Source organism: Gopherus evgoodei, unplaced genomic scaffold (assembly GCF_007399415.2).
Source record: "Gopherus evgoodei ecotype Sinaloan lineage unplaced genomic scaffold, rGopEvg1_v1.p scaffold_33_arrow_ctg1, whole genome shotgun sequence".
In the NCBI taxonomy this organism is placed as follows: Eukaryota; Metazoa; Chordata; order Testudines; family Testudinidae; genus Gopherus; species Gopherus evgoodei.
Genome location: NW_022060005.1, coordinates 882,979 through 952,038, shown reverse-complemented (window position 1 = coordinate 952,038; position 69,060 = coordinate 882,979). Strand labels below are relative to the sequence as shown.

General features: G+C 44.5%; 3 protein-coding genes across 3 annotated transcripts; all 3 read right to left on the bottom strand.

Annotated features, from left to right (window-relative positions):
- Positions 1-7,333: 7,333 nt before the first annotated feature.
- Positions 7,334-8,269, bottom strand: LOC115641224 (olfactory receptor 14A16-like). Its single transcript, XM_030544290.1, has one exon. The coding sequence runs from the start codon at positions 8,267-8,269 to the stop codon at positions 7,334-7,336; it is 936 nt and encodes a 311-aa protein (XP_030400150.1).
- Positions 8,270-42,377: 34,108 nt separating this feature from the next.
- On the bottom strand, positions 42,378-43,187 carry LOC115641078 (olfactory receptor 14A16-like). The gene has a single exon (XM_030544189.1). The coding sequence runs from the start codon at positions 43,185-43,187 to the stop codon at positions 42,378-42,380; it is 810 nt and encodes a 269-aa protein (XP_030400049.1).
- Positions 43,188-57,047: 13,860 nt separating this feature from the next.
- Positions 57,048-58,976, bottom strand: LOC115641226 (olfactory receptor 14A16-like). The gene has a single exon (XM_030544293.1). The coding sequence runs from the start codon at positions 58,047-58,049 to the stop codon at positions 57,129-57,131; it is 921 nt and encodes a 306-aa protein (XP_030400153.1). The 5' UTR covers positions 58,050-58,976; the 3' UTR covers positions 57,048-57,128.
- Positions 58,977-69,060: the final 10,084 nt, after the last annotated feature.

Sequence of the window (69,060 nt, the reverse complement as noted above, 5' to 3'; positions counted from 1 at the left end):
ATCTGGTTCCTTTCCTCTACACACCGGACTGAATTTCCACCCAGAGCCACAAATATAACTCAGGAGGCCTGGCTCTCAGGCCCTGCTTATCATACCCACTAGACCCCAATCCCTTTCCAGACCTGGGGATTGAACCCAAGAGTCCTGGCTCCTAGTCACCACTACTCTAACCCACTTGACTCAACTGCCCTTGCAGCCTTTTAATAGACAGAAGTAACAATAAACTGAGAACTAGACACAAATAGATAGATAGATAGATAGATCAACAAACTAATACAGAGACACAATTAAGAAAAGAACAGATACAGAGAGTGCGAGAGAAACACAGAACTAACAAAAACACAGAACTAACAGACAGAGAAGTAAAAACAAACTAATTGAAAGAGAAAAGTACAAACAGACAGCAATAACAACAAACTAATATATACAGAGAGAAAAGTATCAATGAGCTGATAGTGTTTGTCACAATTTTTGGACTACTTTAATGTAAACTCCTTAATCCATTTTAAAAAAAATGGGTGTCAATTTCATCAATTTCCCCGCTCCCAAGAGAAGGAAACTGAGGCACAGATATTCCACTCTCTCTTTCTGAAAGTAAATTCTTTGGACTGCCTCAGTTTCCCATGCTGAAATTGAGCTAAGAATAAAACTATGAAAAAAAAATCTGTTGTCACTTACAATTTCATCCTTAGAGTGCCACTGTGTAACTCCTAAATATATTTAATTGCAAGAGCAAACTTATGTGCCGGTCAGTGTGGAATCCTCCCAGACTGAGATGTCTTTTCTCCTGCAACTACAGACTGCAATTGGTATCGCCCTCTCTCTGTAACCCCATACACACTGCTCTATCGGCCAATCTCTCTATCTAATGCTCTTATCACTGTACTATGAGAGGCCGTTCTGCCACCGCATTGAGGCTGAGCTGTTGGAAATACACTGAGATCTGTGCTGTTTGCAGATGAGCTGTGTGTCAAAAAGGCTGGTGCTGCAGGAAGGTGATTTATCCATATCTGTTTTCTAAGGGCTTGTGAGACTCACTCCCTGGAGCCCTCACCAGCCCAAAGGCAACAATTAATTTCTCTTGTCCTCTACTTCCCCAAAGAGTTTCCAGAAACTAATATAACCATAATTACAATGAGGCAGCAGAGTCTAGAGGAAAGATTGTGAGGCAAACACTGCAGGCACACAGGACTCTACTCGAGATGACCGTCATCAATTTGTCACCTTGCTGCTGACCTGCTGTGTTACCTTTGGAGTGTCCTTCCCTGGGGCTGTCTTTTCCCTCCCATCCTCTGCCTGTCCCTGGGATGGAGACTGTGTCTTACCTAATATAATGGGCCTCTCATATCAGGTTCAACTATCAGACAATTAATTAAATATTAAAAAGCTATGGTCCAAGGTGTCCTGAGATCTGATCCCAACTGTCTCTCTGACTCTGTTCAGTCTCTTCACCGCTTCATTCCTCAGTTGTCATCCCTACAATGGGGATAAGAGTTACAACTTGGAGTAGCTGTAATATTTGGAATAGCTACAGCAAAAGAATAAGTGGACACAAATCTGACATCAGGAATCATAACATTCAAAAACCAGTGGGAGAAAACTTCAACCTCTCTAACCACTCAGCGACAGACTTGAAGGTGGCAGTTTTGCAACAAAAAGACTTCAAAAACAGACTCCAAAGAGAGGCTGCTGAACTTGAATTAATATGCAAATTAGACACAATTAACTCAGGCCTTAACAGAGACTGGGAATGGCTGGGTCATTACACTAATTGAATCTATTTCCCTGTGTTTAGTTCTCCTCACACCTTCTATGGGTCATCTTAATTATCACTTCAAAAAAAATTTTCTCCTGCTGATGATAGCTCACCTCAATTGATTAGACTCTTCCTGTTGGTATGCATACTTCAGCCTTCTCATGTTCTCTGTATGTATAAATATCTCCCGTCTCTGTGTTCCATTCTGTGCATCTGAAGAAGTGAGCTGTAGCTCACGGAAGCTCATGCTGAAATAAATTTGTTAGTCTCTAAGGTGCATCTACCAATGTGATATATGCCATCATGTACCAGCAATGCCCCTCTGCCATGTACTTTGGCCAAACCAGACAGTCTCTACGTAAAAGAATAAATGGACACCAATCAGAGGTCAAGAATTATAACACCCAGAGCACAGGGTTGCATCCCTGATACTCTTGGTTACTAGCAATTGATGGATCTATCCTCTATGAACTTATCATGTCTAGCTATCCATCCATCCCTATACATACCCCTCCATCTACTGATCGATCAATCAATCTGAGGCTTTTGTACTGCCACCAATCACCATGGTATCAGAGCACTTTTCTTACAAAAACAGTTACCATATCAAAGTCACACATGGGGTCTCTGTCTCTTCTCCTTTTCTCAGAGCGGAAAGTAAACATTCTGCCCCTGCTGCAGCCCCAAGGCCAGAGGAGCTCTCTGCCCTCGTTACTGACCCAGGGCTGGAAGAGTTGTCAGCCTCCGCTATGGCCATGGGTCTCAAAGTGTCAGCTGCTGCCCCTGGTGGCAGGGCTCTTTTGCTATAATGGACCCGTGGCTTTAACAAATGGCTTGGATCCCCATGGGCTGGTTATAGTGAGGATGTACTGTATTTTATTGGTTGGTTGATTTGTTTCTTTGTTCCAGATGTTTTTGGTGGGTGGGGATTTGGGAGGGCGAGGTATGTTTGATTGGAGGGGAATATCCATTTGATGTCATCAGGTATTGGGTACTACCAGATCAGGCCCCAGACGGAGCATGCACCTATTTTCCCCTGGTTTATGGATCGCTAGTAGACACAGGGTCCTCCCTGACTGGACTTAGGCATCTCTCTCTGAGCTAGCACACACTCCTCTCCTTAGCATCTCCCATTGGCTAGCTCAGGCATCTCCCCTCTTAGCATGCTGGATTTTGTGACTCCCATTCTTAAGTGTCTGTATCTCTATATCTATTTTACAGGGAACCCAGGGGCCTGACTCAGGCTGTGTGTGACCCTATTGTTGTCCCAGTAGTTTTCTAGGTGCCTAAAAGTTAGACATTGCTGCATTGCGGGTCACCACGCCTGGGTCAATAAGTTTTGGTCACCTATATCCTTTAGATATAGGTGACCAAACTAGGCACCTAAACACCTTTCAAATCTGGGCCTTAAGTGATGAAGTGCAGGTGTCTATACTGGGCAATGATACCCTGGTATGAAGCTGTGGGTTCATTGACTTATGATCTTCGATATCCACCAGAGATCATAGAATCACAGAAATGCTGGGCTGGGAGGGACTGAAATCCAAGGGGAATTGGGTGCCTGGCTCTTTGAAAATCCCTTCTTAAATTGCTGGAAAAAATAATCCTCCCCTTTGAAGAACATGCCCATATCTCTGCTGATTCCACGGCTGGTGCCAGCCCACCTGATAGAGAAAAGTGAACTCTGTCTTTTGTAGGTAGATTATAGAATCACAGAACCATAGACATGTGGGGCTGAAAAGGACCCCAAGAAGCTGCGGCAGGACCTCGTAAACGTAGGCCAGTCCTGACAGGTGCTTGTCCAACCTTTTCTTCAAAAACATCCAGTGATGGGGATTCCAAACGCTCCCTTGGCAGCCTATTGCAGAGTATAAATGTCCTTAGAGTTAGAAAACTTTTCCTAGTCTCTAACCTAAATCTCCCTTGCTGCAGATTCAGCCCATTACTTCTCGTCCTATCTTCAGTGGATATGGAGGACAATTGATCACCATCCTGTTTATAACAGCCCATAACACATTTGAAGACTGTTATCAGGTCCCCACTCAGACTTCTTTTCTCTTCCCCGTACAGCAACTGCCATTGAGGATATGATCAAAGAGCAGAAACATCCCTTGTGATATATGCTAAACCATATGATGGGACACAAATACAATAAGGCTCAGAACTTCAAATCTATCATATTCCTCAAGTAGCTTTGAAAATTCCCTTCAATGGGACTGGACGTCCAATTCACCTTGGCACCTTTTACCAAGGCCCGTGTTGGATTCTCCATCGCTTGATGTCTTCAGATCAAGACTGAATGCTCTTCTGGAATATGCGTTCATGAAAAATTAGTTATTGGACTCAAGATGGGGGTAACTTGCTTGTGATCTATAGGAGGTCAGAAGACTCAGACTGGGTGAGCTAATGGTCCCTTCTGGCCTTAAATTCTATGAATATTCTCCAAAAATTTCCATTGATGGGACCTAGGGTCCAGATCCTCTAGGGACCTTTAAAATTCTAGACTACAGCCTGTTTTCTGTCTCTTGTTAGTTTGGTCCTTAACTGAGAGCCCTTGAGAACTAAATCCTTCTTTTCACCTATAAAGCAAGTACACGTCTCCAAGGCAGTGTGTCTGACACATAACCTGGAGGTGTCACATCTAGGGAGAGGACAGGAGGTTGGTCTAAAACCAGGGATGCAATTTTCAAAGACTGCTGAGGAGTTAAACACAAGTTCCCAAGGACTCCTTTAACTCCATTAGGCCCTACTCCAGAAGGGAGCCACAATGTTCACTGTTGGACAATATACCAACACCAGTGCCTCTGGGGCAAAATGCAGGAGATCTGGTTTTTGGAACATATTCCTGGTAGAGGAGGTATCTAAGAAGCCGCTCAGAAGCTGTTTGAGAGGGGTGAGCATGGTGGATCGAGGTTACAAACTGGTTATAAACTGGATAATCCCCTTTTCGTGTGGCTTGTTCCCTGTCTGGTACTGAGAGAAAACCAGACGTGGTTTTGTCCAGTTTCATAAATGAGGGACACATGCAAGATCACACTGGTGGGAGGGGCCACGTAGGCAGGGGCAGGGCCACAGCTTTCCCAGAAGTACCAGAATGTTTGGTGTGATGTTGCACCCCATAATGCTTTATAAAAATATGATTATGAGTGTAAATATGACATTACTGGAATATGTTTTACCCTAGATGTGCCAAATATCAGAGGGGTAGGCGTGTTAGTCTGGATTAGGTAACATATCTCTGCAAAGGTTATGATCTACTGGATATATTCATCCTAATTACATGCATGTATCATTTTTATATTTGAAGTTATGAGTGTGACTATGTACTTCTTTGATTTTAAGTAGCCTCAGTGAAGCAGTTGGTCACCTTCTTGAGAAAAGACTATTCTCAGTAAGAGCCCTATCAAGAAACACTTCAGTTAACAATGAACTCTGAGAGATGCCAATCCACCTCTGAGCTTTCCTGGGAATGTGGCATCGGCTGGTAAAGTTCTGAGTCATGCATGGACATGTGACTTGCCCATGTGACTCAAAAACTCCGTCTTGCTGCATGGATTTAAGCCGGATAAAGACCATGCATCTTCGGTCTCCAGGGTGCAGAGGGACTAGGAATGGGCATCTCTGAGATGATCCAGGAATAAACCTGCCCCTCCTCTTACTAAGGAGTCCCTCCACTTTTAGGTCTCACTCCCGCTGCTGTTCTGCTGTAGCTTGGTAGGCAACATCAGCCTCTGATTAGTGCAGGAATAAGGTCCCCTGAAGTTCTCAGACCACTTGCCTGTTTGTGAGGGTCACCATTTAATCAAGGCTGGCACCCGGGGGACTCAACCAGAGACATCTAGGGCCCAAAGTACGAGCTTCTACAGCTTGAACTGAACAGCCAGGCTGCCTGACAGCCACTGGAACAGCCTCCTATCCTCTAGGTGTGGCACAAAGAGGCCTCATAACACGCACTTCCCATGAGTGCGACACTGCACAGCTGCAGGGGTCAAGGGCTCCATGTGAGCTGGAGTCACCTCCCTCAGCCAGGAGGACAAGATATCGCAGATAGTTGTACTAATGCAATGCCATGGACTCTACTGGAGTTTATTCTCTGAATGGCCCCTTCCCCTCTCCCCCATCTCTGCACATCCATTAAGTCACAGAGTTCAAGGCCAGAAGGGACAAGCAGATCATCCAGTCTGACCTGCTCTATGCCATCACCACCCCGCACCCACAGAACAAACCCAACAACTGAAATTAGACCAAAGTGTCACAGCCCTCAGGAGACTAAATGGTTCTGTGCTACTGGCAGACAAGAGAAGAGACTGAGGGGCACCAGTGCCCGAAGCGCCAACAATGGCAGAGAAATGATTGAGATACACCCAGAAAACCCTGGCAAGTGACAACCACCACATGCTGCAGAGGAAAGCGACCCCTACCCCTCAAGGTCCCTGCTAATCTGAATACGAGGGAAATTCCTTCCTGACCCCCACATGGTGATCATGTGGGCAAGAACCAGGCAGCCAAGCAACCGAGAGAGAGAGATAATGTCTCAGTGCCACCTCAGAGCCCTGGCCCTGCCCAACCAATGTCCCATTTCCAGCTAGGGCCGTTCCGAATGCTTCAGAGATTAAAAAAAACAAACCTCCCAGAATACACTGGAGGAGGAGGAATCTTTTCCTGATCCCTGCCAGTGGCCAGACGGAACCCCATAGAACGAGCTTTTAGGGACTTCAGACATACACTGCAAGTGACCCAAAGGGTTGCTGAGCCCGGCCCCCCAGCATCACAAGCAGCCCAGTCATACTATCCCACTCTGACATGTGTCCAGGTCACTCTTAAAAGTAATTCAGTCATTTGCCCTCCACAACTGCTATTGGGAGGCTGCTCCAGGAGCTCTCCCCACTGGTGGTTAGAAACCTCACCATAATTTCTAGCCAGTCTCTCCATCTCTCACACACCCGAATGTGCATGTGAGCCAGGCTAACACAGTCTGGCTTCTAGTCCCTCTCTAGTGGTTAGACCACAAATGGTGGTTTATAAGACAATGGACCCAGTCCCCAGCTGGTGGCAATGGATATACAGCTCCATTGGAGGCAGTAGCTCAGATCCACAGAAGCTGCAAATTGATTTAGTGCCACCAAAGTTAATGGAACTACACTGATATGCTGAGGATCAACCACAAATGTTTTCTCAACTACCCCTGACTTACACCACTCTGACTCCTTTGGTTCCAATAAAGCCACCCCTGATTTATACACACAAGCAAGACAACTCCAGTCATTGTTTTCACTGGCCATGGGATGGGTGCAAGTGGTCAAGCAGTATAACAGGTATTGTTTTGGCATGGAATGGAAGTCTCTTTCCACTCGTGCACATACTTTACACCCATTTAACTCTACAAATGGGCCAGATTTTCTGCTGGTGTAAATCACCCCAGCAGCAGTGACATCAGTGGAGTTAATCCCGATTTGCATTGGTGCAACTGAGATCAGAATCAGACCCGGTTGTGTGCAAGCTGTTTGGTCATGGAAATAAGCTACATAAATGAACAAATACAACATAAGCAAACTTTTATTAGATAAAGACAGAAAATTAATTCTTTGTGAATTGCCTACACCCAGTCAGTCTCTTCAGGGCAGCTTTCATCTCCTTGTTCCTCATGCTGTAGATAATTGGATTCATGATTGGTGGCAATACAGAATAAAGAATAGCCATCACAAGATCCAGAGCAGATGGGGAGCTGGAGGTGGGTTTCAGGTAGGCAAAGACGCCAGTGCAAACAAACAAGGAGACCACAGTGAGGTGAGGAAGGCAGGTGGATAGGGCCTTATGTCGACCCTGTTCAGAGGGGATTCTCAACACTGATTTGAAGATCTGAACATACGACACAGTGATAAAAATAAAGCAGCCTAAGACGAAACATATACTAAAGGCAATAACCCCAACTTCACTCATATATAAGTCAGAGCAGGTGAGCTTGAGTAGCTGGGGGATCTCACAGAAGAACTGATCCACCATATTATCTCCACAGAACGTCAATGCAAATGTGTTCCCGGTGTGTAGCACAGCGTTGAGAATCCCACTGATCCAGGCACCAGCTGCCATTTGGACACAAGCTCTGATGTTCATCATTCTCTCATAGTGCAATGGTTGGCAGATGGCGACATATCGGTCATATGCCATGACGGTAAGAAGGGCAACATCCTCTCCCAGCAAGAAGACGAATAAAAAGACTTGAGTAACGCATCCAGCATAGGAAATGGACTTGGTGTTCATGAGGGAGTTGGCCATGGATTTGGGGATGGTGACAGAGATGGAGCCAAGATCTACAATGGACAGATTCATCAGGAAGAAGTACATGGGAGTGTGAAGGTAGTTGTCGAGGGCTACAACCACAATGACAAGAAGATTCCCCACCAGAGATGCCAGATAAATCACTAGAAACACCACAAAGTGCAAAATCTGCAGCTCCCGAACTTCAGAGAATCCCAGGAGAAGGAACTCAGTCACAGTGGTTCGGTTGGACATTTTCTTTCTCAGGACATGTCTCAGGATGTCTGCAGAGGGAAGGACAAGACCAAGGGCCAGGATTAGATCAGTAAAATAACTCTCCTTTTGTGAAATCCATCTTAATTTCCTTGAGTCAGATGCTTAGCTTGTGAAGATTGGTGTAATATGGGAATGAGGATGGGGAAAACAGCGCCACTGACTCCAATCGAGTTACTCCTGTTTTACACTGGGGTGAGAGAAAGTAGAATCAGCTCAATGGACTCCAGTGCAGTTACTCCTAATTTACACCAGGGTGACAGAGAGGAAAAATAGGAACGATTGATTTCAAGGTATTTGTTAGCTCTGTCACTCAGAGGTGGGCGAACTCTGGATAACAGTGTTGCTATCCTCAGTTTACAGAGGGATATTGGGGATCTTCCTGGCCAGATTCTGCTGTGAGGTGCATTGAGGCAAATGTGGGGTAATTTCACTGCATGCCATGGAATTACTCCCCCTTTATACTTCTCTAAACTGGAGCAGCATGTCACATGGAGGTGACCTATCCCAGTCATAATTACACAGTAAACTTGAGTTAGTAATACATCCCAGGAGCTCTGGTTCCCCATCTCCTGTTCTAGCCAGATTTCCATGCTTGCTGTGAAAGACAGACATTCCAGCTAGCCTCCTGCTTCTCTAACCACTCATCTAAACTCCCTCCCAGAGCTTGGAAGAGAACCCAGGAGTCCTGACTCCCAGTTTGCCTCCTGCACTAACCCAGTAAATCTACAGGCCAGGAGTTCTGGCTCTACCCACTGGACTCAACTTGCTCCCAGAGCTGGGAACAAAAGTGACATGTCATGACTCCCAGTCCCGTCCTCTAACGACTGCATCAGCCTCTGTCCCAGTGACTCTCCATTGCCATCAGCAATGACTGCCGAGAGTGACAATGGAGAGTCATTGGGCTAACGAACGCTAGTGAGAATGATTCTCCAGTGTGGTACTTGGGGCACTCACCTGTTGTCTGGAAGAGTTCAAGTCCCTGCTCAAGTGACTATTTAATTATTCATAAAAAGTGGAGCAGCTTCAACAGGAGAGACTGAGACAGTCTCATTTCAAACAGCACGTAGCCTAGCGGCTCAGGCACCCTCCTGTAAAGTGGGAATTCAAACCCCTTCTCATCATCAGTCAGAGGGAGAGATTGAACCTGAGTTTGTCAGAAGCCAGCATAGTGCCCTAACCACTTAGCTTCAAGGGCCTGCTCCAGAACCTTATGAGAGACAGAAATAGAACACACACACACACACCCCGTTCTGGTTCCTCCTCACTACAAACTGGACTGAACTTCCGCCCTGAGCCTCACATAAAACTCAGGAGGCCTGGCTCTCTGACCCCGCAACTCTTATCCACTAGACCCCAATCTCTTTCCAGAGTTGAGGATAGAACTCAAGAGTCCAGACTCCTAGTCACCACTACGCTAACCCCCTTGACTCAACTGCTCTTGCAGCAATTTAATAGACAGAAGTAACAGTAAATAGAGAACTAGACACAAATTGATGATAGATGGATAGATAGATAGAACAACAAACTAAGAGAGAGAAACATGTAAGAAAAGAACAGATACAGAGAATGCGAGAGAAACAAAGAACTAACAAAAACTAACAGATAGAGAAGTAAAAACAAACTAATTGAGAGAGAAAAGTACAAACAGACAGACAGCAATAACAACAAACTAATGTATACAGAGAGAAAAGTATCAATGAGCTGATAGTGTTTGTCACAATTTTTGGACTACTTTAATGTAAACTCCTCAATCCTTTCTAAAAAAAAATCTGTCAATTTCAACAATTTCCCCACTCCCAATAGAAGGAAACGGATGCACAGATATTCTGCCCTCTCTTTCCTAAGATACATTTTTTGGACTGACTCAGTTTCCCATGCCCAAATTGAACTAAGAGTGAAACTATAAAAAAAAAATCACTTACAATTTCGTCCTTAAAGTGCCACTGTGTAACTCCCAAATATATTTAATTGCAAGAGCAAACTTATGATGATGGTCAATGTGGAATCTTCCCAGACTGAGATGTCTTTTTTCCTCCAGCTACACGCTGCAATTGGTTTCCCCTCTCTCTGTAGCCCCATACACACTGCTCTAGCCACCAATCTCTCTATCTAATCCTCTTATCACTGTTCTATGAGAGGCCGTTCTCCCACCGCACTGAGGCTGAGCTGCTGGAAATACACTGACAGCTCATCTGCAGATAGCACAGATGTGTGTCAAAAGGGCTGATGCTGCAGGAAGGTGATTTATCCATGTCTGTTTTCTAAGGGCTTGTGGGACTCACTCCCTGGAGCCCTTAACAGTCCAGAGGCAACAATTAATTTCTCTTACCCTCTACTTCCCTGAACAGATTCCAGAAACTAAAATAATCAGAATTACAACAAGGCAGCAGAGTCTAGAGGAAAGATTGTGAGGCAAACACTGCGGACATAGAGGACTGTACTCCAGACATCTGTCATCAATTCCTAGCACTGCTGCTGACCTACTATGTTACCTTGGGAAAGTCATTCTCTGGGGCTGTCTTTTCCTTCCCACCCTTTGCCTGTCCCTGGTGCAGAGACTGTGTCTTACCTAATATAATGGGCTTCTCATATCAGGTTCAGTCATCAGATAATTAATTATTAAAAAGCTAAGGTCCAAGGTATCCTGAGATCTGAATCCAACTATTCCTCTGACTTTGTTCAGTCCCTTCACTGTTCCATTCCTCAGTTGTCATCCCTACAATGGGGTAAGAGTTACAACTTGCAGTAGTTGGAATAGTTGGAATAGTTACAACATCTACCAATGTGATATATGTCATCATGTGCCAGCAATGTCCCTCTGCCATTTACATTGGCCAAACCAGACAGTCTCTATGTAAAAGAATAAATGGACCCCAATCAGATGTCAAGAATTATAACATTCAAAAACCAGTCAGAGAACACTTCAGTCTCCCTAGTCACTCGATTACAGACCTAAAAGTTGCAATATTACAACAACAAAAAACTTCAAAACCAGACACCAACAAGAGACTGCTGAATTGGAATTAATTTGCAAAATGGACACCATTAAATTAGGCTTGAATAAAGACTGCGAGTGGATGGGTCATTACACAAAGTAAAACTATTTCCCCACTTTTATTCCTCCCCTCCCCCCGCATTCCTCTCAACTTCTTGTCAACTGCTGCAAATGGATCATTACATAGTCAGCAAAATAGACAGAGGACAGATAGATACTTAGACATTTGGTTACCTCTTATTCAGTGCTCAAAGTATATTCACCGGGAAAATAAAATAAAATAAAATAAAATAAAATCCCAGCACACCTGTCCAATTGCTTTGCATATGAACATTTGATAGACATACCTGGTCTGTTAATATGTGAATACAGAAATGCCACTCACTTTAATAAAATCACCATAAATGACATAGGAGTTGTAATGATCCTCAATCTGCACTATGGTAAAACCCTGTTAAATAGAAAGATCTGGTTACTACATTCCTGTCTGATGTCTCTTTAAACCAAAGTTCACTGTTGTAATGATTGTTTTGTTTCTGATATTTACATGGCAAGGATTTGTAAACTTGTTAAATCTTCCTAAATAAACAGTTTAAAAAAATGGGCATGTTGATCAAGCTGCCAGAGAAAAGTTCAGCTCCTAGTTTAGACTGATATAAATTTGGAGTAAATCCACCAACACTAAAGTAGATCAATAGAAATAATCAGGATTTATATAAGTGTGAGAGAAGAATTATGTCCATTCCTAAAAGGGACCACAGAAGTTTGCATTGCTCAGAGGTTAAAAAAAGTGGCATTGTCAGTTGAAGTGTAAAACAATTGCCCTTTGGGAAATGAAATATTTTGATTTTCCAGTACAAAACAACTTTTCATTTATTTTTTTCCCCTTAATTTTACTTTGAAACGTAGTCAACATTGAAAGAAAATGTTTAGATTTTGTCAAAATGAAACCTGAAACAAAATTTTTTTTGACTTTTTGATTCACCTGAAATTTGGAAAAATAGCATTTTCAGTTTGACCCACAATTATTTTTTTTTCTGATTTTTCAAAATTGCCAGTGAAATGAAAAATCTATTATTTGCCCAGCTCTATTTGGATTTTCCTCCAGCATATCATGGGGAATTTGATGTGCTAGATTATGAGCAATAAGGAAGGGGGAAGGTTACTTTTATTATGTTTAATAGTTGCCATTTAAACACACAGGCAAACGCTCACATGAGCATTGATGCAGTATCTTCCATAGACTGATGCACACACACACACACCATGATTCTCACTCACACGTACCACAAGCAGGCACACATACATCATGCAACATGCAAACACTCACTGTAACACACCAGCCTGAATGCACCAATCACACTCTTTCCCCCAGCACAAAAACAAACATAGACACACACTCACTGGCTCTCACACACAAACACAACACCTTTATGTCCCAGTTTAGATGGTGTACTGTGTATAGTGATGTAACAAAACAAGGAACCAGATCTGAGTTTGGCATCAGTTTCCACAAATTCTCTGGGCTGAGAATTGGCAATGCACAGAGTGTGTGTCAGGGGAGTGTCTACAAACCCCTCACACAACCAGCTCCCCAGTACTGAAATGGAAACATGGGAACCCACTGGAAATCTGCTGGATTTTTGGTGCTGAGGTACTTGCATGATCTATCTCTTTATTCCCATACATAATCTGTTGGCCACTGTCTTGAACCTTCTGTCTGAACTATATCCATCACTGTGACATTTGAGGAATGTTTAGGGCTGCTGTCATTTCTCCTACATGAGAATTTGTATTTATATTGCCCTCAGAACACACCCAGTATTACTGTTACCTATCTTTGGTGGAAAAGTGGCAGTTCTGCAAAATCTGCACAGGGTCTGCCTTCTCCTAGAGTGAGGCCAAAGCAGTGTGGTGGCTTATTTTTCTTACCTCCTTTGAGATGCTTTGGGGTCAGATGCCTTTTGTGTATTGGCTCCAGGTCTATATTTCTGGGTAGCATTTTTGCCATTCTCCAAGGTACATGAAGGAAGACAATTGGGTTTGGAATATATGCAGCTGATGTATTGATCTATAGTTATAAATTGCTGAACAAGTCTATTTAGGAGCCAAATTTTGAGTTACTTATATGTGTTTAATCAAGCAAGACTGGATGAACCAAACTGGCATCTCAATATCACCAGAATAAAGCTGAAGTGATTGGAGTTACTTCGACTTCATCCCTGAGATCAGAATTTCCTCCATCGGGAGTTTTGCCTGAGTAAAGATAGAGTGAAAACTGTCCACCTCATTGTGCCAGTTTTGCAGTGGTGTAAGCCCACTGAAATCAGTGGAGTTATGGTGGTATAAAACTGATATAATGGAGAGGACAATATAGATCAAGGACTTCAAGATTAAAAAAAAACCACACACACAACCTGGTTACTATTCCTTATTCATGTGCAACATTTGAATGAGAATTATGCACAATGCAGACAACAGCTTTAATCTTTTAGGAAAACTAAACTAATAGTTCACCGTTATGGTCTTGTATTGCCTATGCAATGCTCTTTCCATTGCTACCTCTATAAGTAGTCTTGGAAGAATCAGATTTTTATCATAAATATTGGAAATGTTGATTTCACCATACACACACAAACCAGTGAACAAATATTTTCTTCAACAATCAACATTTCCAGCGAGACAAAGTAAGAAAAATGCTGCTTGAGAACTTATGAGTGTTTGATTTAAGGATATTGACTTTGTATATTTTGACATCATGTTGAAACGTTGTGCTTTCATAGTTCTCAAGTTTTAACTTTTTGAATCTCCACATGTACTATCATTAAATAACTATTGTCTGACCCCCTTCATAATTTCCTGTAACTGTGAAAATTTAAACTGATAAAAATAAAAAAATGCTTAATGATAAACATCAATATTTTCAGTAAAAAAAAAAAGAAATATATATATATATATATATATATATATATATATATATATATATATATATATATATATATAACAATTAAATACTGCCAAGCCTATGTATAAGATACTAATGTCTATGGTCAGGAGTCTTATTTGCATTTTATTTTGAAAAGTAGCATCTAAAGGTTTTTTGCCTTTGTTTTTTAAAGGAATAAATTTCAGCCCTAGTTCAGCCCTCTTCTACTGGGGACAAACCTTCTTTGAATCTCCAGCATAAATTTACTCATGGCCAGCTTATCCGCATTAGTTCCTGTGCCAGCATTTTCCTTTAGCATCAATAACTCTTCTCCCTCCCTGGTATTTATCCTCCTGATCTATTTATAGAAAGTGACCACATCTCCTCTCAGCCGGTATTTTGCTCGGCTAAACACGCCAAATTATTTTAGGGTATATTAGAGAAAGAGAATCAGGATCATTTCCTCTGTCATTCTAATCCTGAGCAGTGCCTTTCTCCTGACTCCACAGGCAGGACATGATGTGCTGAAGAAGAAAATGTCCAACTGAACCACCGTGACCGAGTTCCTTCTCCTGGGATTCTCTGAGGTTCGGGAGCTGTAGATTTTACACTTTGTGGTGTTTCTAGGGCTTTACCTGATAGCCCTGAAGGGGAATCTCCTTTCTATCATCCTTGTAGTGCTTGACCACCACTTTGACACCCCCAGGTATTTCTTCCTGATGAGTCTGTCCATCCTGGATCTTGGATCCTTCTCCCTCACTGTCCCCAAGTCTGTCGCCAAATCCCTACTACACATCAGGTCAATTTCTTATGGTGGATTAATTTCCCAAGTCTTTCTCTTCATCTTCTTCACTGTGGTTGACTTTGCTTTTTTCACCATCATGGCATATGACTGATATATTGCCACCTGCCAACCACTGCACTATGAGATTATAATGAATAGTAGAGCTTGTTTTCCAGATGGAAGGCAGTGTCTGGATCACTGCAATTCTCCTTTCTACACTGCACAATGGGAGCATGTTTCCACTAACCTTCTGTGGAGGCAACATGGTGGCTCAGTTCTACTGTGAAATCCCCCAAATATGCAAGCTGGCCCGATCTGACCTGAACCTTGGTGAAACTGTGGTTATTTACTGTAACATATTTTTAGGGTTAAGCTGCTTTGGTTTTATAATGGTGTCATATGTTCAATACTCAAAACAGTTCTGAGAATCCATTCTGAGCAAGGCTGGCATAAAGCCTTCTCCACCAATCTTCTTTACCTCATTGTGGTCTCCCTGCTATTTTGCAAGGCTGCTTTTGCTTACATGATGCACACCTCCCGCTCTCCATCTGGTCTGGATCTTGTGGCATGTGTGCTTTGTTCCGTGGTGCCTTCTTTGATGAATCATAGAATATCAGGGTTGGAAGGGACATCAGGAGGTCATCTAGTCCAACTCCCTGCTCAACGCAGGGCCAATCCCCAACTAAATTGTCCCACCCAGGGCTTCGTCAAGCCTGACCTTAAAAACCTCTAAGGAAGGAGATTCCACCACCTCCCTAGATAACTCAATCCAGTGCTTCACCGCCCTCCTAGTGAAATAGTGTTTCCTAATATCTAACCTAACCCTCCCTCACTGCAACTTGAGACCATTACTCCTTGTTCTGACATCTCCTACCACTGAGAACAGTCTAGATCCATCCTCTTTGGAATCTCCTTTCAGATAGTTGAACATAGCTATCAAATCCCCCTTCATTCTTCTCTTCTGCAGACTAAATAATCCCAGTTCCCTCGGCTTCTCCTCATAGATCATGTGTTCCTGCCCTCTAATAATTTTTGTTGCCCTCCGCTGGACTCTTTCCAAGTTTTCCACATCCTTCTTGTAGTGTGGGGCCTGTCATAAACAGATAAGAAAAGTTAATAGAACAGAAGTGCTTCATATCTCTTTGCCTGGAAAGGGTTAACAAGAACAGTGAGCTTGGCTATCACCTGATCAGAGGACCAATCAGAGGACAGGATACTTTCAAATCTTGTGGGAGGGAAGTTTTTGTGCTGTGCTGTTAGTTTTGGTTGTTGTTCACTCTGGGGGCTCAGAGGGAGCAGATGTGCTATCAGGTTTCTCTCCAATCTCTCCAATACAGGCTCTAATAAGTTCAGACTAGTGAGTACTAGGTAGATAAAGCGAGTTAGGCTTATGTTTGTTTTCTTTATTTGCAAATGTGTATTTGGTTGGAAGGAGTTCAAATGTGTATTTGGCTGAAAGGAGTTCAAACTGGTATTTTACTGAAAAGATTTTAATTTGTACTTGTATACTTAGGCTGGGAGGGTGTTCCCAGTGTCTATAGCTAAAAAACCGTGTACCTTTTCCGTCTTAAATTTACAAGATCATTTTACTGTTTTTCTTTCTTTAATTAAAAGCTTTTCTTGTTTAAGAACCTAATTGTTTTTTTTTTATTCTGGTGAGACTCCAGGGGACTGGGTCTGGATTCACCAGGGAATTGGTGGGGAGAAAGGAGGGAAGGGAGAGAGAGAGGCTGATTTCTCTCTGTGCCAGGATTACTGTCTCTCTGAGGGAGAATCTGGGAAGGGAAGAGAGAAGGAGGAGGGAAGGTACATTTTCCTCTCCGTTTTGTGATTCAAGGAGTTTGAATCACACAGTGATCTTCCAGGGTAACCCAGGGAGGGGAAGCCTGGGAGAGGCAACGGTGAGGGAAAGGGTTTACTTTCCTTGTGTTAAGATCCAGAGGGTCTGGGTCTTGGGGGTCCCCGGGCCAGGTTTTGGGGGGACCAGAGTGTACCAGACACTGTAATTCCTGGTTGGTGGCAGTGCTACAGGTTCTAAGCTGGTAATTAAGCTTAGAGGAATTCATGCTGGTACCCCATCTTTTTGGACGCTAAGGTTCAGAGTGGGGATTGTACCATGACAGGGCCCAAAACTGGACACACTACTCCAGATGAGACCTTACCAATGTCAAATAGAGGGGAATGATCCCTTTCCTTGATCTGTTGGAAATGCTCCTTCTTATACAGCCCAAAAAGCTGTTAGCCTTCTTGGCAACTAGGGCACACTGTTGACTCATATCCAGCTTCCTGTCCACTCTAACCAGTAAGTCCTTTTCTGCAGAACTGCCTGCCTAGCCACTCGGTCCCCAGTCTGTAGCCATGTGGTCCGATCATCTACAGCATGAGGAACAAGGAGATCAAATGTGCCTTGAAGAGACTAACTGGATGGAGGTTATTCACCAAAAATAAAATTTCCAGATTTCTCCCATGACCATGGTTTCATTCTGTGTTTCCTCACAGATATAATCAAATGATGACATTATTGTCTCCATGGGAATGTTATGTGCAATCTTTTTTATACAAAATGATGTGTTTACAGTGGTAATAATCCAGACTAAATTCACTGAAGTCAGTAGAGTTACTCTAGGTTTACCCCAGTGTAAATCAGATAAGAATTGATTGATCAATCTAGTTATAAATGGCAAAAACAAAAAAACAAAAAAAAACAAAATATTTTATTAACACAGAGTTAAGGTTTCCCAGTGATAGTTCAGACCCTTCCAGAATATTGTATTGTACAGCAAAATTTAAACTTTGGAAAGTCAAGAAATAGAGAGTTAATATATACACTCATACTGTACGGGGAGACTTTGGCAAACCAGTAAAGTGCATGAAACCACTATGGCTTATTGTTAAAGGCAGCCTAGTCAACAAGCTATAAATTGGCCATTGAGCAATCTCAGCTTGACCAAAGCAGGAGGGGAGGGGGTTTTGGGTGCCACAGAAAAGGCAGCTTGACCCCGCATCCTTCCTTATAAGAATTGTGTTGAAGTTGCTGATACATGCATTTTAAAAGAGTAGGATATGCCCCAGGAATGTCTATTGAGGTCTCAAGGCTGCAAATTCTGGGAAAAGAAAACACATCTGGTTATTCAATAATCAGGAGGAGCCTCTTGCTTGATCATTGAAATTGCTTACTTAACAAGGTTTCTTTAAGGGACAAGTCATTCTATTACTAATGTATAAATAAGGAGACTCGTTTGGGGACTCTTCAGGACTGGTCTCTCCCTCCAGATGCATGTTCTGTTCCTCACCAGCAGACAGGCTGCCACTGTGCCACTCGAGAGCCACACTCAGCTTTGGTAATTATCGAGGGTTGGGGGTGTTTTACTAATCTTGTTGGATGTGTGTAAGTGCTTGAGACTAGTAAAGTTTAACTTTAAGTGAAAGCACTCTTGTGTTGTCTTGTTTGTACCAACCATCTATCGTTAGGATGACTGTGTCTCCCTGACTTACTTCCTGACACCTCATCGCACAGAGTAAAAGTTACCAAGAGCTTTGGGTTGAAAGAACCCTGGGTAACAATACAACCTTAACTCTGCCGTCAGGAGCTGACAATAGCCCCATGGAATTCTCTGTATTAAACTCTAGCTGCATTCATTGTGTTAGCTGTAGCTGACTTGAATGGTGGAGGGAGAAGAGTGGTGTGTTTGTGATATGAGGAACTTTGGGGATTAGGTGAGGAGTGCCACAGAGCTGTGTTTGTAATATGGGGAGATCTGGTCTCACTCCCACATCCCATGTGTGACCAAAGGGAAGAGGTGCACGTGTCCCCTGAGGGTCCCATCTGCATCGTTTCAATACAGAATTGTGTAGGTCATGTCAGTAGCAGGGCCCTGGGGTCATCTTCTCAGTGGTGATGGGGGATATGAGAGAAGACTGGGGGTTTAATGAGAGATAGGGGGAAGTAGAGTTTAGGTGGTCTCCTGTGTGCAAGTGTGAAGGGGATGTAGTTAAATTGTACCAATGTGGCATTCTGTGGGGGGAGCAGGCCCAGTGTTCGAGCATAGGACAAGCACAGATACAGGGCTAATTTAAGAACATAAATTTGAATTATGTTTGGCATTCTTTAAGACTTTTGCTATCAGGTCAACCAAACATCTAGAGTCTTATTTTTTTAATAAAAAAAAAATTAAAATAAAAAAAATGGGCTTTCATAGAATCCCCCAAAATCTACAATTTTTCATGTTCTGGCAAGTGAGAAACAAACATTTTCAGCTAAAATTTGCAGAAAACTGAATTTTTTCTGCCAAAATCCACCCAAAAAAACTATGAGTTTTCAGTTCTGCTATGTATGGTGACAAAGTTCCTCCTCTACCTTGGTGAGTCCTATGCTTATTGGCAGATTTGCTTGCCTCACAGATTCACCCTATGGGTCAAGAAACAGCCCAGAGACCTTCCCCTCTGGTAGAAGCCACAGTCCAGGTCAATTCCTCCTGCGTTTAATCAGGAGTTGGGAGGAACCCATGCCCACCGTCTACTCTGGTTTCCAACCCAGCGCCCTGGGGACTGCAGCTGTCTAGAGTGCCTCCTGGTACAATTGCATGACAGCTACAATTCCCTGGGCTACTTCCCCAAGGCCTCCTCCCAACACCTTCTTTATCATCATCACTGGACCTTCCTCCTGATGTCTGATAATGTTTGTACTTCTCAGTCCTCCACCAGTATCCCTACTCATTCTCAGCTTCTTGCATGCCTCTTGCTCCCAGTTCCTCACACACACACTTTCTCTCCTCTGGCTTCCCCTGGCATGACTGGGGTGAGCCCTTTTATAGCATCAGAGGGGCCTTAATTAGAGTCAGGTGCTTAACTGCCTCACCTGACTCTTAGCAGGTTAATTGGAGTCAGGTGTTCTCATTGGCCTGGAGCAGCCCCTGCTCTGTTCACTTAGGGCAAAGAAAACTGCTTCTCCAGTGGCCAGCATATTTCCCTTCTACTCCTCTGCTGTTTCAGCCCCTATTCTGGCTCCTCTTGGATATATTATTATGTTTTTGGTTGCACTTTTCCTCTCACTTGTTCATTTACACACTCCCCATCCGTGGCCCCACAAAGTTGCCGGACCTTCTTGTCAACCTCCTCCTAGCTCTGGTCAAAATGACCATTTACAACACCAGAGAGAGGAGGTTGGGCAACTGAATTTCCTGCAGCTCTGGGGCCTATTTCCTCTCCTCCGTCCGTTCACGTATCCTGGCACAGTTCCTCTGGGCAGTGTCCCGCTGGCTCCCTTGATGCCTTCGAGGAGCAGTTGTCCAGGGTTCTCTGCTTGGTGATCCCATCAGGTTCCATTCGTTTAGCCCTGTGACCTCACTCCCATTCCTGTTATTTCATTGGTTGTCCCCCACAATTATTTGGTATCATGGACCTGTGGGTCCTCCCCTTAGGCTGTGAGGAGGTCCTTTAGCAGTAGATGGGCCTCCCCACTCCCTGGATAGCAACAGGACTACTCTGCTGTTTCCAACTGGCCTGGGTCTATCACAGTATATATATGAAGGATCAATGAAATATATTTGAGGATACTCGAGACGTTCTGTGAAAATTTAATTAATTGAGAACACAGTTTTCCTTTCAAAACAATACAAGCAGAAAATTTCTGGAAACACGTTTGCAATAATCTTCTGTGGAGACAATTAAATGGATCAATTCTTCTGTGAAATCCCACAGTTCCTCAAACCTACTTGCTATGACTCATATCTCAGTGAAACTGGGGCTATTGCCTTTAATGTGTACTTTGCCTTAAGCTGCTTTCTTTTTATAATTGTGTCCAAATCCCCTAGGGACCTTTAAAATTCTAAAGCCTGTTTTCAGTATCTTGTTAGTTTGGTCCTTAAATGACAGCCCTGGAGAACTAAATCCTTCTTTTCACCTATAAAGCAAATGCACTTGTCCAAGACAGTTTGTCTGACAGCTAACCTGGAGGCGTCATGTCTAGGGAGAAGACAGGAGGTTGGTCTAATACCAGAGCTGTGATTTTCTAAGAGTCCTGAGGTGTTAAACACAAGTTTCCAAGGAATATTTTAATTCCATTAGGCCCTACTCCAAAGGGAAGCCACACAAGGCCAGTGCAATCATTAGGCAAACTAGGCAGCTGCCTAGGGTGCCAAGATTTGAGGGCGCCAAAAAGTGGTGCCCAAAATGTCTGGGATGCTCACCCCACATTGCGGCTTTGATCTGCTCCGACTGGCCAGGAAGTATGTCATTCCTCCTCCGGCAGCCAGGGGCGCTGTGCTGCTCCCTGCTGCTCTGGCTTTTCCCCAGGGCCCTCATCCCTGCTCAGCCCCACCCCCACTTCCCTGAGCTGTGCAGCAGGTCCAGGCCTGCACTCACCAGCGGGGGGAAGTGCAGAGACCTGGCACCAGCCATGCTGCTGGGGAGTGGTTCCTTCCTGCCCTGCCCACAGCCACCCCACACCCCCTGCTCTGCCCACAGCCACCCCACACCTCCTATCTCCAGCCAACCCCACACTCCTGCCCTGCCTCCAGCCAACCTCACACCTCCTGTCTCCAGCCAACCCCACACTCCTGCCCTGCCTGCAACCAGCCCCACACCCCCTGCCTCCAGCCAACCCCACAGCCCCTCTCTCCAGCTAACCCCACATCCCCTGTCCTGCCCACAGCCAGCCTCACACCCCCTGCTCTGCCTGCACCACCCCACACCTCCTGCCCTGCCTCCAGCCAACCTCACACCTCCTATCTCCAGCCAACCCCACACTCCTGCCCTGCCTGCAGCCAGCCCCACAACCCCTCTCTCCAGCCAACCCCACACCCCGTCGTGCCTCCAGCCACCCCACACCCCCTGCCCTGCCTCCAGCCAACCCCAAACCCCCTCTCTCCAGCTAACCCCACACCCCTTGCCCTGCCTCCAGCCAACCTCACACCCCCTCTCTCCAGCTAACCCCACACCACCTGCTCTGCAGCCACCCCACACCCCCTGCCCTGCCTCCAGCCAACTCCACACCGCCTGTCTCCAGCCAAACCCACACCCCCTGCCCACAGCCAGGCCCACAACTCCTGTCTCCAATCAGCTCCGCACCCCTACCCTACCTCCAGCCAGCCTCACACCCCCTGTCTCCAGACAGCCCCTGCTGTACATGCCCTGCCTCCCTTGAGTCCCACACTCCCCTGCCTCCAGGCAGCCCCACACCCCCTACCTCCATCCAGCCTCTGCTACACCCCTTGCCCTGCCCGCAGCCAGCCCCACACCCCCTGCCCTGCCTCCAGCCCCGCACCCTCTGTCTCCAGCAAACCCCTGCCGCACTCCCTGCCTGAAACCAGCCAGCCCACACCCTGTCAGGTTATTCATTTATTTTCATTAATAATGTAGACCACATAATAAAATTAATAAATTTTCAAGCCGAACATGTATTAATTCTAATGAAAAATGCCATATTATGCAGTATTCATTTTTGAAAGTTTATAATCAATGATCTGGGGGAAGGGGGGAGGGTGGGGGACACAAGGTAGAATTTTCGCTTAGGGCGCAAAGTATCCTTACACCGACCGTGGAGACACAAAGTTCACTGTTGGACAATATACCCACCACCGGTGCCTCTGGGACAAAATGCAGGAGATTCAGTTTGTTGGAACATATTTCTGGTAGAGGAGGTATCTAGGAAGCTGTGCAGAAGCTGTTCAGGAGGAGTGAGCATGGTGGATCGTGGTTACAAGCTGGTTATAAGCTGGATAACCCCCTTTTCATGTGGCTTGTCCCCTGTCTGGTACTGAGAGAAAACCAGACGTGGTTTTGTCCAGTATCACAGACTAGGGCGGCAGGCATGGACACACTGGTGGATGGGGCCATAGCTTTCCCAGAAGTACCAGAATGTCCGGTACTCTTGGAATGAGTCAGTGGCCAATCTAGTTGAGGGCAGAGTTTGGCAATAATTTTCCAAGCCATTGGCAGATTGTTTAACTCAGCTAAAAACATAGCAGCATCTGTCACAAACAGGTTGAGGAAACCATTTCCCAATGACAAGCTACTTTGACCAGCTCTACCAGCCTGAGCTGACACCAACACCCACCTGCCCATGCCATGCATCTTTGGTCTCCAGGGTTCAGGGAGACTATGAATGGGCATGTCTGAGATGATCAGGAAATAAACCTGCCCCTTCTCTCACTGAGGAGTCCCTCCCCTCTCAGGTCTCACTCCCGCTGTTGTTCTGCAGAAGCTTGATAGGCAACATCAGCCTCTGATTAGTGCAGGAATATGGTTCCCTTAAGTTCTCAGGCCACTTGCACGTATGTGACAGTCACCACCTAATCTAGGCTGGCACCCAGGGGATCCAACCAAAGACATCAAAGGCCCAAAGTACAAGCTTCTACAGCTTGAGCTGAACAGCCAGGCTACCTGACAGCCACTGGAACAGCCTCCTATCCTCTAGGAGGGGCACAGAGGGGCCTCATAACACACACTGCCCCTGGGTGAGGTTTATACAGCGACACTGCACCACTACATGGGGCAAGGGCTCCATCTGAGTTGGAGTCACCTCCCTCAGCCAGGAGGACAATGCCTCACAGACAGTTGTACTAATGCAAGGCTATGGACTCTACTCGTGTATATTCTCTGTGTGGCCCCTTCTCCTCTCCCCCTTCCCTGTACATTCATAAAGTCACAGAGTCATAGTGTTCAAGGCCAGAAGGAAAGACCAGATCATCCAGTTTGACCTGCTGTACTGCAATACCATCTGGTACCCGCACACCAACCCCAACAACTGAAATTAGACCAAAGTGTTGCAGGCCTCAGGAAACTAGACAGTTCTGTGCCACCAGCAGAGAACAGGAGAGACTGAGGTGCACCAGTGCCCGAAGCGCCCACAATGGCAGGAAAATCATTGAGATACAAGCAGAAAATCATGGCAAGTTATCTACACCACATGGAGAGGAAAGCGAACCCCCGCAAGGTCCCTGCCAATCTGACTTATGAGAAAATTCCTTCCTGACCTCCACATGATGATCAGTTAGACCTTGAGCATGTGGGCAAGATCCAGCAAGCCAAAAACCCAAGAGAGAGAGAGATAATGGCTCAGTGTCACCTCAGACCCCAGGCACATCCCACCCAATGTTAAATCTACAGCTAGGGCCACCCTGATGCTTCAGAGATTAAAAAAAAACCCTCCCAGAATACACTTGGGGGGCAGAATCCCTTCCTGACCCCTGCCAGTGTCCAGACAAACCCTTGAAGCATGAACTTTTAGAAACATAAGTCATACACTGCAAGTGAGACCCAGGTTTGCTGAGCCCTGCCATCCACCATGACAAGCAGCTCCATCATACAATCTCACTCAGACATGTGTCCAGCTCTCTCTTAAAATGAATTTGTTCACTTGCCTCCCACAACTTCTATTTGGAGGCTGCTCCAGGACTTTGCCCCATTGGTGGTTAGAAACCTCCCCTTAATTTCTAAACAGTCTCTCCATCACTCACATGCCCAAATGTACATGTAAGCCAGGCTGACACAGCTGGTGGCAATGGATATACAGCTCCATTGGAAGCAGTAGCTCAGATCCACAGATGCTGCAATTCATTTTAGGGCCACCAAAGTCAATGGAACTACACTGATGTGTTGAGAATCTACCCCAAATGTCTTCTCATCTACCCCAGTCTTACACCAGTCTGACTCCTCTGGTTCCAATGAAGCCACTCCTGATTTATACACACAAGCAAGACAACTCCCATCATTGTTTTCACTGGCCATGGAACGGGTGCAAGTGACTAAGCAGTATAACAGGTATTGTTTTGACACGGAATGAAACTCTTATTCCTTTTACACACACAATTTACACCCATTTAACTCCACAACTGGGCCAGATTTTCTATTGATGTAAATCAACCCAGCAGCAGTGATATAAGAAGAGTTAATCTGGATTTGCATTGGTGCAACTGAGATCAGAATCAGACCTGGTTGTGTGCAAGCTGTGTAGTCATGGAAATCACTGACATTAAATGAACAGATACTAAGTAAGAAAACTTTTATTAGATAAAAACAGAAATGAATTCTTGGTGAATTACCTACATCCAGTCAGTCTCCTCAGGGCAGTTTTCATCTCCTTGCTCCTCATGCTTTAGATAATTGGATTCATGATTGGTGGCAATACAGAATAGAGAACAGCCATCACAAGATCGAGAGCAGATGTGCAGCTGGAGGTGGGTTTCAGGTAGGCAAAGGCCCCAGTGCAAACAAACAAAGAGACCACAGTGAGGTGAGGAAGGCAGGTGGAGAAGGCTTTATGCTGCCCTGTTCAGAGGGGATTCTGAGCACTGATTTGAAGATCTGAACATACAACAAAATGATAAAACCAAAGCAGCCTAAGACTAAACATATACTAAAGGCAATAACCTCAACTTCACTCATATATGAATCAGAACAGGTGGTTTCCCCCTCTCTCTCTAGCCCCATACACACTGCTCTACCAACCAATCTCTCTATCTAATGCCCTAATCACTGTATTGTGAGGTCATTCCCCCACCGCACTGAGGCTGAGCTGCTGGAAGTACACTGAGATCTGTGCTGTCTGCAGATGAGCTGTGTGTCAAAAGCTTTGGTGTTGCGGGAAGGTGATTTATCTATGCCTGTTTTCTAAGGACTTGTGGGACTCACCCCCTGGAGCCCTCAACAGTCCAGAGGCAACAATTAATTTCTCTTGCCCTCTACTTCTCTGAAGAGATTTCAGAAACTAAAATAATCAGAATTACAATGATGCAGCAGGGTCTAGAGGAAAGATTGTGAAGCAAACACTGCGGGCACACAGGACTGTACTCCAGATGTCTGGTATCAATTCTTAGCCCTGAGACTGACCTGCTGTGTTACCTTGGGAAAGTCAATCTCCGGGGCTGTCTTTTCCTTCCCACCCTTTGCCTGTCCCTGGGGCGGAGATTGTGTCAGACCTAATATAATGGGCCTGTCATATCAGGTGCAACTTTCAGTTAATTATTTATTAAAAAGCTAGGGTTCAAAGTGTCCTGAGATCTGATCCCAACCATTCCCATGACTTTGTTCAGTCCCTTCACTGCTCCATTCCTCAGTTTGTCAGCCTTCCAATGGGGATAATAATTACAATTTGGAGGATAATTCATAATTAGTGAAGATGCTCAAAAATATCTTCCCGTCAAAACAACCTTTTTAAGAAAAATTGCTTGTCATTGAAAATAATTGTAGTATGGAAAAAAATTCATTTTGAATTAATTTTTCTATGGCATTTGGTTTGTCGGTGGGGGGAAGCTGTTTTTGGCACTGTTTATAAGAACTTGGAGATGAAAACCTTTTTTGTATATTTTTTCAGGTTTTTTGGGGAAAGTTTTCAAAATCAGAAATCTTTTCCAAAAACTAGAACATATTTACCATAAAGTAGAATTTTTACTAGAGAAGGTTATTGAAAACCAAACACTTTTTAGTCTCCAGTTTCATCTTTTTGCCAACTCCCTACTCAAAAGCAATATTATGGGATGTTTCAATGAATACAAAAGAATGAGGCTCCCCACAAAAATATAATTTTCATTTTTGACCAGCTTTAATAATGAGTAATTAAAACTAAATAAAATGCATATGAGTTGATGTGGGTGCAACATTCACCACAATTTTTTTGACAGTATCTGCTTATCATAGGAACTGTCAAACTGGGTCAGTCATTTTGAACATTCAGTCCTGTATTCTATCCCTGACAGTGGCCAGTACCACCTGGTTCAGAGCAAAGTCTACAAGGTGCTATAGAGGAGAATTCTCGAATGACCTGCTCATGGTGGAGTCTCATCATCAGCAGGTGATGAATGGTCTATAGCGTGAGGAAGGTGAGTTTCTACTATTCATATTGTTTGATCTATTACTAAGTAACTGCGTGCTCTCATTATCCAGATAAACTGGAATATTCAAAGGAACCTACTGGATTTGTGTGTCTAAATCCCATTGGCTTTCAACAGGAGAGGAGTGCCCAGCTCCATTAATCCCCTTTGAATATCTAACTTCATTTATTATTAATTACTATTGTTAATTCTATCACTGACAACTTTCAAATCAAGATTGATGTTTTTAAAATGGGGAATCACTGCTGAGCTTCAGTTCATCTGCAAATTTGACACCATCATTTTAGGATTAAACAAAGACTGTGAATGGCTTGCCAATTACAAAACCAGTTTCTCCTCCCTTCGTTTTCACACCTGAACTGCTAGAACAGGGCCTCATCCTCCCTGATTGAACTACCTCATTATCTCTAGCTTGCCTGCGTATATATACCTGCCCCTGGAAATTTCCACTACATGCATCTGACGAAGTGGGTATTCACCCACGAAAGCTCATGCTCCTAAACGTCTGTTAGTCTATAAGGTGCCACAGGATTCTTTGCTGTTTTTACAGATCCAGACTAACACGGCTACCCCTCTGATACTGGCTAGGTGGTGGCAGTGCTGAAAAGGATCTTGGGACTAGAGTGGATCACAAATGGAATATGAGTCAACAATGTGATGTAGTTGCGAAAAAGGTTGATATCATTTGGGGTATATTAAAAAGAGTGTCATATGTAAGACACGGGAGGTAAATGTCCTGCTCTACTTGGCACTGGTAAGGCCTCACGTGGAGTACTGTGTCCGGTTCTGAGTGCCACACTTTAAGAAAGATGTGGACAGATTAGAAAGAGTTCAGAGGAGACCAACAAAAATGATCAAAAGTTTAGATAACCTGACCTATGAGGAACAGTTAAAAAGCAGGTATGCAGAGGAATGGGATTTGATATGGAAAAGACGACCAGCAACCTCAGTCTCTAGCACAATCCAAGAATTTTTTGTTAAAAATACTGTTTAAATGATGCCTCACACAGCCAGGCTAAAATATATATATATACAGACTAAATGGGGATAAATGTTAGAGAAATTGTGGTGAAAGAGGAGATTTAATGCACTAAACATGTCCAGTCACTAGAGGGTATTGTACACAATCCGTAAAGAAATGACTCAGTTGTCTATATTTATTATCTAATAACCTTCTGGTGATCGTTCTGTTGCTTTGTGGTGGAAATGGTCACACAAAAGCAAATGAAAAATTAACCTCTAATCTGCTAGTAACCGCTCAGCTATTAGTAACCTCTCAGTGGGAAAATAGTCCAACCATTCAGGAATGGTTCAAAACAATATAGGAGGTTGGTTATGGAAAAATTAACACAACAATTACATATTCCACAAAATCAAGAGAGATGTGAACTATATCCATCACTGTGACAATGAGGAATGTGTAGGGCTGATGTCATTTCTCCTCCATGAGAGTTTTTATTTATATTGCCCTCAGAACACACCCAATATTATTCTTACCTATCTTTGGTGAAAAAGTGGCAGCTCTGCAAAATCTGCACATGGCCTGCCTTCTCCTAGAGTGAGGCCAAAGCAGTGTGATGGCTTATTTTTCTTAGCACCTTTGAGACACTTTGGGGTCAGATGCCTGTTGTGAAAGAGAGGAATATTCACACTGTATTGTGTCCAGGTCCGTATTTCTTGGTAGCATTTTTGCCTTTCTCCAAGTTATGTGAGAGAAGACAACTGGGTTTGGAATATCTGCAGCTGATGTATTGATCTAAAGTTAAAAATTGCTGAATAAGCATATTTAGAAACCAAATTTTGAGATACTTATATGTGTTTAATCAAGCAAGACTCCAGTTGGGCCAGACTGGGATCTCAGTAACACCAGAGTAAAGCTGAAGTCATTGGAATTATTTTGGCTTCATCCCCAAGATCAGAATTTCATCAACTGTAAGTTTTGCCTGATTAAAGACAGAGTAAAAGCTGTCCATCCCATTGTACCATTTTTGCAGTGGTGTTACCTCACTGAAATCAGTGGAATTACGGTGGCATAAATCTGGTATAATGGAGAGGACAATATAGCTCAAGGACTGGTCATTTTTTCTTGTTCATGTACAACATTTGAATGAGAATTATGCACAATGCAGACAACAGCTTTAACCTATTCTGAAAACTATATTAATAGTTTATTGTTATGGTCTTGTCCATTGCTACCTCTGTAAGTAGTCTTAGAAGGATTAGATTTTTATTAGTAAATAGTGGCAAATGTTGATTTCACCGTGCACACACAAACCAATGTAAAAAATATTTCCTTCAACAATCAACATTTCCAGTCAGACAAAGTTAAGAAAAATGCTGCTTGAGAACTTACTAGTGTTTGATTTAAGGATATTGACTTTGTATATTTTGACGTGATGTTGAAACGTTGTGCTTTCACAGTTTCAAATTTAACTTTTTGAATCTTAACAAGTACCCTCATTAAATAACTATTGTCTCACGCTTCCATAATTTCCTGCAACTGTGAACATTTAAACTAATAAAAATAAAAAATGTTTAATTATAAACATCAATATTATCAGTCAAATGTATAGGTACAAAAATTGAATACTGCCAAGCCAATGTATAAGATATTATTGTCTATAGTCAGGAGTCCCATTTGCATTTTATTTTGAAAAGTAGTATCTAAAGTCTTTTTTTTTTTAAGGAATAAATATCAGGCTGAGTTCAGAAGGTGCTTAAACACAAACCCACCTTTACACTTTTGAAGTAATGCACCTTCTTGCCTTCTCCCAATTTGCCCCCATTGCCTGGGAAGAGCCACAAGTAAACATCCACAAAGTCACCTCTTTCAAACCCCTTTTTAAAACTTCCCTTTGCCATGATACCTACAAAATACTCAACCACAGTCAGGGAGCAGGTGTGCCGGAAAACTGCCCATCATGCTGATGAGCATTGTCTCATTGCTTCCTTGTCCTGCCCTGTCTGTCTGTCTGTCTGTCTCCACCTGATGTCTAGTACCTTTTAATTAGACTCTAAGCTGTTTGAAGCAGTGACCATTGGTTTGTTTTGTGTTTGTATAGAACTTGGTGCAATAGGTTCCTGATCCATAACTGGTGTTACCAATATTAATAATAATCCCATTTAAATTAATATTTTGCTGCATCAGAGCCTAAATGGAACAAATTCATCCCGATGTTTAACCAGCGTAGCTAAAAACAGACACTGGGATGAATTTAGTACCAAATATTAAAAATAATAAGGTATAATACACACAGAGCAGAAAAGAGATAAAGAACTAATTACACAGAGTTCAAGTCAGAGACACCACTCACTCGCATTCAGTTAAAACTAGAGAACCTCCATTGACTTCAATGGACTTACTCTACAGTTATTCAGTGGTATAAATTAGACAAGAACTTGGCACAGAGAGACAGAGTGAAATTCAACTTCCTTAGCTGGCAGAAGTTTAAAGTATCAATTACATTGCAATAAGCCCTAAAACAGGGACTTTCAAAAATGAGCTGAAGGGAATAAGGGCTTGCTTAGGCCCGGGCTACACTGATGTGGGGGTTCGAACTAAGATACACAACTTCAGCTACGCTATTCACGTAGTTGAAGTTGAAGTATCTTAGTTTGACTTACCTGGCCATCCTCACAGCGGCGAGTTGACCATGGTGGCTCCCCCATTGACTCCGCTTACTCCTCTTGTGGAGCTGGAGTTCCGGAGTCGAAGCGGAGCGTGTTTGGGGATCGATTTATTGCATCTAGATGAGACGTGATAAATCGATCCCTGCCACATCGAACACTTCTTGCTGATCTGGTGGGTAGTATAAATGTACCCTTAGGCCTGGTCTACACTACAATTTTAGGTTGAATTTAGCAGCATTACCTCGATTTAAACCTGGACCCGTCCACACAATGAAGCCCTTTTTTTCGACTTAAATGGCTCTTTAAACTGATTTCTTTGCTCCACCTTCAACGAGGGGTTTAGCACTGAAATCAGCTTTGCCGGGTTGAGTTTGGAGTAGTGTGGATGCAATTCAACGGTATTGGCCTCTGGGAGCTATCCCAGAGTACTCCAGTGTGAACACTCTGGACAGTGCTCTCAACTCAGATGCACTGGCCAGGTAGACAGGGAAAGGCCTGTGAACTTTTGAATCTCATTTCCTGTTCAGGCAGCTTGTCAAGGTGCAGTTGAGTTCAGATCTCATCAGCACAGGAAACCAAGATGGAGTCCCAGGATTGCAAAAGAGCTCCATCATGGACAGAATGGGAGATACGGGATCTGCTTGCCATATGGGGAGATGAATCCGTGCTATCTGAACTCTGTTGCAGTAAACAAAATGCCAAAACATTAGAAAAAGTCTTAAAGGGCATGAAGAACAGAGGCCATAACAGGGACACATGATAGTGCCACGTGAAAATTAAGGAGCTAAGGCAAGCCTACCACAAATACTCAAGCTGGCCTGTTCTGACCTCTACCTTGGTGAAAATGTGATTATTTCCTTTAACATATTCTTAGGTTTAAGCTGCTTTGGTTTTATAATTGTGTCATATGTTCAGATCTTCAAAACAGTGCTGAGAATTCCCTCTGAGGACAGTCAGCATAAAACCCTCTCCACCTGCCTTGCTCACTTCATTGTGGTCTCCTTGTTATTTTGCACCACTCTTTTTGCTTACGTGAAGCCCAGCTCCCTCTCTCCATCAGGTCTGGATCTTGTGGTGGGTATGCTTTATTCCGTGGTGCCTCCTCTGATGAATCTGATCATCTACAGCATGAGGAACAAGGAGATCAAAGGTACCTTGAAGAAACTAACTGGATGGAGGTTATTCACCAGAAGTAAAATTTCCAGATTTCTCCCATGACCATGGTTTCATTCTGTGTTTCCTTACAGATATAATCAAATTATGACATTATTGTCTCCATGGGAAGGTGATGTGCAATCTTTTCTATACAAAATATTGTGTTTACGGTGGTAATAATCCAGACTAAATTCACGGAAGTGAGTAGAGTTACTCTAGGTTTACACGAGTGTAAATCAGACAAGAATTGATTGCTCAATCTAGCTATGGATGGGAAAAAAATACAAAATCCGTTGTTAACAGAGTTAAGGTTTCCCAGTGATAGTTCAGACCCTTCAAGAATATTGTGTTGTACAGCAAAATTTAAACTTTGGACAGCCAAGAAATAGAGAGTTAATATTCACGCTCATACAGCCTTAACTCTGCCCCCAGGAGATGACAATAGCCCCATGGAATTCTCTGCATTAAACTCCAGTTGCATTCATTGTGTTATCTGTAGCTGACTTGAATGGTGGAGGGAGAAGAGTGGTATGTTTGTGATATGAGAAGCTTTGGGGATTAGTTGATGAGCACCACAGAGCTGTGTTTGTAATAAAGGGAGATCTGGTGTCACCCCTGCACCCCATATGTGACCAAAGGGAAGAGGTGCATTTGTCCCTTAAGGGTCCTGTCTGCATCATTTCAATACAGAATTGTGTAGGTCATGTCAGTAGCAGGGCCCTGAGGTCATCTTTTCAGTGGTGAGGAGGGATATGAAAGCAGACTGTGGATTTAATGAGGGGTACAGGAAGCAGAGTTTAGGTGGTCTCCTGTGTGCACGTGTGAAGGGGCTGTAAAAGGGGATGTAGTTAAATTGTACCAATCTGACATTCTGTGGGGGGAGTAGGCCCAGTGTTCAAGCATAGGGCAAGCACAGGTAGCGCCTGTCCATCGCAGTGATGAGGCAGAGCGGGAGTGTGGGTGTTAGGGGCATTGTGGGGCATTGCCCAAATGGGGCAGAGTTAAGGTTATGTGGGCATTTACTTTATATTACCTTAATTCTATATGTCCAGGTTTTCAGAAGCTTGAGCTTTGCCCAACTGGATCTTCTGGATGGGCACGAGCTGTCACTGGGAGACTTTAACTCTGTTTAAATGAAGTTTTTGGCTATTTAATTTCCTAGCTGTTTGAAGAGAAAGAAAAATGTTGGTAGAAGTAAGTGGTCCTTGTGGCGGCTGTAGATAGCAGTACATATGGATGACGAAAGAAGCAAAAGGATCTTTTCAGAATCACCATGTTTTTCTGGACAGGAGCTGTATTATGTGCCTCTCTGGGAACACCTCACATCCACCTCCAGAACCTCTCCATAAGCGCAGTACAAAGCCGGACACATCTATCTGCCAGTGAAGTGGCCTATTTATCTTAATGAGCTATTCTGAGCTGAGTGAGAACCCCTCGAGGAGATGCAGCAGCCTGAAACAATCGGTTTGAGAGCTGTGAACTGCTCCACTTCTACCAGCACCCAGTGCCAGCGGGGTCTTCACAGTGTTGTTGGTGCACGCTCCACATGTGCCTCTTCTCAACTTCACACCTCGAGGCGTGGCGCTTCTCTAGACCAGGCACACATGTTCCCAAGATTATATGAGGGGAGCAGGGAGTGTTGGACCCCCATATCTGGGAACCCCCAGATATTGGCCCAGACATGGGAGGGTAATATGGGGATGTCAGGTGCTCCTGTCTCCATTTTCCCCATAGCTGCTGTCACTCACCCTCATGTTACCCTCCTCATTTCCTTACTCCAAAACTGTCTCCTGACCCCCAACTCATCTCCTATCCACCTTCTTCATTTATCCTTCTCCCAATAATCACCCCTCTTCTCACTGCCCCCAAAAGTCCTCTCTTCCTTTCCCACCAACTCTTCTGCCCCCAATCATCCCCCCTCCCAGTGAGAATGTGCATGGGTTATGTATTTTCATTTCAAAAGTAGTGTCAGCACCTTCTTAATATTCGGCTGTGCTAAAGTGACAGTTCCCCAAGATTAGAAACCCTTCAACAGAGGCAGATGCCTCCTGTTTTTAGTCACAGATTTCTGCCCAGGGTAAATCAGGAGGAATCCCACTTGAGTCAATGGGGCTGATTCCCCTGTCACTCATCTCAGGGTAAGTCTATGGTGTTATACTGGAGTATGTCTGGATTCAGGGAGAGAAGATTTACACCCTTTGACTCCAAACTCTGCCACATCCTCCACCCCCTGAATGTTCTTACTCTAGTCCCTGAGTGTCTCCTTCCCTCTGCCTCACATAGCCCAGACCACCAAACAATCCTCCTAGCCCTTAATCTCCTCCATCCCCTCTTACAACCCTCCAACTCACAGACGCTCTCAGTCCCTGTTCTTTAAGATTACCCCTCCCATGGCCAGAATCAATTCTTCACCCAGAATTCATGACTCAGCTTCCTCAGAGATCACAGCTGAACCCCTCTGCCCACCAGTCCCCTCCTCTGCTCAGACCCACTCCCCTCACATGACCCCAGCCCCAGGGAACAGCCCCCCATCCCTACTTCCTTCTGTCCCGCCTCCAAACACCAGACATTCTCTCCTGCTTCTCTCCATTGGCCAGCTTTGGCCACCACTTCCTTCCCTCACCACTGTCCTCCTTCCTCTGCCTGGCCCTCTCTAGACCTGCAGGGGGGTGGGGCGTTCAGTCCCTCATCCCATTTATTCCATCACCTCTCAGCCAAGCCTGCCTAAGGAGGGGAGCAGGGAGCGCTCATCTGCAGGGTAGATCCCTGTCTGCTAGGAACTGCAGAGACCCAGCAACTCAGGACATCCAGCGAAGGGACACGACAGCGGCTGATGGATTATACAGTTATGGGGGCATGAGAGAGAGGGATAACCAAACAATCCTGGCAGTGGGTGCATAGATAGATAGATAGATAGATAGATAGATAGATAGATAGATAGATAGATAGATATGACCGATGATTCCTAACACTGGAGGCTCAAATGCATCACAAGCTGGGAAAAATTCCACAAAGACCAATAAGTTTACCATTTCAATTAAATATGTCAAAGCATTAATATACAGGGCTAATTTAAGAACATAAATTTGAATTATGTTTGGAATGCCTTAAGATTTTTGCTATCAAGTCAATCAACCATCTAGAGCCTCTCAGAGTTTTTTTTTTAATTAAAAAAAAAACTGGGTTTTTCATAGACGCCTCAAAATCTCCAATTTTTCATGTTTTGGAAAGTGAGAAACAAACATTTTTTGCAGCAAAACTAATTTTTTTCTGCCTAGATCCACTCAAAAAAATGAGTTTTCAGTTTTCCTATGTGTATATATAGAAAGTCTCAGTTATCCTCAAATATATTTCACGGATACTTATATAAAATATAATATGAAGTATCCGTGAAATATATTTGAGGATACCTGAGACATTCTATGAAAATTTGATTAATTGAAAACACAATTTTCCTTTTAAAACAATGTAAGTAGAAAATTTCATATTGCGCATAATTGGAAACTGAGCTTTAAGAAAGCCTGGGGAATGCAAATACTGTCCAATAACACGATAATTTCAAAGCCATACATTCTATTTCATCTCTTTTTATTTGCAGCCATTGGTTCATACTGTTAGTTATGCCTAGGGCTCCAGTGAGGCCTATACTGACTGCAGCCGAACCCTGGCCATTGCCTTTGTCCCTCCCTTCACAGCCATCACATGATGTATTGAGGAAGAAAATGTCCAACCAAATCACCGTGACCAAGTTCCTTCTCTTGGGATTCTCTGACATTCGGGAGCTGCAGATTTTGCATTTCATGGTGTTTCTAGGGATTTACCTGGTAGCCCTGACTGGGAATCTTCTCATCATCAAAGCCATAGCCCTCGACCTCCATCTTCACACCCCCATGTATTTCTTCCTGATGAATCTGCCCATCTTAGACCTTGGCTGCATCTCCATTGTCGACCCCAAGTCCATGGCCAATTCCCTCATGAGCACCAAGGTCATTTCATATGATGGATGCATCATCCAAGTCTTTTTCTTCCTTTTCTTCACTACAGCTGAGCCTCTGTTACTAATGATCGTAGCATACGACTGGTACATTGCCATCTGCCAACCACTGCACTACTAGTCAATGATAAACAGGAGAGCTTGTGTCCAAATGGCAGCCAGTATCTGGATCAATGGTGTTCTCAATTCTGCACTGCACACTGGGAACACGTTTGCAATAATCTTTTGTGGAGACAATGAGATGGAGCAGTTCTTTTGTGAAACTCTCCAGCTCCTCAAGCTTGCCTCCTATGACTCATATCTCAGAGAAATTGGGGCTATTGCCTTTAGTATATACTTTGCCTTAAACTGCTTTTTTTAATATATATATAAAATTCTATCTTATATACTGATCCTCAAAACAGTGCTGAGAATTCTCTTTGAGCAGGGCCGGCATCAAGTCTTCTCCACCTGCATCCTTGACCTCATTGTGGTCTCCGTGTTTCTTTGCACTGCTAGTTTTACCTATATTAAACCCACCTTCAGCTCAGTCTCAGCTCTGAATCTCATTGTGGCTGTTTTGTATTCTGTGGTGCCTCCCATGATGAATCCGATCATTTATAGCATGAGGAACAAGGATATCAAAGCTGCCTTATGGAAAATGATTGGGTCAAGGCAATTCTCCAAAAAAATAAAATGGCCATCTTACTCCTATGACCATCTTCTCATTCTGTGTTTCTTTATAAATATAATCAACTTTTGACATTATTGTCTCCATGAGAACATAACGTGCAATCCGTTTATGCACACTGAGGTATTTACACTGGTGTAAATATCTAGAAAAACTGCACTCAGGTCAATGGAGTTACTCTAAATTTACACCAATATAAATATCCTGTGTTCACACAGTGGCCAATGTCAGACGCTTCAAAGAGAATGAACAGAACAGGACAATAATTGAGTGACCCATCCTGTGTTGTCTAATTCCAGCATCTGGCATCCGGAGGCTTAGGGACACCCAGAGCACAGAGTTGCATCCCTGACCCTCATGGTTAATAGCCATTGATGGATCTATCCTCCATGAATTTATCATGTCTCGCTATCCATCCATCCCCATACATACCCCTCCATCTATTGATCAATTGATCAGTCTGAGAATTTTGTACTGCCACCCATCACCATGGTATCAGAGCACTTTCCACATAAAAACAGTTACCATATCAAAGTCACACCTGGGGTCTCTGGCTCTTCTTCTTTTTTCAGAGTAGGGAGTAAAAATTTTGCCTCTGCTGCAGCCACGAGGCCAGAGGAGCTCTCTGCTCCCACTACTGACCCAGGGCTGGAAGAGCTGTCAGCCTCCGCCATGGCCAGGGGGCTCAAGGTGTCAGGTGTTGCCCCCAGCAGCAGGGCTCTTTTGCTATAATGGACCAGTGGCTTTAACGAACAAATGGCTTGGATCCCCAGGGGTTGGTTATAGCGAAGATGTACTGTATATTGTTGGTTGGTTGATTTGTTTCTTTGTTCCAGATGTTTCTGGTGAGTGGGGGTTTGGGAGGGCGAGGTATGTTTGATTGGAGGGGAGTATCCATTTGATGTCAAGTATCGGGTACTACCAGATAAGGCCCTAGATGGAGCACACGCCTATCTCCCACTGGTTTGTGGTTCACTAACAGACACAGGGACCTCCCTACCTGGACTTAGGCATCTCTCTGTAAGCTAGCACACACTCCTCTCCTCAGCATCTCCCATCGGCTAGCTCAGGCGCCTCCTCTCCTAGTGTGCTGGATTTTGTGACTCCCATTCTTAAGTGTCTGTCTCTCTCTATCTGTTGTATAGGGAGCCTGGGGGCCTGACTCAGGCTGTGTGACCTTATTGTTGTCCCAGTTATTTTCTAGGTGCCTAAAAGTTAGGTGTTGCTGCACTGTGGGTCACCACGCCTGGTTCTCTTTATAGATCCAGGCCCCAGGGGATATTTAGGCATTTAGTGAGTTTTTCAAAAGCAATTAGGCATCTAACTCCCATTGAAATCAATACGTTTTGGACACCTATATCCTTTAGAAAAATCTACCATGCACCTAAACACTTTTGAAAACCAGGCCTTAGGTCATGAAGTGCAGGTGTCTATAATGGGCAATGAAACCCTGGTATGCAGCTATGGGACCACTGACTCATGATCTTCGATATCCACCAGAGATCCTAGAATCACAGAAATGCCGGGCTGGGAGGGACTGGAAGTCTCTTGTTAGTTTGGTCATTAATTGAGAGCCCTGGAGAACTAAATCCTTCTGTGTATTTATAAAGCAAGTGCACTTCTCCAGGCAGTGTATCTGACATGCAGACATGTGGACTCACCCCTGCGGCGCCTCCTGCTGGTGAGACTTGGGAATTAGCTCAGTTCCAGCTCCGGAGCGCCCTCTGCAGGCTGGTGATCTGCCTGTCCTCTGGCTCCCGAGTCCCTCCCTGTTGCCCTTTTACCTGGGGTGCTGCACCTGGCAGTAACCCCTCAGTCTTAGGGTCTCCCCTCCTCAGGGAACCCCCACCCACCATTCCCACCTTGCCTCAGAACACGGCTACTGCCAGTCATTGTCTAGCCCCCACACCCTGGGACAGACTGCAGTATCAGCCACTCGTGGCTGGCAAGCTTGGATTTGGACCTGCTGCCTTGGCCTTCCCCTGGGCTTCCCCCTGCACCTCCCAGTACCTTTTGGCCCAATGCTAGGCTGCAGCCTGGGTCTTTCCAGGCTGGAGCTCCCCAGCTCCTCTGCCTTCCCCAGCCCTGCTTCACTCAGGTACTTTGTGTCTAGTCCCCTGCAGCCAGGCCCTTCTCCCTCTACACACAGAGGGAGACTGCCTGGGCTCCTGGATCACAGCCTTTTTATGCAGGCCAATTGTGGCCTCATTGGGGCATGGCCCAGCTGCAGTCACTTCCCAGTCAGTCCAACTTAGTAGCTCCCAGCCACAACCTTCCCTCAGGGCTGTTTTAAGCCTTTCAGGGCTGGAGTAGGATAAGGTCCCTGCTACAGACACCTAACCTGAAGACATTATGTCTAGGGAAGAGACAGGAGGTTGGTCTAAGATCAGAGTTGTAATTTTCTAAGAGGCCTAAGGAGTCAAGTTCCCAAGGACTCCTTTAACTCCCTTAGGCCCTACTCCAGAAGGGAGCCACAATGTTCACTGTTGCACAATATACCCACCACCAGTGCCTCTGGGGAAGAATGCAGCAGATCCAGTTTGTTAGAACTTATTCCTGGTAGAGGAGATTTCTAGGAAGCTGCGCAGAAGCTGTTTGGGAGTGGTGGGCATGGTGTGTAGCTGGCTATCCATTTGGTTTTAAGCTGGATAAAGCCCTTTTTGTGTGGTTTGTCCCCTGTCTGGTACTGAGAGAAAAGCAGACGTGGTTTTGTCCAGTATCACGGATGAGGGACACATGCAAGGTCACACTGGCAGGAAGGGCCATGAGGTAGGGGCGGGGCCACAGTTCTTCCAGAAGTATCAGAATGTCAGGTGTGATGTTGCTTTCTAGAAAAAATAAACCCTATAATGCTTTATAGAAATATGCTTTTAAGTGTGAAGTGTAAATATGACAGGACTGGAATATGTTTTATGATAGATATACCATGTAACATATCTTTGCAAATGTTATTATCTGTTGGATATATTCATCTTATTTACATGAGTGTATCATTTTGTATTCGAACTTGTGAATATTGGCTATGTACTTGTCTGATTCTAAGTAGCCTCAGTGAAGCAGCTGGTCAGCTTCTTGAGAAAAGACTATTCTCAGTAAGTGCCCAGTCAAGAAACACTTAAGCTAACAATGAACTCTGAGAGACACCAATCCACTGCTGAGATTTCCTGGGAATGTGACATTGTCCGGTAAGGTTCTGAGTCACGCATGGTCATGTGACTTGCCCATGTGAATCCAAAACTTCATCTTGCTGCTGTACCCTGCATAGGAGAGGAGAAGGGGTTTCCACCCACAAGAGAAATTCCATTTAAGCTCCTGGAAACCCCTCCATTCTGTCTTCATCTGGCTCAAGAGATAGCCTCTTCACCCCCATAGGGTACCTGAAAGAAACTCGAACAGTGGATAGTAACCACAAGGGTGTTAGTAATTTCTGGACCCAGACTAGAAGGAGGCTAGTCTGTAAAAGAAGCTTGCTGGAACATCTCTGAGGGTGAGATTTCATCTGGAATCACTTTCTTACTGTATTAGGCTTAGACTTGCGTGTTTTGTTTATTTTGCTTGGTAATTCACTTTGTTCTATCTGTTATTACTTGGAACCACTTAAATCCTACTTTTTGTTTTTAATCAAATCACTTTTGACTTATTAATTAACCTAGAGTATGTATTAATACCCGAGGGAAGGGGCAAACAGATGTGCATATGTCTCTATCAGTGTTATAAAGGGTGAACAATTTATGAGTTTATCCTTTATAAACTTTGTACAGGGTAAAATGGATTTATTTGGGGTTTAGACCCCACTTGGAGTTGGGTATCTGAGTATTGGAGACAGGAACACTTCTTAAGCTGTTTTCAGTTAAGCCTGCAGCTTTCAGTGGATGTGATTCAGACCTGGGTCTGTGTTTGTAGCAGTCAAGTATGTCTGGCTCAACCCAGGCAAGTCACTGAAGTCCCATGCTGGAAGGGAGGACAGGCTCAGAATACCCCAGGCACGATAGGTGGCAGTTCCCAGGGGGGTTTCTGTGATCCAACCCATCAGATCTGGTATTCTGGGATTGCGTCAGTGGCCAATGTAGTTGAGGAAAGAGCTTGGAAACATTTTGCTAAGCCTTTGGCAGATTGTTTAAGTCAGCTAAAGACATACTAGCAGCTGTCATGAAGAGGCTGAGGAAACCATTTCCCATTGACAAGTTACTTTGACCAGCTCTATCAATCTGAGCTGAGAGCAACACACACACCCCTGCCCATGCCATGCATCTTTGGTCTCCAGTGTGCAGAGGGACTAGAAATGGGCATGTATGAGATGATCCATGAATAAACCTCCCCCTCCTTTCACTAAGGAGACCCTCCCCTTTTAGGTCTCACTCCCACTGCTGTTGTGCAGTTGATTGGTAGGCAACATCAGCATCTGATTAGTGCAGGAAGAAGGTCCCCTGAAGTTCTCAAGCCACTTCCGTCTATGTGAGAGTCACCATCTAATCTAGTCTGGCACCCAGGGGACTCAACCAGAGACATCTAGGACCCAAAGTACGAGCTTCTACAGCTTGAGCTGAACAGCCAGGCTGCCTGACAGCCATGGGAAAAGCCCCCTATCCTGTAGGGGGGCATAGAGAGGCCTCATAACACGCACTGCCCATGGGTTGGGTTTACACAATGACACTGCGTGGCTGCAGAGGTCAAGGGCTTCATCTGAGCTAGAGTCACCTCCCCCAGCCAGCAGGACAGGGCATCACAGACAGTTGTACTAATACATCTCCATCAGCTCTACTGGAGACTAGACAGTTCTGTGCCATTGGCAGAGAATAGGAGAGACCTAGGGCACCAGTGCCCAAGGCCCCCTTAATGGCAGGGAAATGATTTAGATACACCCAGAAAATCCTGGCAAATAACCAGCATCACATGCTGCCGAGGAAAGTGAACACTTTACACCACCACCCCTATGGTCCCTGCCAATTTGACCAAGGAGGAAATTCCTTCCTGGTGTCCACATGGTGATCAGTTAGACCCTGAGCATGTGGGTAAGAACCAGCCAGGCAAGAATCCGAGAAAGAGAGAATGGCTCAGTGTCAGGTCAGAGCCTTGGCACATCCCACCCAATGTCCCATTTCCAACCAGGGCTGCCCAATGCTTCAGAGATTTAAAAAAAAACCTCCTGGAATACACGGTCAGGGACAGGAATCCCTTCCTGACCCCTGACAGTGGCCAGATGAATCCCTGAAGCATGAGCTTTTAGGAACATAAGACATGCCCTTCAAGTAATCCCCAATGTTGCTGAATTCTGCCCCCCAAAATCACAAGCAGCCCCGTCATACAATCCCACTCAGACATCTGTTCAGTTTCTCTTAAAACAAATTTTGTGATTTGCCCCTCACAACTCCCATTGGGAGGCTGCTCCAGAACCTCACCCCACTGGTGGTTAGAAACCTTCCTGTAATTTCTAGCCAGTCTCTCCATCTCTCACACGCCTGAATGTACACATGAGCCAGACTGACATAGGCTGGCTTCTTGTCCGCCTCTCATTAGTTAGGCCATGAATGGTGCTTTATAAGACAATGGGCCCACTCCCCAGATAGTGGCAATGGATATACAGCTCCTTTGGAGGCCATAGGTCAGATGCCGCAAATTGTTTTAGCGCCCCCAGAGTCAATGGAACTACACTGATGTGTTGAAGATCTACCTGAAATGTCTTCTCTCACCTACCCCAGTCTTACATCAGTCTGACTCCTTTGGTTCCAACGAAGCCACTCCTGATTTATACACACAAGCAAGACAACACCCATCATTGTTTTCACTGGCCATGGAACGGGTGCAAGTGACCAAATAGTGTAACAGGCATTGTTTTGGCACAGAATGAAAGTCTGATTCCTCTCTTGCACAAAATTTACACCCATTTATACCACAACTGCCCCAGATTTTCTACTGGTGTAAATCACTCCAGTGGCAATGGCAAGAGCGGAGTAAATCTGGATTTGCATTGGTGCAATTGAGGTCAAAATCAGACCTGGTTGTGTGCAAGCTGTGTGGTCATGGAAATAACTGAAATTAGTGAACAGATACTACATAAGCAAACTTTAATTAGAGAAAGACAGAAAACTAATTCTTGATGAATTATTTATAGCCAGTCAGTCTCCTCAGGGCAGCTTTGATCTCTTTGTTCCTCATGCTATAGATGATTGCATTCATGATTGGTGGCAATACGGAATAGATAATTGCCACCACAAGACCCAGAGTAGATGGGGAGCTGGAGGTGGGTTTCAGGTAGGCAAAGGCCCCAGTGAAAACAAACAAGGAGACCACAGTGAGGTGAGGAAGGCAGGTAGATAGGGCTTTATGCTGGCCCTGCTCACAGGGGATCTTGAGAACTGATTTGAAGATCTGAACATACAACAAAATGATAAAAACAAAGCAGTCTAAGACTAAACACACACTAAATGCAAGAACCCCAGTTTCACTCAGATATGAGACAGAACAGGTGAGCTTCAGCAGCTGGGAGATTTCACAGAAGAACTGATCCACCATGTTGCCTCCACAGAAGGTCAATGCAAATGTGTTCCCAGTGTGTAGCCCAGAGTAGAGAATCCCACTGATCCAGGCACCAGCTACCATTTGGACACAAGCTCTGCTGTTCATTATTGTCTCATAGTGCAGTGGTTGGCAGATGGTGACATATCGGTTATACACCATCACGGTGAGAATGGAAAAATCCACTCCCACCAAGAAGAGGAGGAATAAGACTCGGGCAACACATCCAGAATAGGAAATGGACCTGATGTTCATGAGGGAGTTGGTCATGGATTTGGGGACAATGACAGAGATAGAGCCAAGGTCTAAGACGGACAGATTAATCAGGAAGAAGTACATTGGGGCTTGAAGGTGATGGTCGAAGGCTATGGCCATGAAGATAAGAAGATTCCCCATCAGGGCTGCAAGGTAAATCACTAGAAACACCACAAAGTGCAAAATCTGCAGCTCCTGAACTTCAGAAAATCCCAGGAGAAGGAACTCGGTCATGGTGGTTCGGTTTGACATTTTCTTTCTCAGGACATTGTGTGATGTCTGCGGAGGGAGGGAAAAGAGCAAGGGCCAGCATTAGATCAGTAAAATAACTCTCCTTTCTAAAAAACACCTTAATTTCATTGAGTCAGACCTTTAGCGTATGAAGATTGGTGTAATATGGGAATGAGGATGGGGGAAACAGCCCCACTGACTTTAATGGAGTTACTCCTGTTTTACACTGGGGTGAGACAAAGTAGAATCAGCTCAATGGATTCTAGTGGAGTTACTCCTGATTTACACCAGGGTGATGGAGAGGAGAAATAGGAACTATTGCTTTTGAGGTATTTGTATACCTCTGTCTGCCAGATGTGCGTGATCTCTGGATAACAGGTTATAAATGTTACTATCCTCAGTTTACTGAGGGGAACTGGGGGTCTCGCTATCCCAATTCTGTTGTCAGAGCACTGCTGCGAATGTGGGGTAATTTCACTGCATACCATGGAATTATCACCCATTTAAACTGCTCTAATGGGAGCACTATCTCACATGGAGAAGACCAAACCCAGCCAGAATTGTGCAGTAAACTCAAGTCAGGAATACAGCTCAGGAGTTCCGATGCTACGTCCCCCATTTTAGCCTGATTTCCATCCTTGCTGCGGGAGACACACCTTCTGGTTCCCCTCCTGATACTCTTACCACTCTACTCAACACCCTCCCAGAGCTTGGAGGAGAACCCAGGAGTCCTGACTCCCAGTTTGCCCCCTGGTATAACCCACTAAATGCAACAAGCCTCCTGGAGATGGAAATACAGACCAGGAGTTCTCACTCTACCCACTGGACTCATCTCCCTCCCAGAACTGGGAACACAAGTGAGGTATGATGACTCCCAGTTCCCTCCACAAACCACTACATCAGACTGTCTCTTACCATCTTTCCCAGTGACTTTCCACTGCCATCAGGAATGACTGCTGCGATTAACAATGGAGAGTCATTGGGCTAGCAAATGTGCATGAGAGTGATTCTCCAGTGTGGTACTTGGGGCACTCACTTGCGGTCTGGAAGAGCCAAGTTCAAGACCCTGCTCCAATGACTATTTCATTATTCATAGAAAATGGAGCAACTACAACGGGAGAAGAGTGACAAGATGTTCCAATTTTATAGGGATAGTCCCAATTATTGGGTCTTTTTCTTATATAGGCTCCTATTACCTCCAACCCTCTGTCCTGATTTTTCACACTTTTTGTCTGGTCACCCTGAACAGGAGAGACTGAGACAGCCCATAGCCCAGCGGTGCAGGCACTCTAGTGTAAAGTGGGAATTCAAATCACTTTTTATCATCAGTCAGAGAGAGGAATTGAATCTTAGTTTGTCACAGGCCATCTAAGTGCCCTAACCACTCAGCTTCAAGTTATGAGGGGTGCTTGTCCCACAGTACTTCTGAGAGACAGAAATAGAACCCCCTCATTCTGACTCCTCTCGTCTACTCACTGGACTCAACTTCCTCTCAGAGCCACACATAAAACTCAGGAGTTCTGACTCTCAGTCCTCACTACTCTTACCCATTAGAACTCACTTCCTTTTCCAGGGCTGTGGATAGAACCCAGGAGTCCTGGCTCCTAGTCACCACTATTTTAGTACATTTGACTCAAGTGCCCTTGAAACAATTGAATAGACAGAAATAACCATAAACACAGAAACAGAGAAAGCGCGTGAGAACTAGATACAAACTGAGGGGGGGAGACATGTAACAGCAAACTAACAGCGAGACAGAAGTGAGAAAAACCATAGATACTGAGAGCGAGAGAGAAACACAGAAGTAAGACAAGCTAAGAGATAAATAGAGAAAAACAAACTAACAGAGAGAGTGAAGTACAAATAGATAGACAGCAATAACAACAAGCTAATATATACAGAGAGAAAAGTAACAATGAGCTGATAGTTTTTGTCACAATTTTTGGACAATTTTAATGTAAACTCCTCAATCCATTCTAAAAAAAATAAATATGTGCGTCAATTTGATTAATTCCCCGCATTCTCCACAGAGGAAACTGAGGCACGGATATTCTGCCCTCTCTTTCCTAAGGGAAATGCTTTGGTCTGTCTCAGTTTCCCATGCCCTAATTGAGCTAAGAGTGAAACTCTGGAAAAAACATCTATCACTTACAATTTCATCCTTAAAGTGCCACTGTGTAACTCCCAAATATATTTAATTGCAAGAGCAAATTTATGGTGCTGGTCTGTGCAGAATCTTCCCAGACTGAGATGTCTTTTCTCCTCCAGCTAGATACAGCAATTGGTTACTCCTCTCTCTCTAGCCCCATACACACTGCTCTATCCGCCAAACTTTCTATCTAATGCCCCATCCCTGTATTATGAGAGGCTGTTCCCCCACCGCACGGAGGCTGAGCTGCTGGAAATAAACTGAGATCTGTGCTGTCTCTGGATGAGCTGTGTGTTCAAAACTTTTGTGCTGCAGGAAGGTGATTTATCCATGTCTGTTTTCTAAGTGCTTGGGGACTCACTCCCTGGCGCCCTCAATAGCCCAGCGGCAACAGTTCATTTCTCTTGCCCTCTACTTCCCTGAAGAGTTTTCAAAAATTAAAATAATCACATTTCCAACGAGGCAGCAGGGTCTAGAGGAAAAATTGTGAGGCAAACACTGCGGGACCACAGGACTGTACTCCAGACATCTGGCATCAATTCCTAGCCCTGTTGCTGACCTGTTGTGTTACCTTGGAAAAGTCATTCCCTGGGGCTGTCTTTCCGCTCCTGTCTTTTCTACGGTTTTTGTTTGTTGGTGGTGGGAAGTTGTTGGGGGTTTGGTTTTATGAAAACCTGGCCATGGAAAACTCTTTGGTGTACTTTTTCAGGTTTCGGGGGGAAAGATTTCAATCTTTTCCCAAAACTAGAACATATGTACTATAAACTGGCATTTTTACTAGAGAAGTTTATTGAAAAGCAAATGCTTTTCAGTCTCCAGTTTCATTTATTTGCCCAGCACTCCATCCAAAAGCAATATTATGGGATGTTTCTATGAAAACAAAACCTTGACATTTCCCACTAAAATATAATTTTCATTTTTGGCCAGCTTTAATAATGAGTAATTAAAACTAAATTAAATGCATTTGAGTTGACATGGGTGCAACATTCATTGTAATTTTATTTGACAGCATCTGTTTGTCATAGGAACTTTCTAACTGGGTAAGACGTTTGGACTATCCAGTCCAGTACTCTGTCCCTGATAGTGGCCAGTACCACCTGATTCAGAGGAAAGTCTAAGCTCTGGTCTACACTAGTCTGTTATTTCAGAATTAGCTGAGTTAGTTTGAAAAAAAAAAAGTTTCCATCCACATGACCAAACCGACTTTTTCAATTTAAAAGGCTCTTTAAATCAATTTCTGTACTCCACCTTGACAAGTGGAATAGCACTTAAATCGAGATCACAATCCCAAGTTAAAGGTATTGTTGACACAATTCAATGTTATTGGCCTCCGGGAGCTATCCCAGAATGCTCCCTTGTGACCGCTCTGTACAACACTCTCAACTCCGATGCACTAACCAGGTGAGCAGGAAAAGCCCTGGAAACTTTTGAATTTCATTTCCTGTTTGGTCACCAGCAGCATAGGTGACTGTTAGCACAGTCCACCATCACAGGCGACCATGCAGAGTCAACCATCACAGGAGATCACGCAGTCCCAGATTTGCAAACAAGCTCCAGCAAGGTACGAACGAGAGGTACTGGATCTCATAGCATGTTGGGGAGACGAGTCTGTTTCAGCAGAACTATGTTCCAAAAAAAGGAATGCAAATATGTACGCTAAAGTCTCCAGGGCCATGACGGAAAGAGGCTACACCAGGGACACAAAACAGTGTTGTACAAAAATCAAGGAGCTCAGAAAAGCATATCAAAAAGCCAGGGAGGCAAACGGGTGCTCTGGGTCACAACCCCATGCATTCCACTTCTATCATGAGCTGCATGCAACTACGGGGGGGGTGATGTCAACAATACCCCACCACTGTCCGTGGACACCTGCAAGGGGGGAGTAGCATGTAGTGAGGATGAAGGGTCATTGGAGGAGGAAGAGGAGGAAGAGGAGGAGAACAGTGCGCAGGTTGCAAGTGGGGAATCCATTTCCCCCCCATCCAGGAACTATACTTAACGCTGGAGCCAATAGTCTCCCCTGACTCTCAAGGCCAGCTTCTGGACCATAACCCTGGAGAGGATACTTCTGGTGAGTGAGAGCCTGATCGAAGCCACATGCAGCAAACATGGAAATCAGGATAAAACAGAGGACGGAGCATTGGAAGTCCTGAGCTGTATTCCTGGCTCGAGTTTACTGTTTGCGTATAGTTAAAAGGACTCATCCCTGCTCAAAGCCTCATCGGAGCCATGCAGTGGGTGCAGAGGGAGAGGGGGGTTGGGTGTTGTGTGAAGTGATCATCCCAGAGAGCCCACAGACCCTTCTTTATGGCAAATCCACCAGGCATTGCTTGCTATGGGAAAGGGGTCCCAGCAGTTTGAAAACATTGAAATGAATGTAGAAGAAGCAGAACCCCTGCGTGCCCCTAGACTGCCTGCAAGCTGAATTCTGTTGCCTGGCTGTGTGTGATGGCTTACTCATACCAAAGTGTCCCCTTTGTTCTCTGAAAGTTATATTTTAATATACTACCATCCCTTTCTCTCCTCCCAAAGGTGCAAATGTTTCAACATGGCCCCTATCTACTCCATCCCAGAGGCTGGTCCAGATTAGAAGGCAGAAAAAACGAACTCAAGAAGACATGTTCGCCGAGTTCATGCAGTCCTGCCGCACTGATAGGGCCCAGCTGAATGCTTGGAGGCAAACAATTGCAGAGTCCTATAAAGCATTACAGGAACACGAAGAGAGGGAAGCACACGATGAGATCTGGCAGGTCACTGTGGGTCAAGCTCATGGGGGAGCAAAATAACATGCTCCGCTGTATGATGGATCTAATGCAGGAAAGGCAGCAATACCACAGACTGCCACTGCCCTGTATAACCAGCCTCCCTCCTCCCCAAGTTCCACAGCCTCCTCACCCAGATGCCCAAGAACACGAGGGGGGAGGCTACGGGGACCTACACACTCAACCCCAGAGGATCGCCCAAGTACCAGAAAGCTGGCATATGCAAACTTTTGATTTGGTTTCTGCCTGTGTACGGCTACATGATCCATGACATTAAGGGGTAGGCTAGGTCCCCAAGGATAACTATAGGCATTTCAACATCTCCAACAGTAATTTTCTGGTCTGGAAAATAAGTCCCTTCCTGCATCTGTTCAAACAGACCAGAGAACCTGAAGATGAGAGCATCATGCACCTTTCCCAGCCATCCCACATTAATATTGGTGAAACGTCCCTTGTGATCCACCAGTGCTTGCAGCACCATGGAAAAGTACCCCTTGTGGTTTACTTACTGGCAGCCCCAGTGTGCCCTGGTCAAGATAGGGATCTGTGTTCCGTCTATCACTAGCAGCAGTTAGGGATAGACTCTTGATAGCAGCTGGTCAATGATTGCATTGGCTACTTTTACTGCAGCCCCCACAGTAGATTTGCCCACTCCACACTGATTCCCGACTGACCGGTAGCTTTTGGGTGTTATGAGCTCCGACAATGCTATAGCTGCTCGCTTCTCAACTGTGAGGGCTGCTCTCATTTTGATGTCTTTGCACTCCAAGAAAGTGGCCCTACGCATACGAAAGTTTCACAACCACTAGGAATCATCCCAGACCTGCAACACTATGTGGTCCCACCAGTCTGTGCTTGTTTCCTGGACCCAGAATTGGCGTTCCACTGCATAAACCTGGCCCAACACCACCATGATCTCCCAATCGCCACATGCCGTGCTTCGAGGAATGTCTGTGTCCATGTCCTCATCAGCAGAGTAATTGTGTTGTCGCCACTTCCTCGCCCAGTTTTGCAGGTACTGCACATACCGCTGAATAATGCGCAAGGTATTTACAATGGTCAAAACTGCAGCGGAGATCTGAGCGGGCTCCATGCTTGCCGGGCTATGACACCTGCTAGAGTAATCCTGGAAAAAGACGCAAAATGAGCTATTTGGTTCAAGATGGCTGATAAAAGATGGTAAATGGTTGTCTTGTGTAGCTTTCACAGAGTCGGGAAGCTCATTAGAGCTGCAAGTGTGGGAGAGCAGAGTTTGAGGTGGACGCTGTGCAGCTCTGTTCATGATGGCCAAAAAACAGTGGGGAATTGTTGCTGTCTGTAGCTTCCATGGGAACCCATGACCGACAACATGGAAAAACCGGTGGAAGCTGTGCGACTTTGTTCACAATGGCCGAAAAACAGTGAGGATTTGTTGCCTTCTGTAGCTTCCACAGGAGCTCAGGACAGACAACATGGAAAAAGCGGTGGAAGCTGAGTGGCTCTGTTCATGGTAGCCAAAAAAGGTGGGAAATGCTTAGATGAAAGAGTAGATAGAAAGACGAGAGGACATGCGAGGTGGATTCATAGTACGAGGAGACAGGCAGTGCACCATGCTGCATCATCTGCTGGCAGTATGGCATCTGCCATAGCTTTCACGGAGGGAGGAGCGAGTAACGGCACACACTCAGAAACACCCATGAGAATATTTTTGCCCCATCATGCTTCAGGAGCTTAACCCACAATTTCAATGGACAACAGAGACTGCGAGAACTGTGGGAAAGCTTCCCATAGTGCACCACTCCTACATTTGATAGTAGCCTCGGTATTGTGGACGCACTCCGCCGAATTCATGCACTTTAGTGGGGACACACAACTCCGAATGTATAAAATCATTTCCGAAAATTCAAATAAAATAAGTTGGAATTAATTTTGTACTGTAGACATGTCCTAAGAGGCTCTATAGAGGGCAGTTTTCGAATAACCTGTCCATAGCGGAATCTCATCATCCTCAGCTAGTGAATGGTCTATGGCATGAGGAAAATGATTTTCTACCACTCATAGAGTTTTATTTGCTACAAAGTAACTGCATACCCTCACTATCCAGATAGGCTGCAGTATTCAAAGGAACCTACTGGATTTGTGTGTCTAAATCCTATTGGTGTTCCTCAGGAGACCAGTGCCCAGCTCCATTAATCCCTTTTGAATATTTCACTTAGTTTATTATTAATTACTTATTCTGTAGATTCCGTCACTGACAACTTTCAAATCTAGATTGAATGTTTTTCTGAAGGATCCACTCTATGTATTGTTTTGGGGATGGTTTCTGGGCTGCATTATATAGGAGGTCAGACTAGACAGTCACTTTGGTCTCTGATGGCCTATTAATCTAATTTGAACTCCACCAAAAAAGAGTAAAAAATTTCTCTAAAAACAACACAGAATGGTAGATTTTGAAAAAAAAATTCTAAATTTCTATGAATTATTTAAAGAAAGTTTGAATTGTTTGAAGGGAGTAAGAGGATTCTGATCCTCTGTCCCATTTATTGACCAGATCTATTACAATTAATTCTGGGAGATTTTACCTGAATTAGGCAACACATCAGAGTAACACATCTCTATCTCTCCCTTGGCAATGTAAGCTATTTTTTGTTCATGGTTTGGCCAACCTGATCAATGATGGGATTTTCAAGACTGCCTATAGATATTTGGCCACCAAAATTCCAATTATTTTTTATGGGAATTGGGAATACCAGTCCCCTAGGTGAAAATCTCCTCTCATAGTTTTACAATCAAAACCTGCAACTCTTTTCTGGTGGCATTTTTAAGACCATTATTTAATATTTTTATTAACAACTTGGATAACAGAGGAGAAAATCTGTTCATAAATCTTGCAGATGACACCAAGCTGGGATAAGTTGCAAAATCTTTGGAGGACACGATAAGAATTCAAAATGACCTTGAGTAGTTGGAGAAATTGGTCTAAAATCAACAAGAGGAAATTCAATAAAGACAAGTGCAAAGTCCTTCTCTTACCAAGGAAAAATCAGATGTACAACTACAAAATTGAGAATCACTGGCTATATGCATGTTATTAATGACAGGAATATTCACACTGGGGATTGGCTTCAGGTCCTTATTTCTTGGTAGCATTTTTGCCTTTCTCTAAGTTACATGAGAGAAGACAATTGGGCTTGGAATATCTGCAGCTGGTGTATTGATCTATAGTTATAAATTGCTGAACAAGCCTATTTAGGAGCCAAATTGTGAGTTATTTATAAATGTTTAATCAAACAAGACTTTGGTTGGGCCAGACTGGGTTCTCAGTAACACCAGAGTAGAGCTGAAGTCATTGGAGTTATTTTGGCTTAATCCCTGAGATCAGAATTTCTTCCACTGTGAGTTTTGGCTGAGTAAAGGCAGAGTAAAAACTCTGCACTCCACTGTACCAGTTTTGCAGTGTCATATCTTCTGATCTTCAAAACAGTGTTGAGAGTCCCCTCTCAGCAGGGCCGGCATAAAGCCTTCTCAACCTGCCTCCTTGATCTGATTGCGGTCTCCATGTTTGTTTGCACTGCTAGTTTTGCCTATATTAAACCCACCTCCAGCTCAATCTCAGGTCCGGATCTCATGGTAGCTGTTTTTTAATTCCATGGTACCTCCCATGAAGAATCCGATCATTTATAGCATGAGGAATGAGGATATCAATGCTGCCCTTTGGAAAATGATTGGGTCAAGGCTATTCTCCAAAAAATAAAATGGCTATCTTTCTCCCAGGACCATCATCTCATTCTGTGTTTCTTTATCAATATAATCAACTGTGGACATTATTGTTTCCATGAGAACATAACGTGCAATCCATTTATGTACACTGACATATTTACACTTGTAAATATCTACAAAAATTGCACTCAGGTCAATGGAATTGCGATAAATTTTCTCCTATATAAATAAGATAAAAATCTATCTATCTGTCTAGCTAAGAACATAAGAATGGACATACTGGGTCAGACTAAAGGTCCATCTAGCCGATTATCCTGTCCTCACACAGTTTTCCAATGCCAGATGCTGCAGAGAATGAACACAACAGGGCAATTATTGAGTAACCCATCCTGTGTTGTTCAACCCCAGCATCTGGCAGTCAGATGCTTAGGGACACCTAGAACAAGGGGTTGCATTCCTGACCCTCTTGGTTCATAGGCATTGACAGATGTATCTTCCATCAACTTATTGCTGTCTAGCTATCCATCCATTCCCATACATACCACCCTCCCTCTTGATAGATCGATTAGTCTGATGTTTTTGGACTGCCATTCATCACCATGGTGTCAGAGCACTTTCCACATAAAATCAATTATCATATTGAATTCACTAGTGGACTTCATGGGGTCTCTGTATCTTCTCCTTTTTTCAAGGTAGAGAGTAAAAATTCTGCCCCTCCCCCCACCGCGGCCCTGAGGTCGGAGGAGCTCTCTGTCCCCACTACTGACCCAGGGCTGGAAGAGCTCTCAGCCTCCACTATGGCCATGGGGCTCAAGGTGTCAGCTGCTGCCCCCAGAGACAGGGCTCTTTTTCTGTAATGAACCCCTGGTTTTAACGAACAAATGGCTTGGATCTCCAAGGGTTCATTTTAGCGAGGATGTACTGTATTTTCTAAGTCAGTTGATTTGTTTCTTTGTTCCAGATGTTTTTGGTGAGTGGGGGTTTGGGAGGGTGAGGTATGTTTGATCATATGGGAGTATCCATTTGATTTCATCAAGTAATGGGTACTACCAGATCAGGCCCCAAATGGAGCATGCACCTGTATTCCCCTGGTTTGTGGTTCGCTAGCAGAGATAGGGGCCTCTCTGACTGGACTTAGGTGTCTCTCTGAGCTAGTACACACACCTCTCCTTGGCATCTCCCATCAGCTAGCTCATGTGCCTCCCCTCCCAGAGTGCTAGATTTTGTGACTCCCATTCTTAAGTCTCTGTCTCTCCTTATCCATTGTAAAGGAAGCCCGGGGGCCTGACTCAGGCTGTGTGTGACCCTGTTGTCCCAGTGATTTTCTACATGCCTAAAAGTTAGGTGTTGCTGCACTGCAAGTCACCATGCCTGGGTCTCTTTATAGATCCAGGCCCCAGGGGGTATTTAGGCACCTAGTGGGTTTTTTGAAAGCAACTAGGAATCTAACTGCCATTGAAATCAATGGGTTTTGGACACCTAAATACTCTAGAAAATCCTACCAGGCACCTAACACCTTCAAAAACTGGGCCTTAGGTGATGCAGTACAGTTTTTTATACTGAGCAATGATACCCTGGTATGCAGCTGTGGTTCATTGGCTCATGGTCTTCGATATCCACCAGAGAGCAGAAATGCAGGGCTGGAAGGGACTGGAAGCCAAGGGGAGTTAGGTGCCTGGCTCTTTTAAAATCCTGTCTTAAATTCCTGGAGAAGATAGTCCTCCCCTTTAAAGAACATGCCCATATCTCTGCTGACTCCGTGGGCTGGTGCCAGCCCACCTAATAGAGAAAAGTGAACTCCTGTCTTTTGTAGGTAGATTATAGAATCACAGAATCACAGAAATGTGGGACTGAAAAGGATCTCAAGAGGCGGAGTCAGGAACTAGTAAACCTAGACCAGCCCTGACAGGTGTTTGTCCAAACTGTTCTTCAAAAAACCTCCAGTGATGAGGATTTCACAACCTCGCTTGGCAGCCTATTCCAGAGTTTAACTGTCCTTAGAGTTAGAAAACTTTTCCTAATCTTTAACCTAAATATCCCTTGCTGCAGATTGAGTCCAGTACTTCTTGCCCTATCATCAATGGAGATGCCAATCCACATCGGAGCTTTCCTGGGAGTGTGGCACCATCAAGTAAATTTCTGGGTCATGCATGAACATATGACTTTCCCATGTGAATCCAAAACTTCACTTTGCTGCTGGAATCTACATAGGAGAGGAGAAGGGGTTTCCATCCGCAAGAGAAATTCTATTTAAGCCCCTGGAAACCTCTCCATTCTGTCTTCAGCTGCCACAAGAAATAGCCTCTCCACCCCAAAGGATACCTGAAAGAAACTCGAACAATGGATAGTAACCACAGGTGCGTAAGTAATTGCTGGACTCAGACTAGAAGGAGGATAGTCTGTAAATGAAGCTTACTGGAACATCTCTGAGGGTGAGATTTCATTTGGAATCACTTTCTTACTGTATTAGGTTTAGACTTGTGAGTTTTGTTTTATTTTGCTTGGTAATTCACTCTGTTGTGTCTCTTATTACTTGAAACCATTTAAATCCTACTTTTTTGTTTTTAATAAAATCACTTTTGACTTACTAATTAACCCAGAGTATGTATTAATACCTGAGGGAAGGGGCAAACAGCTGTGCATATGTCTCTATCAGCGTTATAAAGGGTGAACAATTTATGAGTTTATCCTTTATAAACTTTATACAGGGTAAAACGGATTTATTTGAGGTTTGGACCCCATTCAGAGTTGGGTATCTGAGTGTTGGAGACAGGAACACTTCTTAAGCTGTTTTCAGTTAAGCCTGCAGTTTTTGGCTGATGTGGTTCAGACCTGGGTCTGTGTTTGTAGCAGTCAAGCATGTCTGGCTCAAACCAAGCTAGTCACTGAAGTCCCAAGCTGGCAGGGAAAACAGGTACAGAAGTCGTCCAGGCACAATAGGTGGCAGTTCCCAAGGGGGTTTCAGTGATCCAATCCATCAGATCTGGTATTCTGGGAATGCGTCAGTGGCCATCCTAGTTGAGGGAAGAGCTGGGAAATATTTTACTAAGCCTTTGGCAGATTGTTTAACTCAGCTAAAAACATACCAGGATCTGTCACGAATAGGTTGAGGAAACCATTTCCTAATGACAAGATACTTTGTCCATCTCTACCAACTGAGAGGAGAGCAACACTCGTCACCTCCGCCCATGCCATGCATCTTTGGTCTCCAGGGTACAGAGGGACTAGGAATGGGCATGTCTGAGATGATACATGAATAGACCTCCCTCTCCTCTCACTAAGGAGACCCTCCCCTTTTAGGTCTTACTCCCACTGCTGTTGTGCAGTTGCTTGGTAGACAACATCAGCCTCTGATTAGTGCAGGAAGAAGGTCCCCTGAAGTTCTCAGGCCACTTCTGCATATGCGAGAATCACCATCTAATCTAGTCTGGCACCCAGGGGACTCAACCAGAGACATCTAAGGTCCAAAGTACAAGCTTCTACAGCTTGAGCTGAACAGTCAGGCTGCCTGACAGCCACTGGAACAGCCTCCAATCCTCTAGGTGGAGCACAGAGGGGCCTCATAACACACAGTGCCCATGGGTGGCGTTTATACAGCAGTACTGCACAGCTGCAGGGGTCAAGGGCTCCATCTGAGTTGAGGTCACCTCGCTCAGCCAGGAAGATAGGGCCTCACAGATAGTTATACTAATGCAACACTATAGACCCTACTGGAGTTTATTCTCTGTGTGGTCCCCTCTCCTGTACCCCATCCATGCACATCTGTAAAGTCACAGAGTCATAGAGTTCAAGGCCAGAAGGAACAACCAGATCATCCAGTCTGACCTGCTGTACTCCAACACCACTCTCACACCAAACCCAACAACTGAAATTAGAATAAAGTGTCGCAGCCCTCAGGAAACTAGACAGTTCTGTGCCACCGGCAAAGAATAGGAGAGACTGAGGGACACCAGTGCCCAAGGCCCCCACAATGGAAGTGAAATGATTGAGATACACCCAGAAAATCCTTGCAAGTGGCCCACACCACATGCTGCAGGGGAAAGCAACTCCTCCCTCCCCCCTATGGTCCCTGCCAATTTGACCAAGGAGGAAATTCCTTCCTGGTGTCCACATGGTGATCAGTTAGACCCTGAGCATGTGGGTAAGAACCAGCCAGGCAAGAATCCGAGAAAGAGAGAATGGCTCAGTGTCAGGTCAGAGCCTTGGCACATCCCACCCAATGTCCCATTTCCAACCAGGGCTGCCCGATGCTTCAGAGATTTTAAGAAAAACCTCCTGGAATACACGGTCAGGGACAGGAATCCCTCCTGACCCCTGACAGTGGCCAGATGAATCCCTGAAGCATGAGCTTTAGGAACATAAGACACACCCCTCAAGTAATCCCCAATGTTGCTGAACTCTGCCCCCCCCATCACAAGCAGTCCTGTCATACAATCTCACTCAGACATCTGTTCAGTTTCTCTTAAAACAAATTTTGTGATTTGCCCCTCACAACTCCTATTGGGAGGCTGCTCCAGAACCTCACCCTACTGGTGGTTAGAAACCTCCCTTTAATTTCTAGCCAGTCTCACCATCTCTCACACACTCGAATGTACACATGAGCCAGGCTAACACAGTCTGGCTCCTTGTCCCCCTCTAGTGCTTACGTCACAAATGGTGGTTTATAAGACAATGAACCCAGTCCCCAGCTGGTGGCAATGGATACACAGATCCATTGTAGGCTATAGGTCAGATCCATAGATACTGCAAATTGATTTAGTGCCACCAAAGTCAATGGAATTACATGGATGTTTTGAGGATCTACCCCAAATGTCTTCTCTCACCTACCGCAGTTTTATTCCAGTCTGAGTCCTTTAGTTTCAACGAAGCCACTCCTGATTTATACACACAAACAAGCAAGACAACTCCCATCATTGTGCTCTGTGGCCATGGAATGGATATAGGTGGCCAACTAATGTAACGGGTAGTATTTTAGCACAGAATAAAAGTCTGATTCCTCTCATGCACACAGTTTACACCCATTTAATTCCACTACTGAACCATATTTTTCAGCTGGTGAAAATCATACCAGTGGCAGTAACATCAGCGGAGTTAATCTGGATTTGCATTGGTGCAATTGAGGTCAAAATCAGACCTGGCTGTGTGCAAGCTGTGTGGTCATGGAAATAAATGACATTAATGAACAGATACTACATAAGCAAACTCTAGTTAGAGAAAGACAGAAAATTAATTCTTAGTGAATTATCTGTACCCAGTCAGTCTCCTCAGGGCAGCTTTGATGTCCCTGTTCCTCATACTGTAGATAATTGGATTCATAATTGGTGGCAATACAGAATGGAGAACAGCCATCACAAGATCCAGAGCAGATGTGGAGCTGGAGGTGGGTTTCAGGTAGGCAAAGGCTCCAGTGCAAACAAACAAGGAGACCACAGTGAGGTGAGGAAGGCAGGTGGATAGGGCTTTTTTCCGGCCCTGCTTAGAGGGGATTCTGAGCACTGATTTGAAGATCTGAACATACGACACAATGATAAAAACAAAGCAGCCTAAGACTAAACACACACTAAATGCAAGAACCCCAGTTTCACTGAGATATGAGTCAGAGCAGGCAAGCTTGAGTAGCTGGGGGATCTCACAAAAGAACTGACCCACTATGTTGCCTCCACAGAAGGTCAATGCAAATGCGTTCCCGGTGTGTAGCACAGAGTAGAGAATCCCACTGACCCAGGCTCCCGCTGCCATTTTGACACAAGCTCTGATGTTCATCATTCTGTCATAGTGCAATGGTTGACAGATGGCGACATATCGGTCGTATGCCATAACGGTGAGAAGGGAAAAATCCGCTCCCACCAGGAAGACGAAGAAAAAGACTTGGGCAACACATCCAGCATAGGAAATTGACTTGGTATTCATGAGGGAATTGGCCATGGATTTGGGGACAGTGACAGAGATGGAGCCAAGGTCTAAGACGGACAGATTAATCAGGAAGAAGTACATTGGGGCTTGAAGGTGATGGTCGAAGACTATGGCCATGAAGATAAGTAGATTCCCTATCAGGGCTGCAAGGTAAATCACTAGAAACACCACAAAGTGCAAAATCTGCAGCTCCCGAACTTCAGAAAATCCCATGAGAAGGAACTCGGTCATGGTGGTTCGGTTTGACATTTTCTTTCTCAGAACATTGTGTGATGTCTGCAGAGGGAGGGAAAAGAGCAAGGGCCAGCATTAGATCAGTAAAATAACTCTCTTTTTTATAAAAAGCCTTATTTTCCTTGAGTCAGACACTTAGCTTGTGAAGACTGAAGTAATATGGGAATGAGGATGTGGAAAACAGCTCCACTGACTCCAGTGGAGTTACTCCTTATTTACACCAGGGTGATGGAGAAGAGAAATAGGAACAATTGCTTTTGAGGTATTTGTATACCTCTGTCACCCGGAGGTGGGTGAACTCTGGATAACGTTGTATAAATGTTACTATCCTCAGTTTATCAAGGGAAATTGGGGGTCTGGCTGGCCAGATTCTGATGTCAGACGCACTGCTGCAAATGTGGGGTAATTTCACTGCTTGCCATGGAATTGCTCCCACTTTATACTGCTCTAAATGGAAGCAGCATTTTGCATGGAGGTGACCAAACCCTGTCATAATTACACAGTAAAATCGAGTCAGGAATACAGACAGTACCCCTGACACGTCATCCCCTGTTCTAGCCGGGGTTCCATGCTCATTTCAAGAGACAGACATTACGGTTCCCCTCCTGCTTCTCTATCCACTCAACTAAACTCCCTTCCAGAGCTTGGAAGAGAACCCAGGAGTCCTGACTCCCAGTTTGCCCACTGCTCTAGCCCACTAAATACAAGCTAGGAGTTCTGGCTCTACTCATTGAACTCAACTTCCTCCCAGAGCTGGGAACACAAGTGATGTGGTCTCAACTCCCAGTCCCCTCCTCTAACCACTACATCAGACTGCATCTCTGCCTCTGTCCCAGTGATTCTCCACTGCCATCAGGAATGACTGCTGCGAGTGACAATAGATAGTCATTGGGCCAGTGAAGGTGCGTAAGAGTGATTCTCCGGCATGGTAGTTGGGGCACTCACTTGGTGGCCAGGAGAGCCAAGTTCAAGTCCCTGCTCCAATGACTATTTAATAATTGATACAAAGTGTAACAGCTTCAACAGGAGAGACAGAGACAGTCTCATTTCAGAGCAACCTATTGCCAAACAGCTCAGGCACTCTCCTATAAAGTGGGAATTCAAATCTCTTCTCATCAGTCAGAGGGAGGAATTGAATCTGAATCTGTCACAGGCCAGCCGAGTGCCCTAACCACTCAGATTTATGTTATGAGGGGTGCTAGTCCCACAATTCCTATTAGAGACAGAAATAGAACCCCCAGTTCTGACTCCTCTCCTCTCCACCCTGGACTGAACTTCCTCCCAGAGCCACACATAAAAGTCAGGAGTTCTGGCTCTCAGTCCCTGCTACTCTTACCCACTAGACACCAATCCCTTTCCAGAGCTGGGGATAGAACCCAGGAGTCCTGGCTCCTAGTCCACACCACTTTAACCCACTAGACTCAATTGCCCTTGCAATAATCTAATAGACAGAAGTATCCATAAACACAGAGACAGAGAAAGCGCGTGAGAACTAGATACAAACTGAGGGGAGAGGAAACATGTAACAGCAAACTAACAGCGAGACAGAAGTGAGAAAAACCATAGATACTGAGAGTGAGAGAGAGATACAGAACTAAGACAAACTAAGAGATAAATAGAGAAAAACAAACTAACAGAGAGAGAGAAGTACAAATAGATAGACAGCAATAACAACAAGCTAATATATACAGAGAGAAAGGTAACAATGAATGAGCTGATAGCTTTTGTCACAATTTTTGGACAATTTTAATGTAAACTCCTCAATCCATTCTAAAAAAAAAAAAAGGTGTGTCAATTTGATTAATCCCCGCATTCTCCACAGAGGAAACTGAGGCACGGATATTCTGCCCTCTCTTTCCTAAGGGAAATGCTTTGGTCTGTCTCAGTTTCCCATGCCCTAATTGAGCTAAGAGTGAAACTCTGGAAAAAACATCTATCACTTACGATTTCATCCTGAAAGTGACACTTTGTAACTCTCAAATAAATTCATTGCAGTAGCAAACATGTGGTGCCTGTCTGTGTGGAATCCTCCCAGATCGAGACGTCTTTTCTCCTCCAGCTACAGACTGCAATTGGCTACCCCCGTCTCTCTCTCTAGCCCCTACACGCACCTGTATTAATCAATCTCTCTATCTAATGCCCTTTTCACTGACCTATGAGAGGCCATTCCCTCCTCACACTGAGGCTGAGCTACTAGAAATACACTGAGATCTGTGCTGTCTGCGGATGAGCTGTATGTCAAAAATGCAGGTGATCCAGGAAGGTGATTCATCCCTGTCTGTTTTCTAAGGGCTTGTGGGACTCACTCCCTGGCACCCTCAACAGCCCAGCTGCAAATGTTCATTTCTCTTGCCCCCTATTTCCCTGAAGAGTTTCCAGAGACTAAAATAATCACAATTACAATGAGGCAGCAGAGTCTAAAGGAAGGTTGTGAGGCAAACACTAGGGGTACACAGGTCTGTACTCCAGACATCTGGTATCAATTCCTAGCCCCGCTTCTGATCTGCAGTGTTACATAGGGCAAAGTCATTCCCTTTTCCCTCCCACCCTTTGGCTGTCTTTTCTATCGTAAGCTCCTTGGAGTGGAGACTGTTTCTTACCTAATATAATGGGCCTCTCATATCAGGTTCAGCTATCAGATAATTAATTAATTAGTCATTATTACAAAGCTAAAGTTCAAGTTGTCCTGAGAGCTGATCCCAACTATTCTTCTGGCTTTTTTCAGTCACTTCCCCTCTCCATTCCTCAGTTTGTCATCTGTCCAGTGGGGTTAATTGTTACTACTTGGGGAATAATTCATAATGAGTGGAGATGCTCAAAATATCTTCCAGTCAAAACAGCTTTTTGAAGAAAAATTGCTTGTCACTGAAAATGATTTTAGTGTGGAAAAAATTCATTTTGGACTCAACTTTCTATTTTTTTTCTTTTGCAGGGTTGAGTTGTTCATGTTTTGGTTTTAGTTTTATGAAAACCTGGAGATGGATAACATGTTTGTATATTTTTTCAGGTTTATGGGGAAAAGTTTTCAATATCAGAAATCTTTTCCCCAAACTAGAAAACATTCACCATAAAGTGGCATTATTACTAGAGAAGGTTATTGAAAACCAAACACTTTTCAGTCTCCAATTTGACTCTATGCATTCATTCACATATAGTGCCACTCCCTCTCACCAGCACAACCTATTCCGTCATTCATATATATTTTGTACCCTGATATTACAGTGTCCTATTGATTCTCATCATTCCTTCCAGTTTGTCTCCTATTACGTCAATATCCTCATTTAACACCAGGCTTCTCCACACCTATTGGGTTTCACTCAGCCCTTAGTTTTAAAGGCATCATCAAGATGGTGGAGAAGATGCAGATATGAGATGCACTAAGGTGCCAACTATGATAATCTGAACCTCATTAAAGGAGGTGTCTGAGCCCACCAGCTCAAATATGGCTGGCCTCTCACAGAAGAAAGGGCTAATTTTATTAGATACTCAGAATGACAGACTGAATGTAAAAGCTGTCTGGCCCAGAGAAACCATGTTCCCTCTGATCCATGAGCCAGCCAAGAACACAACACAAGTCCTCCTGCTCATGAGGACCAAATAGTGCAGAGAGACACATATGGGGATGTGTTGGTGATAGTATCAGAGGAGTAGCCGTGTGTTGGTCTGGATCTGTAAAAGCCTATGGTGTGATGGTCATAGGTCATCACAGCCAGCAGGAAACATGCCTTGTCTGGAAACAAGAGGAAAAAATATATCTCTGCAGCACAGCTGGGGGAGGAGATAGTTTTCTCCTCTAAGAGGAGATCCACCAACATTTTGGGCAGGGTGACAGAAGTGTAGCAGACTTGCAGGAAGGAAAAGCTCCATAAGAAAAGAGTACACTGGGGTGCCCATTTCCTGACCAGCCACCATGGTAGTGTTTCCCATCAATGTGAGTACATATGTCACTAAAAAAACACTATAAAGAATAAAACCCTCAGCTCTCAGAGGTCAGAAAACCCTTGGAAAATGAAGTCCAAATCTCAGTCTGGTTTGCTTCATTCATTCCTTCAGTGTAATTCATCTGTATAGAAAACAAATGGACATTTGCTTATCAGCTAAGCAAAATTACTCAGAGCCGGATCCCCAGCTGATATAAATTGGCATAGCTGGAGCCAGTGGGCCAGATCCCCAATTGAGATATAGCAGTAGAGCTCCACTAGAGTCAAGGGGGTCAGGTTCCCAGCTAGTGTAAATTGATGGAGCTATACTGAAGTCAGTGAAGGCAGGTTCCCAGCTGGTGTAAATCAGTGCAGCTCCACTGATATCAATGGCCAGATCCCCAGCTGGTGTAAATTGGTACAGATACAGCTAAATCAATAAGCTAGATCCCTAGAGGGTGTAAGTTGTTATAACTCCACTGACTCCAGTTGAGCTCTGCCAGCCACCATCGGCTGAGGAACTAGCTCCCTGTAATACCCTAGCTAAGTGAATCGTGACCTTCTGTAGTGACTGGTCCACACAGATGACACAAGCCTTCTATCACTGGCAATGAGTGAACTACTCCATTAGCTCATGCAGCTGTGGCTTGCCCTGTTGGGTCCTACTCCCAAGCTCACTGAACTCAGTGACAGTGGGTTCTGAAGGTCCATGTTTCCAAAATTCTGAGCAAGCTGCTGGGCAGCAAAGTACAATCTTTGCTCTGTTTTGAGGAGTCATGTAATTATGCTCAGAAGAGGTCTGGTTGATACAGAGATTGTCACCAGCACTGTACCCAAATCAGAGCTCCCCGTCATACAACCAGTCATGCACAGGCAATTTTAAAGGGCCAAGTTTAGCCAGGAAGAGGTCACTATAACAGGATACATCTGTGGGAAGTTAGATGCTCTTGTCAGGCAGAAGATGGAAGGTGAAGGTTTAGTCTGGGAGTTTCAGAGACCTACGGGCCTTAGGCACCACACTTGTCTTCCAGTGGTAGTCAGAAGACTTCGGATCTAAATGGATTAAGCTAATTCGAAATAAAACACTCTTATTCTGGAATAAGAGCATCCACACAGGGAGTTAATCAGGAATAGCTGTTCCAGAATAATTTCCCACCTAAGCAAGCCCTTATTCCTTTCAGCCCATTTTTGAAAGTCCCTGATTTAGGGCTTATTGTAATGTAAATTTTACTTATTTCTTTGAAGTTCTGAAAATTGATACTTAAAACTTCAGCCAGCTAAGGAATTTGAATTTTATTCTGTCTCTCTGTGCCAAGGGAGAATGTGGAATGAAAGCAAACACTGCAGGGACTAAGTGCTAAATTCTCACATGGGTGACTAGTTCCATATCTGCCTCTTTGGAATAAATGGATGTTTCCTTTCTGACCATCCTGCAAGTGAGACAGACAGAACTGGGAGGGTCTGTGAGCAAGATGGAAAGCTGAGGTGAGATTTTCAAAGCTGCCTAAGGAATTTGGATGCCCATTCTCCACTGGAATACAGTGTGTGGTTTGACCCCTAAACCCTTTCTAGAATAAAATTATCAGAACATCCTAGAGCTTTTTTTGATTCTACCATAAATCTCAAGGAAGCAGCTTGTGCATGAGAAATCCTAATTTTCAGAATTAAAAAAAGTTAAGATGCCATAAGAACGAAAATCCTTTTTGCCTGCTAAATCAACTTTTATCCCAAGATCGGAAAGAACTTTACGACACTATTTAAACTTCACGACCATTTAGCTGTACCTTGATGGTCTCCTTCCCAAGTACTTACCCAGCCTGACCCTGTTTAGTGGTCTGTCTCATGGGATCACTATAAATATTATTATTCCCTGGAGAGCCATAAATATTATCATCTCCACTCTATACAGGGACAAGCTCAGAAACAAAGAGGCGAAATGACTTCCCACCAGGGCCGGCTCCAGGCCCCAGAGCGCCAAGCACGTGCTTGGGGTGGCATGCCACGGAGGGCTCTCTGCCGGTTGCTGAGAGGGTGGCAGGCAGCTTCGCTGGACCTCCCGCAGGCGTGCCTGCGGAGGGTCCATTGGTTCTGCAGTTCCGGTGGAGCATCCGCAGGCACCCCTGTGGGAGGTCCACCTGAGCCATAGGACTGGCGGACCCTCCGCAGGGACACCTGCGGGAGATCCACCTTAGCCACGGGACCTGCGAGCAGCAGACTGCCCCCCGTGGCGTGCCGCCGTGCTTGGGGCGGCGAAACGGTTGGAGCCGGCCCTGCTTCCCACCAAGGTCACAGCATGACTGGGAAGATCAGCATAGATATTTAGGAGACATTTATTCCATTTGTATTCCAGTCCTGGACTTCCAAGGCGGGTATCCTGGAGAACCTGGAAAACAAAACAAAAGAAAAGAATTGCAGCGAACTCTCACTGAGCATCTCTTTCTTCACAGTGATCCTATGAGATATCTCACTAAGCAAGAATGATCTGGGTCAGCTCCTGAATGAAGGATCCTCAGAGAACAACCCAAATGCTGGAGAGAGCAATTTGGATTACACTGTGCCCTTGGAGACAGTGCTAACCACAGTGCCCTAGCATATGTCTTGGGGATAATGTGCTGGAGGGACCATGGCTGGGCTCAACCAGGAGGACTCTCCCCACACAGTCAGTGCTGACCCCAATGTCCCTGTGAGACACTAGGAGAGCTGTGCTGCAGAGACAGGGGGACTCAGAAGGGAGCACTGTCCCCTCTCAGTCAAAACTGACCCCAATGCTCCAGTGCAATGTTAGGGGCTTGTCTTGCAGGGGTTGTGGTGGGGTCCTGAAAATGGGGGAGGTACATACTTGGCACTGCTAATCTATCCCTCCTTTGACTCTACCCATGCTACTGCAACCACACTGCTATTTATATTTGCTCTAGCTCAATGATTATGTGATCAAAGCAGAGGAATCATATCCCCTGCTCATAGGTTAGACGTATGGTAAGTAACAGTGCTCTTTTCCTGTGAGTAAGGGTATATAGCTAGGGTGACTCTATCTAGATAGATCTAGATATAGATGAGAAACCAATGATGAACCTTGATTTGAATTTAAAAGGTGTTAAAGAAACAAAGGCTGTGAAAGCTTAATGTGAAATGCACATCTCAGAGAGAATAGGAGACATTCTGAATTGGGAAAACAATAATCTTGATGCTACAAACACATTAAAGGTCTCATTGCAGACATGAGAAGGTCTCAGAGCACTTTCCACGGCAGAAGGGTGGGAGGTGGGTGGTTCGTTAATCAATGTACATGAAGTGCTTTGAGATCTTCACATGGAAGGAGACTTTAGAGAAAGGCAAAAGTGTAATCATTTAGTAGTAAAGAGAAACTGTCTATGAATTTTAGTCCTGGGTTCTGTGTTCTGTAAGGATAAAAATATTGGTTGTTTCACACAATCTACCACAAATCCAATAGAAATTCTTCTCTTTAGTGTTGGAACCCTAGACCCACCCAGCCCCGTGCATCCATTGCCTGAGACAGAGGAAATGACACTAACCAGGCTGCTATCTCCTTGCTCAGGTGAGAAAAGGGTGGGTGTGTCATCTGCTGGCTATGCAGAAAAATCCAGGGATGGCCAGCCAAAGGAGCAAGAGAAATGGGATTTACTCATCATTTTATGGAGACAGGGTTGCTCCTCCCAGCTGGCATCACTTGTCCTAATTTGATTCTCCATCATTCCCAGGTTCATGCTTCTGACTTTGCATTGCCTTCTGTTTTGTTTCACCTGGGTACATTCCTGTGGATTGGGGATGTCATCAGTGATCTGCTCCACATTTTGAGTGAAGAACCTGTATCTGCTCATTTCTCATGCCCAGGAGCTGAGCACCTGAGAGCAACAGCCTCTTTTGTGAGATGCAGGATGTCCAGAGAGCATCTGGGAGGAGGCAGGTGGTCTGGAACAGAGGCAGCTGTATTGTCCCAGACACAGAAACACCCATTAAGTGAGCAGAAGGGAATGTGGGGAAGTGAATTCCCAACATTTTGGCATAAACCAGATTCGATCTCATTGTCCAGCACCCCACTTCTCCCTTCCAGGGAAACACTCTGTGGCAGATAAATTCCAACATAGGTTACACTCTGTGGCAACAACATGGGGGTAATAAAAGGATGCTGGTGATGGCCAAGGTTTATTGGAGATAATGTCATTTTAATGAGGATTAATACTGAGGCCTTGAGGGACTGTAGCCATTATAGATATCCTGGCACTTTCACCAATAACTGAGCATCCCAGGTCCCAGCTTGGTGAAGCCTTTTACCTTTACCCTGAGTGTGAGATTCTCTTTAAGTTCCTATCTATTTTTAATGTTGCTAAGCAGCTGTTAGATGTCTATCACATCCCACCTCAGAGGTTCACTGTGTTGATACTGAACCCAGTGTACACAGCATTTGACATGTGAATCCTTTACGGTTCACTGAGATGAGAGATATGATGGAGATCTGTACAGGGAACACATTCTCAGACCTTCCACTTTGGGCTGAGAATCAAGAGGAGAAATTTCATTGCAAATAGGATATTTTGTTTTGGGAATTTCCCATGACATGAGAATGGGAGGTGCAAAATGAGTGGGACAACGGGCAAGCCTGTTACCTTCATTGTGCCAGCAGCTGTTGGAAATCAAGAAGATGATGTGGATGATGGTGAAGAAAGACACAGCCACCACAAGTTCCCGAAGCCAAAAACTCATTTGAACTGTGTAGAGAGGAGAACATCTGGTGAAGTATCAAGTACCACAGGATTTGCTTGGGACAGCTGGAGACACAAACATCTCCTCTCAACAGAATATCTGGCCTTTAATCAATATTTTTCTTGCCATCATTCTACCTAGAGTCCTTCTTTCACTCTCTGTGCATGGATGTCTCTGTAGTGGTCTCTATATCTCACAGGTTGCTAAGAGGATCCTTCTGTCCTGTGGGATAAGGAAGTTTGGGGAGTATGTTACTCTTGGATATGTGTGAGGGACATTCAAATTGATGGAGAATCTCACCTGTCACCTGGACATTGACAACCTCACTCCTGGGGGACAGAATCCACCGCCTGCTCACATCTTTTTCATACTGGCAGGCATATCTCCCAGCATACTTTGGAGTTGTTTGTGGGATATGGAGCATAGACCACCAGTGTCCACAGCGCTACACACCCCACAGCTGTGCTCTGACCCTGCTGCCATGGGGGGTAATCTCAACTCCATCCTTGTAGAAATGACACCTCCAATGGACAGCATTCCCAGGGACCACGCAGGAGAGAAGCACAGCATCTCCTTCTTTCACCACTCCCAATGGGGGATCGATGTTCAGTGTTGGCTGGGGAAGGGGATCTGAGAGGGGAGCAGGGAAGGTAAAATATTAGTATGTGTCATCTGGGGACAATGGTCAGAATCAAACTTTATTTTTGTTCTTTCTCCAATTTTTCTTTCTTTACCAGAGGACCCTGATAGACTTTACTGAATGACATATTAGACCCTGGTGGATGGAGGACCAACTACTCTGAAAGAAATCTGGGAATTAGTATCTGTTTCTTTCAGAGGGAGGGGCTGCTCGAAACCCCAAGACCTAAGAAACATTAATAACCAGAAACCCAGGCCTTGGCTACACTCACACTTTACAGCGCTGCAACTGGGGTGTGAAAAAACACCTCCCTGAGCGCTGCAAGATACAGCGCTGTAAAGCGTCAGTGTAATCAGGGCAGCAGTGCTGGGAGCGCGGCTCCCAGCGCTGCACGCTACACCCGTAAGGGATGTGGTTTACATGCAGCGCTGGGAGAGCTCTCTCCCAGCGCTGCCGCTCTGACTACACTCACACTTCAAAGCGCTGCCGTGGCAGCGCTCCCGCAGCACTGCCGGGGCAGCGCTTTGAAATTCCAAATGTAGCCATACCCCCAGTCTCTATTAATAATGACTGTCTTTCACCCTTCTCTCTGGGTGAAAATCTGGCCTGTTTAAGTCAAAGGGAATTTTTAATTCCATGGGGCCAGGATTTCACCCCTAGTGTCTAGTGTCCAGCAGGACCTCAGCTGAGAATAGCAAACAAGTTACTTTTGCCTTCGAGATCAAGATTGAATAGTGGATGTATATCCCCTCTGGCCACTTGGATGAGAACTGGAGGCTTTTGACACCACCACAATAAATTTAAATAGGAGATCACTTCACTGCATCAGCTGTTGATAATAATTCAAAATTTTGATGCTCTGGTTATTTTCTGTTATGAAAGTATATAGAGCTACCTAGATTTACATCAACTGAAGATATGTGATTTTCCTTTTAAACCAAGTGGGGAAATGAAATTTGAAGTAGTTGAACTGATTTGAAAACAGTTTCTTACATTGGTAATTATGACATGGCCAAACAGCATTTGAAGGAGGATAGAAAGCAGCGGCCTGTGTTATGCCCATCAGATGAGATGATCCAAGTGGCTACATTCTGGCCTTAGACTGTATGAATCAAACTTGGTCTTGAGACTAAGGCACTGCCCCTGAACTAAGGAAAGCTAGGTTCAATTTTACAGTTTGCCCCACACGCCCTGTATGACTTCGGGTTAAGTTGGTTAACTCCTCTGCACCTCAGTTTCCCATCTGTAAAACATTGTCAAAGTTAGAATCAGGACTCACAATTTGTCAGACCACTCTGTTTATTAGCGCAGCACTCCGCTAATAACATTCAGAATATGTGAGTGGCCATGCAAGGCCCAAACAGTCTTATTTATACAGATAAAAGAGGGGGAATTAGACAAAGTGACAAAGAAATCAAAACAGTAAAATTCACCTGGGGCACAGCATGCATATCCTATTTCCTTATGAACTGTAATCGATCTAAGGCTAATGCTTCACCAATTGCCCTTAAACGGTGCAATTGTTCTATGTTAATGTCTGTATTCCTGACACCTGGTTGCAACATTCCAATAACTTTGCTTAAAGGTACAGACAGCATTTCTTTAATTCTTTCTATTCTTACTATATAATTCATTCTACTTTCACAATCCCTCCTTTTGGTCAGGCGTACGCCATGACCAACCCTTACTGAGTTCCACAAATTAACCGTTCCTTATCTCTTAGTTCATCAGCGATATTCAAAAT

What these genes read in the sequence shown, in the direction of transcription:
- LOC115641224 (XM_030544290.1), bottom strand. Translation starts at nt 8,269, where the DNA reads ATGTCCAACCGAACCACTGTGACTGAGTTCCTTCTCCTGGGATTCTCT.
- LOC115641078 (XM_030544189.1), bottom strand. Translation starts at nt 43,187, where the DNA reads ATGGGGAATCTTCTTATCTTCATGGCCATAGCCTTCGACCATCACCTT.
- LOC115641226 (XM_030544293.1), bottom strand. Translation starts at nt 58,049, where the DNA reads ATGTCAAACCGAACCACCATGACCGAGTTCCTTCTCATGGGATTTTCT.